Raw genomic sequence first — 72,089 nt, 5'->3', positions numbered from 1 at the left:
ATAATCTTTTAAGAAGAATAAGAATCTTAATGGGCCTTGATTTATGATGATGACAATGATGATAATCCACATGGTCGATAGTTCCACTAGGATGCGACAGATGGTGGGTTGCGAACAACACAAAAGAAATGTGATTTAACCATAGTTACCTAAAACTTCTTGTTATATGGGTAAATTCTGAAAGCTTGGAAGGCGAAAACTCCTTGCTTCCTTGAAAGGAGGGAAAACCTTACAAAATATTATAAATTGGTTTCTTTTTAGTGGAAAGTCTACTTCCTCTTTGTTTCTCAAAACAATTTCATTTCACTTAAAGTTTTCCTTTGGCTTCTTGTCACTTCTCCCTTCATACGTTTTTCAATTTAGAAAATTATAATTTTTTGTATAACAAACTTACCTATTAACTTTATATTTATGTTCACGTTATTTCTTATTTACTTCTGCCAGCTCTAAATATTGTTTTGTGTTTCTTTTTCATTTTTGATGATAATCAGTTTATGACCATATCCTTCTTCCCGTTTCATAATATTTTTTAACACTAGCTTCTCCACTTCCACTTCTTGTATCGCAAGTCGATATTTGTTATTCCAACCTTATGATAAAATGGATTTAAGAAAAGAGATCGCAAGCCTAGAGGCACGTTCTTAAGATCGCTATCTTTAGAACTTCAATCACCCCACTCCGGGAATTCCGAAGATGCGAAAAAGGGGTTGGTTTTGACTGAGTTTCCAGGATACAACTAGGCTTGAACCTCACGATAGTCACCGCTTCGCAAGAACAGATGACCTCTCCCACACCAGAACTCTACAAGCCAAAAATCGGGAAGAGATAAAGGAGAAAACTGGAGAGTAAGAAATTCGTATCTCCAAAAGATGGAAGAAGAGATTTATAGATTTCTTAAAAAGATCAAAACGTTTTACGATAAATGAGATTAATGGCCATAAATCCAACGGTTTGAAATAAGAACGAAAAAGGTCCTAAACGGTCACCCACCTTTGACTGTGCTCAAAGGCCTTCAAAACCGTCCAACAGTCACAATGCACCATAAAAGCATATTAAAATCTTTTAAAAGGCCAGACAATCCGAAAACCAAAAGGTCAAAACGGGCCTTTGCACCTCATACGCACCTCGCACCGCTGCGAGCGTGCAAAGTGAAAAGTGCGCCATCAAAATGCCACATTGCGTCTCAAGCGCCCTTGCGCACACACGCGCGCACGCGTGTGCACGAACGGCACGTCCGTTCCTGCACGATGCGCAACAACGTCCGCAAGCCACCCCAAGACACATGGATTACCAAAGTAAAGAATAAAGAACAAACTCTCTATTTAAACCACTCGAAAATCTTAATTATTTCTCTTAGATATGGGACTAAACTTATTAAAGTACTTTTGGTAGGAACAAAATCACCAATTTTAAAACTTTTCTAACAATATTATTGTGAGATTTTCATATATCTAACAATGTATTCATAGGAGCCTCTGAGAGCAGGTCAAGTCACCCCAACTAGGTGAATACCACACTTTTATGATTGAACACATCTATCGAAAACTTGAATAGATTTAACTTGTCTTCATATATACTTTGTGAACATTTAAGAATCAAGATCAATAAGCCTTACAAATACTCAACGTACTCTGTGCACACTTCTATAGTTGCACTAAAAATTTGAGAATTGACAAGATTTGACCCCTTTTCTTTATTTTTTGGTTTGGAAGAAAACTCAATTCAATCAATCCAAGAAATGAGAGAGAGACAGAGAGAGTAGGGATGGAAGTGGACCGAGGGATGATGGCCCCCCGCCCCGCCTCGCCCCGTTTGGACCGGGGATGAAGGGCATGAAACGGGGATGGAGGCTGGGATGAAGGTTAAAATCTATCCCCATGCGGGGATGGACTTACGCTTTCCCCCACCCCGCCCCGTCCTCGTCTCAATCTCTGCTCAGCCCCGTCCCCAATCTTTTAAGGAATGACTTTAGATCAAGGGAAAATGGGGCCCTGCCTCACCCCCATTTGGACCGAGGATGGAGGACATGAAACATGGATGGAGGCGGGGGTGGAGGTTAAAATGCATCCTCGTGCGGGGATGGAGGCGGGGATGAAGGTTTAGATTTTAAAACGGGGTGGGGGTGGAGACCTTGTCTCCCGCCCCCGCCCCGGTCCACTGCCATCCCTAAGAGGGAGAGAGAGAGAGAGAGGGAGAGAGAGAGAGAGAGATTTTAGAACTTATTGGGAAAATAAATCTTACTGAGATTAATGAGTTACCAACCTGCTTCAATTAGCTAATAATTTTTTCTTTCTTCCCTTTTTTGGGGTGGGCGGTGGGAGTGATCACATTTTGGTTTCACTCATCATATCCCCTTATGTTATTTCCATTCATCCCCTTATGACATCTCTATCATCATTTTGATCAAATCTGACTTACATATATTTTGAAAAATAATAGTTCTGTCCTTGCAAAATGATGTGGCTCAAAATACCGAATAATTTGATAAAATCTCTCGTACATACATCTAAAATTTCAGTTCTTGATTTTTTAGGATGTTTTTGCCCTTCTGCAAATACAGTACGACCTTTACAAGTCTTACTTGGGAATGTCCCAAAAATGTGCGAACCTTCACAAAAAAAACAAGTCACAAGCAGGAGGTCATTCAAAAATATAGTATGACCTTTGCAACTCTCCTTGCCTCTTCTGTTCTTTTTTACGATGACTTTCACAAATGTATAAGGCCACTCACAAATATGAAAGTATTTAGTTAAAGGAGGTTTGCACATCTTAAGGACTTTCGCAACTCCTTAATCCATAGATACCTAAATGGAGCGCGCACACACTGTGATCAAACATACAAAAAACGTGCAAATTGCTTTCAAACACAAAAAAGATTCTTTAGTGATGCTTTTGAAGCATCGCTAAATGTCCCAATTTTTCTGCTTCAAAATGCCACTAAAAGTTCCCTATAAGGATGTGCCCATCATTTTTTTTGAATTGGTTGTAGTAGCATTTTGAATCACCAAATTTGGAACCCTTAGTAGTGCTTTAAAAGCACTCCCAGATGTCCATGCAAATGTCCTCACACATTTGTTAACGTCCTTAAAAATGAGGCACATACAAGAGGTCATTCACAAATACGATACAACATTCAACTACAAGGATGCAGGTCAATAGCGGCGATATATCTCTCCACTATAGGCTTATAACAATGAGAGTTCTCACCGCCAAGTCATAAAAAAAAATTGAAATTTGTTAAGTAATAACAATGACATTTATAGCTCGCGGTTAAATGTTGAACCAACACTAACGACTAATCTTGTTGGAACTAGAAAAACCAATAGCGACATGACAATCTTTAACTATGAGATAGGATATAATGGCGAGATTCGTGGCTCGCCGCTATAACAATGAGATCCTTGTCTCACCGTTATATGTTATAACGAGGAGAATTAACTCATTGTTATAGACTATAATGGCGTGATAGGGATCTCATTGTTATAGGCTATAAACCTGAAAAAAAATAAAAATTTAATGGATGTCATCCTGTTTGTTTTAAGCCCTGTCTCGAGAGAAATAAAAATGCCACTCGAGATCAGATAATGTAACAGAGATTCTTTTTCCATGAGAAAAAGTACCAAAGACAAAACAAGCAAAAATGATTAGATAACAATTAAATAGTAAATGAAAATTTTTTCCTCATGAGAAAAAGTAATGAACGGTTGAGGTAAATATTTATCAGATAATACAAAAAATACTATAAGAGAACAAGATTAAAATTCCTTTTGTTGGAACAAGATAACATGTAAATGATTCTGCCATATAAACATTGTCATAACATATAAAGAAAATGAACAAGACAAACTTACCATGTTAGTAGATGATAAGGCTTTTGAAATACCTCATGAAAAGATCTACAAGCAAACCAGATGTGGTCCCATCCAAGGTTGTTAAATGTGATGAGGCCAAGCGAGGCGTTGAGCCTGTTATGAAGCGAGGCGTAAGCCTCAAGGCGTTGAAGCGTACACTTCATGATCAAAATAATAAAATATATAATATTAATAAAATAATGAAATTTTAAATAAAAACTAATAATAAATAATAAATGATAGTATAAAATAAATTGTGTCTTCACAAGATCAATTAAGTTTCAAATCCTCATAGTGAACGAACTGGTGTTGGTGTGGTTGCGGGGGTGTTGGGCCATCAATGGGGCGTGGGAACGGAGGAGGCTACGAGCAACGCGCCCTGGTGCGCGTGGACCTGGCTTCAGCATCAGCGTTGGTGGCGGAGAGTGCGACTTTCCCCATTGACATCACCAAGACGAGGATGCAGCTCCTTCTCTCGGGCGGGCGGGCGCGCTCCATGTGTTGTAGGAGATCGTGAGGCTGGAGGATTAGATTTTGCTCGATCTGAGGCTCAATCTCTCACTCGGAGAGTCGATCTGAGGCTCAATCTTCCCTTCTCAATCTCTCAATACCTTGAGTGTGCGCTTCGCCTCTGAGGCGTACGCTTCAGGTATTGAGGCGTATGCCTCTCACAACAATGGTCCCATCACCAACTTCACGGTCTTGAAGCTCATCCAACTCTACCAACACCTGAACAACTTAAAGTAAAAGGATGATGTAAATGAAGTTAGACAAAAGCAAGGAGGTGCATATGCTGCAGTGAAAGGCATAGAATGCTGAAGAAAACTAAAGCTTAAATCATCTTCAAAGTTTGAATTTAATTGAAAAATGTAAACATGATTTATAGAAATCTTTTTCAGATTTTCAGAACCATCACACAATCAATTTCTAGTATAATATAAAAGAGAAAAAACAATCAAGTTGAACCAGTGAAGACACAAGAGCTGGAAAGTTGTAGCAGAGATCAAGCAAACTCACTGTAGAAAGATTATGAACACTCAATTATACTGAAAGTGCAGCATAATAAACAAAAGGTGCAGAAAGGCTAAAATAAACAAACTCACTGTAGAAAGATCATGCTCAGCATTTCCTTTTGCAGATGCCACTTTTGAAAAGTATCTTTCTACCAAGAAAAGAGAAAATTGAGCACCTTTGCTCAATCCAAGAAGTGCATCTTTGGTCCACTCTGTAACTTCAAACAAGATTATGATAACATAGATAATTAAGTCAACTTGTAATACTCCATTCTTATTATCTTTAAGCATCTATAGGTTCATCTGGACAAAATGGTAATAGGAATGGAGAAGGGAAGAAAAACAAACTATATTTTATTCCAAATGCAACTAAAAGAATGCAATATAAAAGATCAAGAAAACAACAAATATGACGGATTCACCAGGTCAATCAAATGTTTCAAATTTCATTAGTTGCCGGATAATTTGATAGGGGTTCTAACGAAAACTGCTATCTGCAGGGTTACCATGCCTTGGTAGGACCGTACCACTGAAACATAATGAACATGAGGATACTTTGAAAGCTACAGCATAAAATTATTTCTGTGAAAAGAAGTAATAAACCAAAAAGAAAAAAAACCTCCAAAGATAAGAGGGCAACCAAATTTCTAGGCAATCAAATTAGTAATAAAAAGAATCAGCGTACTACAAATAATGTCAAACATTGAAACTAATTAATAAATTAGAAACCAGTAAAAACTGATAAATTACACAAATGCTTGAGAAAATAAATGAACTCCATTCAATTCCATGTTTAGACATCGGATTCACTGAGATATTATAAACTCTCATGAAGAGATTTACGTATCCTAATCAAACATGACCAATGATGCAAAGGGCATTGTGAATTGACTTCAAATATCAATCTGAAACAAAAAATAATTATCATTGGACTGATCTTTCAATAAAATAGACCACTGGAGAAACTTGTTGCACACAAATCCATAGAGTTTCATAATTACAATGAATTACAAGAAAAAAACATAATCATAACTTGTGATTTTTCTACCTATCAATATTTAGACTAAGAATGAATCCCAATGCTTCCGTTAAAATCAACAAACAACAGCAAGGAAAAACCAAAACAGAATTTCAACCATATAAAACATTGAAAGAAAGACAAAAGAAAGAAAGCACCTTAACCAATTACAATACATATATCATTAACTAAAACCAGCCAAACAAAGATAAGACTCATCTAGCACATCTCTGAAACCCTAAAACAACAAAAACATCTTCATTCACAAATAAACAGCTTCAACGAAATACAATAAACCCTAACCATATTCACCATGGAGCGACCACCACCATTGCCAAGCACATACTCATTCATCATCCACTCGGTGTCCTTGCAACATGGTGGCCTCTCCTGGTGAAAGACCAGTGTCTGCTTCATTCCCACGACCCCTTCTCTCTTCGAAACAACAAGTCTATCCATGCTGACGATCCTCCACACTCTATTCTTTGCTGCCCGGCTCTTCCAGCCTGTATTCATGCCCCTCTGTCCATATTATGTTCGATGTTGAAACTCAGAGACACAACCTTAAATTGCAATGGGGGCATCAAAGCCCTTTTTATATACATCTCTACAACGACATAATTATCACCGTTATAGAGTAAAACCCTATAAGGACAAGATCTGAATCTCGTCGTTATTGATCTATAGAAGCGAGATTCTTTGACCATTAGATATTACAGTTAAAGATCAATAACAATGACATAATTGTTATTGTTATAGAATCAAATCCTATAACGGTGAGAGCCAAATATCACCATTATTGATCTATAACAATGAGATCTTCTGGCTGTTAAATACAATGATTAAAGTATTTTATCGACAATATCTAATAACCCGAGAATCTCATCATTATGCATGTCTTTAATGACAAGATGTGTGCAAGGGCAAGGTATTCCAGGGGATATCAAGCTCGCCGTTATGATAAAACTAATAACGGTGAGACTCATGGCCATAGTAAAGTAATAGCGATGAGATTCAAGACTCGCCATTATCGATGAAGCTAATAGCAAGGACAAAAATCTCATCGTTATTATTTGATCAATACCAGTAAAATTTGTTCTCTCTGAAAAATGGTCGCTGCTATTGACCCTCATCCTTGCAGTGTTTGCAACCATGGAGTTGTAAAGGTCATACTATACTTATGAATGTCCTCTTGCTTGTATTTTTTTTATGAAGGTTCGCACATTTGGGGGACATTCCCTAGTAACAGTTGCGAAGGTCATGTTTTATTTGCATAGGGTTAAAAATATCCTTAAAAATCAAAAAACACAATTTTGGATATGAGGAAAATTTTGTCAATGCTAGGTATTTTGGGAAACACACATCATTTTGCAAGAGCAATATGGTCATTATATATATATATATATATATATATATATATATATATATATATATATATATATATATATATATATATATATATGATCTACATGGTTCATCTAGTGAATATCAGCATTTAAATCAACTGCCATAAAAATGCCAAAATCTTTTGATTTAAAATATCATATTTTTAACAAAGAAGCGCAATCCAAGGGTTCATTCCTATCATTTTTTTATCATGTTGAATCCATCTATGAAGTCACATTTGATCAAAGCAACTTGCATCAATGGGCTTCATAATAAGATGACATAGGCAATGAGTGAAACCGAATTGGATCAAGCTAAAGGTTACCATCATGCAGCTTATAAGATTTGCATCTAAAGGATGCTCTCATCCGCAGATCCTTTCTTTGTAGAACTATCTCTGAATGTTATGAAAGGCATCTGTAAGTAATTTTAAAGCCCACCTTTAATACCACGCTCAGATTTCCAATTTTAACGAAGTTTGGCTCAGGCTCACTATAAAGCCCCAATTTATATTGGAGCACTTTTTATGCAGCAGTGCTGCATGCTTAGCATGTAGCTCTGCTGCTGATGACTATTCATCTCAACATTTCTGGACATCACATCCATCTCGAGAAATGCCAAGATGGACGGCTGTCAAGGCTGGTCTTGCATGCCCACCATGCGCAGCGCTGCTGCATATAAAATGAACACTTTAGATTAAGCTTGAGGTTTTAAATCCAGCTTTTATGACTATTTCGAGTTAAATAATTTTATTCAAATACGGAAGCATGCAGGAAAACTATAGAGCTTGATGTTCAGAATATGAAGTCCCCAGTTCCCATCATCTGCAGTATTTACATGCCTATCTATGTCCAATTATTTAGAAAGCGACCATGTTCCAGATGCTGTCCTGCTGTGGAACGCCTTTTTTATCACATTAATTAAGAAAAGGACGAGTTTGTCTATCATCTAGGGATCTAAACGGGTTGGATTTAGCCGTTACCAAATCTGGACTAATCTGATCTAACAAAATTGGGTTCAGATGGGATCAGAACAGGATAAGATCCCATTTTATGCATAATCGGATTCGGATGCAAAACTCAATAGAGAATCTGACTATTTGGATTCAGATTTGGGTCAGATGTCAGATTAAGTCAGACCCGTTGGCATCCCTACTGTCATCAAACCCACTATGGCTGTGCTCCTAACTTTCTAACTCCTAACACATCAACCAATCAAACCCATCTCTTATCAATGATTCCAATCTTAACGCATCATTTTAAACATTAAATTAAATTTCTGTTATATGCACTTGTGTGTGTGAGAGAGAGAGAGAGTCACAGTTTCCATAATGATATCAAATTTAAAATAAGTACACACGCAGACGAAGTTGGTAGCAAACGATCGACTTGTTTCTGCTCGAACCAAAAATAGTAGAACTAGAAACCTTTATATATATATATATATATATATATATATATATATATACACATGCAAGAATTGATCAGTCCTTGCACTCATCATGCATGGTCGAGATGACGCAACATATAGGCACATGCCCCAACATTCTAAACATTCTCCGTGTTGGAGGAAGGTGGTAAAAGTGGTTGGGTGAGAGAGCTCCGGATGGAAGCTTGCTTCGAGCCTTCAACTTCAACATCCACACCTCTGTTTCCTTGTCCTTCATTCCTCTCGGTGCTTACAATCAAACACTCTTTCGCCCTTCTTCTTTCCTCGTTTTTGCCCCACAGAACAAGGTACAATCCAGCTATTATAAACACTGCTCCAATGATTCTGCATCATATATATGAAACCATTAAGAAAAAAACATGACCAATAATTGGAGAGAGAGAGAGAGAGCATACCCTCCCAAGTAAAACTGTTCACCTAAAGCTACAGAAGCCATGATTGCGACAACTAAGGTCTGTACTGGCTGATAGACTGCAACAAAAACGGGGCCACCCCTATCAATGCACCAAATCTGAACAGCAAACGCTATCCCAGAAGCGATCAATCCCTACATTAACATCAAGATAGACAAAGAAGTTAATGAGCAATATATGCCGCATGCTACATACTGGCATATATACATCAATATGTGAGACGTAGTCTACCCTTAATTTATGTACAACACAGCTAGCAAGCTACTTGTGTTGGGCCTACTTTGATTTAACTACTTGAGGTCATTTAATTCTTGGTAACAGAACTCTCATCATGTCTTCCTGTTTTGGAGGATTCAGTCACCTTGACAATGACCCAAAAACCACCCTTTGATTAGGAACACCAAGTAGAGTAGTTGTCATGAAAATATGGCTAGCATTCACTTTTCTTTCTATTATGGTCTTGATCTCAAGGAGTTGCCCACATGGCTTGGAGCTTGTGGATAGGGAGCTCTCCCCCTATCCCAAATTCGAATCCCCATGTTGGGGCACCTATTTAGGCTGCTGTGAATGGCAGGCTAAAAACAGTGCAACCAGGTCTCCGCTTTCAATCTCGGTTTCTTCTTGTAACAAAAAACCCTTTTAGAAATTAAAATTAGCAATGTGAAGGTATGTGTTGTATGCTCTCACCGCATATAAGATGGTAAATAATTCTGCCCCTGAACGTATAATCCAAGCTTGGGAATCCTTCTCTATGAATGCTGCAATCATGAGAAACTGTATAACCCCAAAGAAACAAGTGTAAGAGGTGACAGAGAGGCGTGCCGGGTATTTCTTTAGGACAGGTACTTGCAGCACCAACCAACCGGACCAAGAAAGGCAGTGCCCAATCAGAAAAATGCAACCCAGTGTCCAATTTTTGCCTTTACTGCTTCCCAGCAGTAAAAGTAAGTCATTACTTGTATTGGTTAAAGTTAAATAGGGTTTTATTATGGTTGGTCCCTTGTATAGGGTGATGATTGTTGCACCACCAACACATAAGAGAGTTCCAACCACCTTGGATATTCCATCTTTCCGGTTCAAGTGAACCTGTTCCAACCTGTTTACAAACATATTAAAAAGAAAGAATGAGGTGAAAAAGGCAAGGGGAAAAAACAGAAGAAAGAGAAAGATTGATACCTTAGTGCTGCTGCCATGAGAAATGTTATGGCTGGAACTGAGTTTTGAATAGCGGATGCGAACGTTGGAGATGTGTGCTCCAACCCCAACAGGTAGAATCCTTGGTTAGCAGTTATCCTAAACCAATAATGAAAAGATTCTTCCCAATAAGTTCATTTGTATATATATATATATATATATATATATATATATATATATATATATATATATATGCAATTGTTCCTACTGTAATGAAAAAGGGGTGGAAAGGATAACTTAAGCCAGGCCTAAAAAGCGAATTAGAACTCTGATTTTTTCATTACCCGCAGAGAGCTAGAAGGAAGAACTGGGTCAAAAATGAGAGTGTGATCTTCGGCCTCTCCTTCCTGGGTATGAAAAATATTATAGCATCAGATATCATAGGAAGAAGACAGTGTAGAGGAGCGAGAGAACGGGTAGTGAAACGAAAGAAAGGTTAGCCTTACTTCTCTAGAAAGTATGCAAAGGGGACAAGCAATATTAGGGCTATGATGTTCCTATAAACTGGGAAGACAAGTTTGCTTATTCCCATGTTGAGGGCTGCCCTAGAAACCACATGGAAACCAGCATAGCCAAACTGCAAGGCCAACATGGCCAAGTGCAGCTTGGCACGCTCTGGTATTAGACATGTTTTCTTCTCCATGGGGGCAGTATCATCCATTGCAGAGAGAGAGAGAGAGAGAGAGAGAGAGAGAGAGAGAGAGAGAGAGGTGGGGGGGTGATGTTATGCAATGGAGCAAGGGGTGTTAATATACTGCATAGGGGGGAGAATCACTAGATCTTGGTATCCCCCATTGTGTTGGTGTTAGTGGGTACCACAGGTCCTCATGAAAAATGAATTGCGTCAAACTGTCATTTTGGTTGTCTCCCACAATCTCAGCTTTATTACTTCCCTTTCCTCTCTTCTGCTCCATTTTTTTTCCTCTCCCCCCCCCCCCCCCTGACAAGACAACTCCCTTAGCACTAACACCTACTTTATTCTCACCCCCTCCTGCTTGGTCCTACTCTTCTTTGCTTCTTCTTACTATGTCTTTTCTTTTCTTTTTTTTAATGAAAAGTCAATATGTATTCTTGCTTTTATTATAATAAAACAAAGCTATCAACAAGTTTTATCATTATGATAAGCAACTAACATGTCACTCTACATACCTAGAAACTACCAGAAATCATTATTCTCTCCCTCTATTAGTTTGTGTTATTTTATTGTGTTCCACTATTTATATATAAAAGGGGGGTTTAATCTCTGTTTGAGCTAAAGATGAACAATTAAGTTTTGTCATTGGAAAGTCTGAACATTTCATAACTCAACTGATCTTGCTCAACTAAAGGGTCTCTTTTTCAACCCGTGAAATCTGACCAAGTTGATGAACTCGAACAGTAGAAACAACAAAGTTTATGAAATATGTCTTTATAGACAAGATGACCATACATGCCTTAAATCATGAGGACCGAAGTATCGACTCCAAACAAGATGACTTGTGTTTTAGCACCTTTGATCTTTAACTTTACTTTTTTCAATTTTCCTTTATGTATGGTTTGAATGTGCCTTGTTACTTGTTTTTAATGTGAGAAATACAGAAAAAATTGCACTTACCAATGGTTGGAACGGCGACTTCATCCTAAGACCGCAGCCTAGACAATGGAAAATGCCTTATCTCGACACTAATGAATGTATGAACGAGTTAGGGCCCAAGGGAGATAATGGCCACTCAATTGTGTCAAGTAGCAGAGCAAGTGTCATCTGCACATGCTGCCCCACTGCACACGAGGGGGTGTGCGGGCACCACCCCCCACATGGGCGTGCATTGCCTTGTTGGCGACACACCGACTCCTCTGGATGGCAACCTGTATACAATTGTTCCTCTGGTGCTGGCTGGTGCTCTCTCTCTCTCTCTCTCTCTCTCTCTCTCTCTCTCTCTCTCTCTCTCTCTCTCTCTCTCTCTCTCTCTCTCACACACACACACACACACACACACTCGTGTGAGAGGAAAATTTTCATTTAGGGAACCAAACTTTTGCTCCTAATTTCAAATATAATGACACTTTTTCTGAAATTTCAAATATATGCCAAACGTTTTCTGAAAACTGTCAAACAAGAGCCTGCGTTTATTACTGTCCTTTAACTCAGGTTAAATAATAAGTCAAATACAACAGTGACCTTCATCGTTAAAACTTTACAAGTTTTAAAGAGACAATACAAGAAACCAAAAAAAAAAAAATCACGTTTCTGAGGCCCCTATTTGATAGTTTTCAGGAAGGTTTGGCTATATTTAAAATTTCAGAAACTGGTGACTTATATTTGGAATTAGGGGCAAAAGTTGGCCCTTAAATAAAAAAAATTCTATTGTATATTACCAACCATCCTATATACAACCCTACCTCACGTCTCACGTGTAGGGGTGTCAACGGGTTTGGACCCAGGTAGAACCTGACTTGGACTCAATTTTTGGGTATGGTATTAGATCCACTATAAGAAAAATCATACCAGGACCCGATAAGAACTACATGAATCAGACCTGGTAAAACCATATTTTTTTATCATTTTTACGTTAAAAAATTGCAGGTCATAATCGGAACTCGAGTCAGGTATAAAATTTCACAAACTATACCCAGGTCCATGTATTAATGAGACCTTCAGGTCTGGACCCGGGTTTTAATCGTGTCTTATTATTTATCACCATACCCAGACCCTATAGGGTTTGGTTCGAGTCGGGTTCAGGTAAACCCATCCCGTTGACACCTCTACCTAAGTGAAAACTGCGAGAGTGGGGCCTGCGCACATCTCCATCAAGTGAGATGTGGTGGCAATGGAATATAACCGATGAATTGTTATATACATTATAACCTGATCTGTCCACACACACAGACTAATGCCAAACATGTGCGTGCACACACACAGGCTTGGATCCCATATACGCGCAGGCATACATAAGCAGAGGCTTGGATGCCTCTACACGTGCATGCCCATACATACACACATTATTTGTTTGGAAGGCAAGCTGGGGTTAGGCAGACACCTATTCAACGAACCACTGGGTTTTGAACCTGCAATGTCCCACCACAAGGAGTCGAGCACTGACAGCTCCTACCAACCACGCTGAGACCCCTCTAACGGGTCGAATTTAATTACTCGGACCTGACCCTGGACCAAACCCAATAGAGTCTGGGTATGGTGATAAATAATAAGACCCCATTAAGACCCGGGTCTGAACCCAAATGTCCGATTAATACATGGACCCGAGTATAGTTTGTGAAATTTTATACCTGACCCGAGTTTCGATTAAGACCCATAAATTTTCAATGTAAAAATGATAAAAAAATATTATTTTACTGGGTATATATGGTCGGGGTCTGCAGGTTCATGTAGTTCTTATCGAGTCCGGGTATAGTTTTATGGACCCAATTAAACTCAGGTCTGAACCAGATACCATACCCAAAAATCAGGTCCAAGTCTGGTTCCATCTGGGTTCGAACCAAACCCGACTCGTTGACACCACTATACATCATGCATGTAGAAAGAGGTCAGAAATATTCTATTTTACTGCAACCTTTTTATTATTCCAACACCAAAGCTGCACTGTTGTGGCCTTTCTTAGAGATTGATTGTTTATGGCAGACCATTTTGTTGCTTTTTGCGACATTGTGCCTGCTCAATCGAGACCACATCATTTTTCAAAAAAAGGGCCTCCACAAGATAGCTAGGTAAAGTAAATAAAGCATAAGCATGTTCCTTGCATTCCTCCTTGTATTTCATTAAGGAAACGACCCTATGCTGCACATACCTATTGGTCTTAGATGGCATTAAGTGCACCTCTGGTACGTGGGTCCCAAAAAGTGTAAATAGTAAACATTAACTGACTTGGTCTAGGGCATGTCAATTCCACCAAGCTTGAAGAAGGGCTAGGGCTCAGTCAAGTCTGCGCAGGTGAGTCCATGAATCTCTGTCAAGTGAATTTTTTTCTCTAGATTCTCATGATGAGCTGCAGTTACTTCCTTCTCAGGAAATGATGAACGTTGAATACTTTGTAGGCTAGCTCTCTAAAGATACGCAAAACATATATCAGACTAGCAAAGAGACACGGGTCAAATTACAATGTCGTAAGCCAAGACCTGTTTTATATCTCTTTTTTTTTCATTCGAGACCTTATTGGTGTAAAAACCCAGATCTTCATCCTTGCAAAAAAGATGTGTGTCCATGAGTTTTGAACTTGTGACATCCCTTCAGCTTGGTGACATTTAGAAGTTGTTCCTATGGGATAAGCTGAGGCCCTAAGCCAAGTCCCAATGTAGATTTATCGTTATGCTTACCACTAAATTGGTTTAGTGCTGCTTTGTGAATGTGTTTACACACAATATCGTAGATCTCGTTTTGCTCGAGAAGATATTGAAAATGTCAGTATATATAAAAATAAAGTTAGAAAATATAAAAAATATTGCAGGATTTTTTTATCACATTATTATCATACAACATATGATATTTTCAGAATATATAGGTGATATTTTGCAAATACCACGCTTTTTTGGTGATCATATCAGTTTCTGAAAATGTCGTAAAGTCAAGATATTTTCAGAATATTGATGATATTTATGACACAGTTCAATGCTATCAGTATTGGTGCGTATAGGCCCGCATCTATCCTGCAGAAAATCGATACACTTCACCATGAATCGGCTATTTTTTAAATAAATAAAAAAATACAAACAATTATAATTTTTTTATTATTTTAATATTATTTTGATGATTTTAACATGTGTCAAGTTATGATTGACACATAATATTTTTATATTATTTTCTTGCTGATACAGAACGTTTCACTTGAGTATCGGTATCAGCAGATACACCTGAATCGGTGGCCCAACGATTCAGGGTCGATAGCGATACTGACAACATTGACACAGTGTTCATATAAGCACACACACACATACACACAGAGAGAGTGAGAGGTGATCACCCATTTGATCTCAAACCTGCAAATTGATATTAACGACTGGATTATTCTATTTGTTTGATCCAGACTTTTCATAATCAGGCTGTTTTGTTTAAACTATATCGAAAACAGATACTTGTTGGCATTGCTGTTGACGTTAACAATTGACATAGGTACCTTAGACATATCACATTAATGGGGCTATGTTTGGGAAGATCTCCACAACATTTTCTGGGTAGTCTTGTTTCATGGGCATCATAAATAAAAGCTCCAAGAATTCCAATAGGCATGTGTTTGGCTTCTTTCTACATAAAGGGATTCCATGCACACTTGAAGATTCATGAAATTATGCACTTCTCTTTGTAAAAGAATCCGCACATGCATTGATTTTTACAACTCTTTGCTTGCTTTTAATCTTTTTAATGAAGAAGATGAGCCATCATTTTCTATCAAAACGCTTTGTTCAAATAGAATCGTAACAACATATTGGTGAGGGAGAATATTTGCTCCTTAAACTATAACACTTTGACGACATATATTTCAATATTATGCTTGATAGTTTTCCAAAGTGAACAAAACACCAAAATATCAAGATGGTTTTTGTTTCCATCGGCTCATTCATTATACATTGGGTACTTTGAGTTCTTTTAAAAAAAAAAGAAGAAAAAACTTTGGGTCCTTTGAGAAAGATGGTTTTTGATTTAACACCCACCATGGTTTGGACATCTGACCATGACCGTGGACCTCAGTTGGTGTTTGCGGTGTAAAATTCCAAGAGTACTATCCCCTTGCATGTTAGAGAATGACCCTTCGACCCACCCATGGATCGAAGAAACGATCACAGAAAAAGCAAAAGAAAAAACAACCGCACACGAAAACAAGGATTTTACGCGATTCAGCATAAACTGCCTACGTTCCCAATCACACTGAGTCTTCTTCTTTTATTGATTGAGATTCACAAAACAGAGGAAGATGCCTCCTTAAATGAGAGGAGTCTACAAATTTTACATGAAGTCTACTAGTGTTGCTGGATATAACAAGGAGTCTATTGTTACTAGTGTTGGATCCTTGAAAATTTAGGATTTATGTCCAGGTAGAAAACAGGATTCACACTCCTCCTACATTGCATACCGGGGATAGTAGAAAAGGATCGAACTCTCAACCTCCTTTAACTTGAAAGCCTTAAGACTACCCACCTAACTGGGTTTGGGAGCCCTTGTGGGTACCTTTGAGAGCATGGTGTAAGAAAATATCTACAAATGTTAAAGGTGGTGTATATTTCAAAATACAAAGGTACTGCACTTTCCATGAACTAAATCAGATTCATTGGAACCCTATTCACTAGAGAGGATTCACAAAAAGTAAAGGTATCTTTAGTCCATGACTTTGTAGATCAAGTTCTTGGAATAAACAGCTAGTAAACTAGGAACTTGGGATGTTTCTCTAAGCTGAGACCAAGTTTTGATCAGGCAGAAGGATTTTCAACTTTTCTCATTGTGTTATGCTTCTTTGTGATTGGTGGTCACAAAATATTCTCTCTCATCCCTTTATGATCCTCTCATGTACGGTTTTGCACAACCATATCTTCTGAATAAATGGTACACGAATCCAATAAAGGAAAAGATGCCCAAAAAAAGGTGTTCAAGAACTCTTTTTGACTAAATGGTAGTTTGATGGATTTCCTTGTTGAAAATTTTGATAAGCACGCATGCGTTCTGATCCTGGTGCATGAATGGATAATACATGGGGGTCAGTTTTGGCTGTCTTATAGATTCATTGAATCACACATCATCATAATCAACTAGCATATGTGAAAATTATCGTTTTAAAAATCCTTAAGAGATGGACACCAACCACAAAGATTTAGTTCTCATTGAGTGCTTCCACTTGGAGATGTCATGATCAAGCTCACCATTAAACATGCAGTGGCTTTTATCACTCAAATATCTTTCGAAGGTAATAGTTTCTAATTTCTCTTAAAGTTGGCTCAGTAAGGGGAACAGATATTTGGCTCGGCTCGGCTCGGCTCGGCTCGGCTTGTACAGGCTCGTTAAGTAGTAACATATTTTATATCATATAATATAGACTAGAATAAATAGTCGAAGTATTTGGCTTGTAGGCAATAGGTTTAGAGTTTAAGCGCTATTGCTTTCAGCTTTGAAACAATGCATTTTTTCTGTTAGCCGAGTCAGCTTGGGCTTAGCTCAACTGGTCTAGAGTTCACCCTACTACTTATAGCTTTGAAACAATGCACCTTTTTGTTTTGGTAAATGAGCCAGCTTGAAATCAGCTCATTTCAGCTTGTCATTGTCTCAATCTCAGCTTGACTTGGCATAAAAATGAGTTGAGCTTAACACCTCATGTTCGGTTGGTCCGGCTCATTTGCCAGCCTTAGCCATGAGAACTCTCTCTCTCTCTCTCTCTCTCTCTCTCTCTCTCTCTCTCTCTCTCTCTCTCTCTCTCTCAAAGCATTCTTTTAGTTAGGTTCGTGAAGCTGTGCCATAGGCCTAGCTAGATAAAAGCTGGCCCAACTTGTTCACAAGACCGGGAACTACTACGTCCACATTCATGCTTTTCTTTCAATAACTTTTCACACTGCATATTGTAGGGTTTCCTTATATATGATATGAAGAAGCACAACTTACGGAGAATTAGTTTTTTTGGACAGAGAAAGCTGGGGTTAGGCAGACCCCTACCAATTATACAACGATACCATTTGGGGTTCGAACTTGCAACGTCCCAACACAAGGTCACGTGCACTAACTGCTCCTGCCAGACAAGCGGAGCCCCAGTTTGTAACTTAAGGAAAATTAGTTGGCAAAGAAAAATTGTGTTCAACTTAAATTATCTACCTTTCAGATGGTGCTTAAGCATAGCCTAGGTCTTGTTGTAGTGACATAATTCATGGGAAATTTCTTATTGTTGGATTATTAAATAAACACCATACATTATCTGGTTATCACTAATGACAACATTAAGCAAATGTCTGAGAAATTAACATATTCTAGTTTAACAATTATTTTTCTTGCAGCCCAGTGGTTAGGGAGGTGTTTGTTAAGGTGGTGGAACCCGATCTTACCCAGGATTGATTCCCCCTGAGATCATACTGGGTGTCCTTTGTGGTCTAGGGTACTCACCTGAGGTTTACTATCCATGGGGTAGGGGGGCATTAAGAGACTCCCCATTCCTATAGGCAGGTTCCTTGTCAAGAAAAAGAAAGAAAGAAAAGGTTTCTTACCAACGGGGGGCTCGCGCTTGTATGGTAGGAGCAGCTAGTACATGTCACCCCTTGTGTTGGGACGCCACAAGTTCAAATCCCAATGGTATCGTTGTATAACTGGTAGGGGATCTGCCTAACCCCAGCTTGCCTTTAAAAAAAAAAAAGGTTTCTTGCAGAGCGTCTGTTCAAACCTCACATATGCAATCCTAAAATGACCTTAGTATGAAATTTCAACATATTAAGAAATTCAAGTGCAAAGAAAAATAAATATGATAGCCAAATTCGCTTCATGTCAAGTCAAACAACTAGATTCTATTGTTTATGAAAATACATTGTTGATTTAAAACTGCAACAAGTAATCAAAGCTTCTTGAATGAGATTACTGGATGCTTAGGTCTTACAATCATAACCAAGGGTTCTCGGGTGCAAATCCCACGAGGGCTATTCCTCACCTTGACTATCAACAAAAAAAAAATAATTAAAAGCTTCTTGAAATTTAAATAATTTAAAGACAACCTAGCTTTTCTTGAATAATAGGTGAAATTGTGTATATTAGTGTTGAGATGCTCATTTCTATGAATAGTTTCAAACAGTTAAAACCTTAATAAAATTTTAATTATTTTTTAGACTTTAAGCTATCATTTAATCCAAAATAAGTACAAAGCCACTTAACTTTTAAATATTATTATTGATCCCAAAATTGGAGAGGGAGAACATCTTTAAGAGAGCAAATGATGCATTCAATATCCTAACAAATTAAAAATAAACAGTCTACATGAGGTTGCTTGTTAATCTTAAAACTAAGGAAAAAAAACTAATTTTATCAGACAAAAAATCCCTTGTTATAGTTTAATTAGATCAGACTCTGGTAATCAGGCTATGATTAGCATTCTGTTCTTGCATTGCTTACTGAGTCCAACTGAATGAACTCAATTCGGTCGGATATGCTACCTGAACATGAACCATTGACATCCCTACCTACAACATGGGTAACAGGCCAAGCCACTCATGGCTCGGCTCATGTTCTGCATGTAAAGAGCTTGTTCAAACTTGTAAAATAGACTCGCAAGCTGAATATGAATAACAGGTACTCGCCTCTCAACTCGTATAAGCTTGTTAGGTAGTAAGAAATATATTTTACATGTATTTTTTTTATCCTATTTTTACCAGCTCTAAAACAATGTATTTTTTTTTTATAAACAAGCCAGCTCGAGCTTGGCTCGTTTAACTCGGACTGATTATGAGCTCAAGCTCGGATTGGCTTGCCACAAGAATGAGTCAAGCTTGAACGCTTAAAGCTCATCTTGTTCAGCTCATTTACCGGCCAGCCCTATCTGCAAAGTTTTCAGAGAGAGAGAGAGAGCATTTTGAAACTGTACAAGTTCCCACTTAGTTTTACTACTAAGAAAGGTTCAGGGCCAGACCTAAAAGTTTAAAGGATAAGGACTAGCCCTGCTGTCAATGGGGACACCTTGATGTTGAAACCTGCTAAAATTTCAAGTGTAATTGACTATTTGATCAGTGGGGGACCTAGTAGGCTTTATGATCTTGCACAATATTGTAAAAAATGATTTTCTCATTATTCATCTCATGCAATGAATTCATTGCCCTCGCTTAGCAATCATGTTGCACCATTACTCATTGTTTGTTTACCCCAAATATGGCAGTTAGTTATTATTGAATCACCCTTCAAATGGCACTAAGCAATGCTAATTATGAAGGGTTTCATTCTCATACCACAAAAAGATATCGCAAGTAATTGAGATTTTTCCCCTTTTTCAGTGGGGAAAGCTATAGGGCATATGCCTTTTCCGAAGTTTGGGATTATGCTTGTTTAGGAAAAACTCAAAGGCCAATAAACTTTGTTCTAACATCTCACTTTTCCTTAAAATATTATTTATTTCTTCCTTTGCTCTCTTACATTGGTTTTCACTTTTTCCCTAACTTCCCTCAAATGCATCCCACGTTTCTGCAAGTCATGTTTGCCTCTATAGCATGCACTTGGGAAGCCCTCTGATTATCTCCAAAGAGCATTGATAAAATGAGAATCTTTCCTGCTTATCTTGGATAACCTTGTGACAAGGGCCTTCGACCATGGAAATCCTACGGTCCATATTTCACACCTTCCATCTTCTTATGGTGAAGAAAAAGCAAAAACAGAATGGTGATACATAAAGTGTGCAATGAGGGTGTTGGTTATACCAATGGATCATTTGTGCTAAATTCTTCAGCATTCACTAGTGATTGCATTGGGTGGAGGGTCGGGCCCTCCACATCACACACCCGCCATGTTTGAGATTCCTCCTTAAGATGAGTGCGGATCATAATATCTATATCTAGGGATGGCAGTAGATCGGGGAAAATGGGGCCCCACTCGGCCTCGCCCCGTTTGGACTGGGGATGGAGGACATGAAATGAAGATGGCGGTTAAAATCAAAACCCGTGTGGGGATGGAGGCGTGGATGAACTTACGCTTTCCCCCGCCCTGCCCCGTCCCCGTCTCGATCCCCGCCTTGCCCTGCCCCGCTCCATCTCCAATCCTTCTTTAGGGATGACAATGGACCGAGGGGAAATGGGGCCCCACCCCACCTCACCCTGTTTAGACCGGGGATGGAGGACATGAAACGGGGATGGAAGTTTAAATCCAAACCCGTGCAGGGATGGAGGTCCAGATTTTGAGACGGAGTGGGGGTGGAGACCTTGTCCCCCACCCTGGTCCACTGCCATCCCTATCTATATCTTACAGTTTAGCCCAAAGTTATCCTGTTATGTTATGGAGCCAGAGCTAGCTCAGAATTTTATTTGAACTAACATATGCACCAACTGGTTTTTCTTTTCCTTTGTTCTAACTACCGGATGGTCGTGACAAATCTTAAATCAAAAGAATAAAATGAGAAAATTCCTAAAAGTTGGCAAAATTGCAAAAAGAAATTAGTTGCAGCATGCATTGAAAATTGATTACATGAAATCAAGATTGGTGTTTTCAAAGTCGCTAGATAATAATCAAATGCCCTTGTCATGTTGTTTTATTCAATGAATGCTGAAAAAAAAATTATGCATTTCATGAAATTGGCTTTCAATTTCATTAATCAAGACTATATTAGAAGGAATAAAGATTTTAGGGAAATAATTTCTAGAAAGCTTTCATTTAACATTTTTCTCCACTGGCCCGGTAAATTTGGGAAAAACTTCTTAAGGTGAAAAAAGTGACATTGCAAAAAATGATTTTTTTACTAAAAGTTGGTACTTTTTCGGCAGAATTTTACTGGGTAAAGTTTCTCTATTCTGTATTACCCAAGGGAAAAGATACAGCATGAGCACAAGAAGTCTGAACATCTTTTAGCATCATAAGATACTTTTTTTTTAAATCCTTTTAATCATAAGATACATTCAAATGCCACCAAACATCAATGCATTCTTATCCATAGAGCCAATCGAAAAAAATATCCAACTTACATCATCTGCGCGACATTAAAATGCACAGTTTCCATTTGGCTCCTAAGTGTTGAGGAATGGGGGTGTTCGGCAACATGACGGGAATCACCATGGAAATGAGATTCTCATGGTTTGCCAAGTCAACTTGTTAGCACAAGATATATCGCATTATCACTAAATTTAGAATATACCTAAGTCCTTGTCTCCCAAAAAATGTTGAAGTATATTTTGCAGAATTCGGCCACTAGAAAATAAGTTTCAAGACAAAGGCTTTCAAATACCTCCACACATGATGCATTTCATGGAAACTTTGTTCTTTTGAAGAGAATAGCATTCATTGTCTAAACATCATCCAAGAGAAGTTATCAAACCATACGTCCGCAAGACATGCACAGAGACAGAAAACTATGTACAAAGCAAGAGTATTTACATGAAGAAAAATACCCATCACCATATACAATAGAAAGAGAGCTTTATTTACATCAAAAGGAAGATTAGTCTGTCTGATTTCTTCCAGATATGGACTGACAAAGGAGAGAACTGCAGAATATACAAAGTTTAGTAAACTTTCATTCAGTAAACTTTCTGTCATGCGAAATTGCTGGTTTAGGATGATCCAAATGTGTTCTCCCCACTGTATGTCATGTAAAGAAACCCATCTTCATCTTTGTGCTCCTCATAGATGGTGGACATCATGGCGCCTGAAAAAACAAGAAATTTATTAACATCAACCAGCATGACAAACTATACCAAAATGTCATTAACTCTTTGCTGCCTCTTACCAGTGGGTGGCAGCACATTCTTGACAAAGATGAATATGGCTTTCTCAGCACTCAGCTTTATCCTCTTCCGGATAACATAAACTAGCTGGCCCACAGTTAAATCTGCAGGAACTAGATATCTGCATGTATGGTATGCACATATTACTACCAGTTGGTGTTTTATTGGTGAGTTATGAGAAAACTACAAAAATTGATATTAGCAAGCCAAAGGCAAACCATTTAGACCAGAAGTAGAGAACATTTTAATTTCTGTTCTTTCTGCTAATGAAATTACATGAAAACTGCATTAGATAATGTACACCAAATATGTAACAGAGAAGAGAAAAAGTGTAGCATAAGTAGGAGAAATAGCAGGACAAAAATATCAGGAAGGAACGAAGACTGCAGAAACCAGCAGCCAGGAAGCTCTCTCTTCTGCACTTGAAAAATATAAATTTGAACATGGTAAGCTATGGCAATCTTGTAAGCTCCAAACACACTTATCAAATTTACAGGACATGTTCTCGAGCAATTATGATAGCATGGAACATTTCAGATTTCAGACACCAAATTTAAATGCTAAGATTATAACATAATTGATGATGGGAACAAAGAGGCTTATTAGTAGGGTGAGCTTCCAGAATGTGCACATGTTGATGTAATTTCTTCCATTTTTTTGTTGATAGTCAAGATGCGGTGGCCCCCATGGGATTTGAGATGGTTAACCGAGGGGTTTTGGGTTAAAACTCACTGGGTCCAAGAGAGGTGGTGACAAGGATGAACCTTCACCACTTTCAAGTGACATGCTAAATAGCTTGAGGAATTCGGTAAAACAGGTTGACTCAGAGATGAAGGGATTATACAGATCATTGTACTCTGAAATTGCTTCTAAGATGGAAGCAACTTCATAATTTGGTCTCTGATGGATCTACTTCTCCCTCCTTGACAATGTGTTAACAATGATTAATGGAGTTCAATCATAGATAATAATTTGCATATATAGGTTATGATAATAAAAATCATTGAGCAGCACATTTGTATATATTGGTTACGATAACAAAATCATTGAGCAGCACTGAAACACAAATCCATCTAGTTGAGGCACAGTCAAAGCAAAACTCAGTCACACACAACCACTCATGAATCATGAGAATGATTTGAGGATCAAGATTACCCCATCTAAATCAAACAACCACAATAATATGGTCAAGTGGAGTACTAATTTTGATTAGGCTAGGAATGTCACTCAAAGGAAATTGATTATTATAGTGTAAAACTCCTCTGGAGGCAGCATACCAAGGAAAAAGGAAAAAGCAGATGGCACTTGCAAGCTTCAATATCAAGACCAAATCTTGAATGATAGTATAACCAACATAAGAATTGTAGCATGTGCTTTCCCAGCTACTTCACTATGTTTTTATCATCATTTATTTGCTAAAAAGCATGCTTTTGGATCAAAATGTTTTGATGAAAAAACTGGATCATCTTCATTGCAAAGTTTGGTGCAATACAGACTGCTAATTTTTAGATTCTTCTAGAGACCTGTCTTAACATAAGAAATTATTCATTTCATAGATGTTCATTTAGTAAACTATTGAGATCACATTTGTTGGGTTTGGTTTACAAAACATGCAATGTAACATCACAAAATAATGTGGTCGATACTGGATTCATACTCAAATTGGGTAGAGAACATGCACACACACACATAGGCTTATTTTGGAGTATTTGGAGAAAACTTTTCAGTAGAAACAAATGCAAAAATCAGGCAAAAACTAAAACCAAGTATCACACCTTAGTAACTGTAGCTTTCTATGCCAAAAAAACAATGGGCAATGTAGCCAATAAGATTTCATCCAATGTCTTCAAGTACAATAGTAACTTGGGGTATGTTTGTTTCATGCAATTTTCAAGGGAAAATGCTGATAGGGCAACTCTTTCCCTTCCTTTCCTATCATGAGTGAAACAAACATCAAATCATCATGGTAGGAAAGTGCCATGCTGGCATAAGCCGGCCCCAATTTTTCCCACCACCTACCACTTTTCATGTGCAAATCCTTTCATACCTCCCCCCGATGAAAGCATTCTCATGGAAAGGCTGAGCTGGCAGGATTTTTTAGAAATATGTGCCCATACCTATGAAAGGCCTTTCTCTTCCATGAGAATGAAACAAACGAGCCCTTAATATGCATCTCTGGCTCATTAAAGTCTCCATCTATGTCACACAGAGACTTCATTTAGCATGTGAATTCCATGTTGACATGACATGACACTCAGACAGTTCATGGACACAGCACAGCACCTCACACATCCATACATCTATGTGTGTATGGTCGTGTCGCTGTGTCCTAATTTTTTAAAATTATGTATCATACCAAGCATATCTGCTCTGTCTCACTCTTGCATCCATATCCAAGTAACATAGGTCTCCACTACATCAGCATCAATTATGAACCAACATCTCTTTAACCTTCGGAACTCTAAAGTTAGGCCATCAAGAAACAAATGAAAAATAATCTAAAGCAGTTTCCACATGATCAGCACATGCTAACTAAACCATATAAGCCAACAGAGGAAAAGATGAGCAAATATGAAGAATTCTACCATATCCATTTTTGCATATGTATGTTTACTAAGTGGCATTCTATCCTAATTAACAAAATTTTGCTAGTCACTGTACAACAAGCACTCTGGCTCGATAGCAAAAGAATAAACTCCTGTGTGATAATCTTCATGAAGCATGGATTAAATTTGCACCAGGACCAAATACTTTAGATTTTTCTAATAACAAATGTTAAAGTTCTCTCATTTCAATGTTGCCAACAGGAATGAAGAATTTCAAGCAAGTACATTATCACAAAGAATAAAGTAATAAAGATGAATATTGCATTTACAATGACTAAATAAACAAAATGATTTAGGAAAGAAACTAACTTTTTCTTATCAATGTCTGGAATGTCAGTTTTCTCAGCCTTCTCCACGATGACCTAAAATATACAACAAGCTAACCATAACTGGAAAATCTTGTCAAACAGTTAATTGGTTAACATAGAAAAGGTAAAAGTTATTACTCACTGGTATTCTATCTGGGTATTTCTCCCTTATGCGTGCTGCTTCCATCCGTCTCCTTTCTACATGACAGAAAAACAATCACAATAAACATTATTCAGAACCAATAGAAGCCAACATTCATTGTAGGTGATCAAACATGAAAAGTGACTACTTAGAGACATGAAAATCCTAGTTAGCGCCTAGGCAGCAGATGTCTAAAAGGCCTAGTCGGGACCTAGGCAGGACTAGTCGGCCTAGTCAGAAGACTCCGAACCCAAAAAAATTAAGAAAATACAGAATTTACAATAATATATATTCGTATAAGACTTAATAGAATCTCCACACACACACACACACACACATATATATATATATATATATGACAAGTTTGGGCCTAGGCGAGGACTAGTAAGACTAATTGGGGGCTCTTTTAAGTCCAAGGCACCTAAGGGCCCAGGACTAGGTGCTGACCCGATGATTAGGGTGACTAGGCACCTAGTGACTAATTTTGACCAGTGATGTAAGTATCGTACGATACATACGTTATTTTTGGGTTTTGCGATACGATACACACTCATATCATGATACGAGTGTGTATCGTACCCATATCGGGTGTATCATATGATATACCCCTGTATTGTGCCGAACCTTCAACACACTTTAAAAAGACTGAAAGTTTTTTTTCATTTTGAGTTTTAAATACCTTTTTTTTAGGGCTGACTTCTCCATTTGTCTAGAGACCATTACACCCAAAGAAGTGGGTTAAGGTAAAAAAAAGTGCATTTCCACTATTTTTTCACCCAAAGAAGTTGGATCCGTGAAAATTAAAGATTCATATCAAGGTATAAATCAGGCTCCACACTCCTCCAACAAAGATGACATAAGATGATTTGGCATGACAATGAGGCACTCAAGTAATGAGTGAAAACCGATTGAAAATCGATTGCAACTATTGCCATAATATTTTTATTTATGTAATATGAAAGTATGAGTCTTGTGGCATGTTCTTAATTGCAAGATATTTAATATTTTGCATTGTTCTTGTGAGGTAGTTGATGTTTGATGATGTCTTACGCAGCTCATAGAGACATAAATGCTTCATATGTGATTTTATGGTTGTAGTTTGTGCAATTCATCATTGTTTCATGTGATGATTTTTTTAAAAAAATTGCTAATTTTTTTTTGTTTTTTAGAATTTTTTTATCAAAAATTTACGATATTTTACTATATGATACTATATGGTGTTACTTTGGGCCTGACCGATGTGGGTAACAATACGATACTTACAACCTTGATTTTGACTACATAGGCATGGGTTAATTCTAACTGGAAGCTTGATAAAATGGAATTCACCCTGTGGATAAACCAACTAAACCTCAGAGCAATAGCAGATAATATATATGATGTTCTTTTCTTTGTTTTTTTTGGGTTTCCTAATGGTAAAGTTAATTATTTAAAACACACACATGTAAGCATGCTGGATGCACATGTGCACGTGCTTATACACACACAAAAAAAAATTAACATGAAAGAACACAGTAAAGAGGCATCAAGACCTTTTATCACATCTAACATACGAATTCAGCCAGTGACCACTGACCAGCAAGAAAACTCAAATTCTCATAGTCAAAGATTGGAATTATTGTTTTTGATGGAAAGTTATAGAAATAAATAAAGGAAAAGATCATGCAACCAAATACACAAATAAAAAAAGTACATACATGCTAGCTGATATATGACATATATTAAACGATCATTTAATCTAACATTTAACCAACCACCAAAAAGCAACCAAACTCCAACAACCCCAATTGTTCCATAGACCAATGACTGAACGACTTAATCCAAGTAAATCGCCAGAGGAAATGATGGTCATTCATTTAATCGCATTTACATGATTTCTAGTGGTATTACAAATCGTAGTGTTACAACAATTAACTGTGAAGAAAATAAAATTCCCTTGTAGGATTTCACATCCCAATTGGCTGAAATTGCTCACTATTACACAACATATCGATCAAGAGATGCATATTTCGGAGACTTTCTGCTTTGAAACGACGAAAGAAGCACGAGTTACCCTAAGTAATTCAAAACGAAGAAGAAGAACAGGAAGAAGAAAAAGAAAAACTACTACTGTTTGAAAATAGAAAGAAAACCACCTGAACCCTAATCCAGTGCCTAACGCAATCGAAACTCCAAACTCCGATAATCCTTTGAAACAAAGATCAATCCAGTAACCAAATCGAAAGCAGAAGATATCAAAAGAAGAAGGCGATGGATCACACAATTATGCAGCAACCGGAACCCTAAATTTCTCCAACCAAAGAAAGAGGAAACAACAACACAACAAGAGAACCAACCCAATGGATGCTCCGTCTTGAACGAGCTATTCGTCATCTCGATAACCCCCGCAAGATTCAACCCTCTCCCTCTCTCTCTCTCAGTGGATTGGCCGAATTAGAACGAACGAGTACGAGAAAGTGGGTTTCATAGCTGGACAAGTCGATCTCACTCGGACTTCTTCTTTACTGTTCATCTCCAGATGAACGGTAGAACGGCAGCCGCCAGCTCTTTAGGCACCGTTGTAGACTTGACATGCTTTCCTTTTTTCTCGCGCTTTAAATTAACCAAAAAGTTCGAGAACCTCATAAAACTCAAGGGTCACGCTTCTATCATTGCATGCTGCCAAGTGTACAGAATGGTGCAAACGGATCGAATGTGTGGCGATCCAATCCAGTCCAGTCCAACATGATATTTTTGGATCCGAATCGTGTGCATTTGGATTTCAGATCCATTAAATAGGATTACTTCCGGATTCTGATCAGTACTTTTAGTTTGATCTGGTTCAGATCCAGATTAGAATTCGATCAGATTGCATTTTTTATAAATGTAAGTAGCTTGTTTTATCTGATTTTTTCATTTACAGTTAGGAGCATCAATGGGTCAGGTTTGACGTGCAACAGATGCATATTGAACCCTATAGGGTTGGGTTTGGACCCTTTGGTGATACATAAGTGGTTTCGATTAGAATCCAGGTTAGACTCAAAGGGTCAGATTAATATAAGGAGCGGGGTATGGTTTGTGAAATTTCATAACAGACTTGGGCCCACGCCGAGTTTTAACTAAGATTCACAAATTTTCATGTAAAAAAAAATTTTATTTTAATGACCATGGTCTGGGTCTGGTTCATGTAATTCTTATAGGATCTGGGTATGATGTAAGACCCATAATTTTTAAGTACAAATTCTGAATAAATTCATGAGACATTTTTATGTGAAAATAATATATAAACCCGAAATGTGAAATGAATAGATTTCAATGAATCAATTATGCTTATGATGTACGTATCCTCGCAAATATATGCTTAAATAGTCAGGGAGCCATAACTTCCTTCCTAAATAAAATTAAGAAATTTATACAAGCTAACTTTCTTAGTTTCGTCAATACGAAGAGAATGTCGTACTCAAAATTTTTTGAGAAAAAATTGATGAAATCAAAAAAAAAATTATAGGACCCCAAAAAATATTTGCGGGCCTCACGTAAATATTTCTCAGAAAATATCTTGTGGGGCCCAGAAAATATCTCATAAAATTTTTAAGTAGGCCCCACACCAAAAAGAACATCCTAACCTTATGTGAAAAGGAAGGGGCAAAAAGGTAAATGGGCAAGCCTTATCTTTTTAAAAAGAATAAGGCTTATCCATTAGAAGTTGCTTCCTTAGCCCATAAATAGGACCCCCCTCCTCCTTTTGAAAATTCGACCCCCCCCCTCTTTCTCTACTTGCTTCTCTCTCTAAAACCTCTCCTACCTAGCCTAGCTTGCTTGACTTAATCCTGACCTAGCTTGAGCCCAACTAGGTTTAGTCAAGCTTGATTAAGTCAACCTCTTTTGGTCATAGCCTAGGTCTGACCCACCTAACCTAGACCTAGCCTAGTTGAGTTAAGTTTGAATCCACCTAACCCAGTTGATTTGGATTGAACCCAGTTTGGTCCAAACCACTGAGTTTTAGTAGCTGGACCTGCTCTTCCTTTTTCTTAACTAGGCCAAACTCATTTGACTTAGTGTAGCCTCTCTAAAGAAGGTTTAAACCCAGTTTAGCCGAAACTATGTTCGAAACAGGCTAAGCACAATCAAAGACATTTTCACTGGTTGGATTATAAGTTTGTTTGACGATCTCTCTCTATCAAGTGTTTGCTAACTGTTGTGGTGTGGTATATGTTGTATACGTTCCTAAAAAGGGTATCTGACCCTAGTCATTGGTTTACGCCTAAGACACTTCGGTGTTCATGCATGTGCCTTGCGACTATTGTTGGATATTTATGTTGAATATGCAATATATGTGTTCTTAAAAATGGTATCTAGCCCTAGTCCTTAGTTCACGCCCTCTAGGATACTTCGGTGTTCATGCGTATACCCTTCCAACTATCTTTGGATATTGGTTCCCGCATATATATGTATTTGCTTATACATTTAAGATTGTCATCGCGTTGAACGATATCAAAGCTCCTTCTTTCTGTATATTATATATATGTGTGTGTGTGTGTATTTGTTGATGCTTTTAAGATTGTTGTCTTGTCTAACGATGTCAAGATTCTTGTTTTCTACAATTTACTTTATGCATTTAAAATTTGCGTCACATCGAACGATGCCAAGACTCCTGCTTTTTATAATTTACTTTATGAATTTAAATTTGTCGTCAAGTCGAACGATGTCAAGGCTCCTGCTTTCTGCAAATATATATGTATTTGCTTTCTGTAAGTTATTTAGTTCGGTTTTTCTCGCCGAACATTAAATATGCTTTCATTTAGGCCACCGCACTATATACCACAGGCTCCTGCTTATATTACATATAGTTGCGTATAAATGAGCGTTCAAATGAAGATCAACTATTATCACCAAATATGATTCTATATGTCGCTCCTCGATCAAGATTTTGATTGATAAAAAAAACCCTTATTGAAAAGGCTTCGCTCTTGCATAAAATTGTTTTTTCTTAAAAACTTAAGTCACTTGCGAATGGTTCAGCTAAGGCCTAAGGTTCTAACGAACCTCGATGGATGTGGAGTACGCACAATGGTGTGCATCTATTTTACGAGTTACGCATAGTGTTTCCTTCATCAAAGAGAGGAGGTGCTGCCAAATTTTCTAAAAAGATGCTCATAGAGCTTTAAAGAATGTACGATTTCTCCATCAAAGAGAGAGTACTGCCAAAATTTTTAAAAGAAGCTCAACCAAGCTTAGAAAGAACGTATCACATACTCCATCAAAGAAAGGAGGTCATGCTCAAATTCTAACAAATAGTTTCTTTGGGTAGAAAGGGTTGTCACGCTTCCTCCATCAAGCAGAGAAAGTGCTGCCGAAATGTTTGGCAGAAGACTTGCCTAAATGGTACAATGATGCCCTGTTTTCGGAATCCTGCCAGAATGACTTGTTCCACCTTCGTCGGTAAGGGCACTCTACTCGTAAGGGCCGGTGCGCCAGAGTAGTTGTTGTGCCTTGAGTAGGCCAAGTGCTCATTGTGGCTATATGCATTGAGCAGTCGATCCGAAGTGATCGTGTCATATGCATGCTCATGTGAAATATTGTTGTATAACTAGACTCGTAAGGGTCGGAGTGTCGGAGTTCATTGTTCACCCGAAAGAGATGAAGTGCTCGTGATGGTTATAGATGCCAAGAGCAGAGTCAGGCATGCATATGAATAAAACTTAATGATAGTTTATGCACCACACGGTTAAATCGTGCTACAGAATACTGAATGGGGTTGGCGTACATATTTCTTTAGTGCGAAATGCACTGGTTTGCCCAAGTGGCATTCAAATATCCCATAAGTAATGGTTAGACCGCCGAACCCCTTCAGGACTATTGCTCACCGTGGAAGACGATGATTGTACAACCACGAGTGACATGCATTTTTCATGAACCAAAGAGTTCAAGGGACCTCCCGTCACCCAGGAAGTTTGAAGGTTGGGTTATCCTTAAGATCTGAGGATTAAACCCAACTACTGCATTAGAGGATGCATCCGAAATGGCCTGATAGGGTTATCTCGGTATGAGTTCTACCGCCCTACCATGGACAAGGTCAACTGGCCTCTAGGGTATCTAAAATACATAGAATAATAAACCCCTAGAACGTTGCGTTGATGTCGAAGTTTAAGCTTCTCCCGTGTACCAGGGGGTGAATAGTTAATATCGAAACAATGCATTAGTTCAAGGTTCAACAATGTATGAATGAATGTGCATTATTTTGACAAGTCCTGCATAACCTTGTGAAAGGTGTCAAGATCGGTATACTATTAAACCGATAGGGCAAAGACCTCTGTTGTGTCCGCACGACTAAACTAAGCTCGAGGAGCTCGTGTAATAACCCAAAGTTTTGAGTAATTTTATGCATTTTGGGTCTGAGATCCGTTACCCGGATCCAAAAGAATATAATTAAAAAGTATTAGGTAACTGCAGGTAGACCCAAATAAAGCATACTATGGGTCCATCAATCCATTTTTTTCGACCCAGATCAATTTATGGATCTGTCAAATGGCTGCCAACTCAGATCCACATTAGAGTGGATCCATAACTTATTACTGACCCAGATCCACGTTAGAGTGGATCCGATACAGTGGCACCGTGGGTCGCGGGACCCGGACCCGGCTCGATATTAATAAAGCATTGCATGTAAGGATCGTGCTTAGGGCACGATTCTTGTGAAAATGTAAACCAAGAACTCGAGAAGGGGGAGGGTTGCAACAAGATCTTGCTGTCGCAGTTCTTGGAGGGAAGGGGAATGGGTTTCAAAGTCGTTAAAAGGGGGATTCGTGGGGAGAGTCTCACCTCTCATATCTCACTTCTCTTGTCTCCCCCTCGGCTCTTTCCTCTCACATTGTCAGAGCACCCCTTTCATCGTTGTTGGTCATCCATCGACGCCGACCACCTGCAGTCACCTTCTCCAGTCGCCAACAACCGTTCTTTCGCCAAGAGAGGTAGGATTTTGACTTTTCTTGATGGCTATGGATTGAATTAGTCTGTGGTTGGGTCGGTCAAGGGGGAACCTGATTCCTTTCACCTGCCGAGCCTTTTAATACGTTCTTAATTACATTCTTTCTTGACAGAAACCCAATGTTGTGGGTTGGGATTTCTTGTAGGGGAGACGATAGAGTTTGGGGGTTTCCTATTTTGGGGTTACAGTATGGATAACAATCGATTTGGGGGTTTATATCAACCCTAGTCCGAAAAGCCCAAATCTACGATTTGGGGGTTTTGGATTTTTGTTTTATAGAGGGGATTTGCATACGGTCATGAAGGGGTTTCGAGTGTTACTTTGATCTTGCTGTCATGTGTTTCAGTTTGAACTGTGCCAACAATGAATGATAAAATCTGTGTATGTGTCTTAGTTGATTTTAGTATTTGAAATTTCTGTTTAGAGGGTGTTAGTATGATTTCGGCAGACACTGAGTACGAATGTGGATTATGTGCATCTTTTTATGAGTTTTCCCTTGCTTTGTAAACCTAATGTTCTATTGTTGGGCAGTTGAGTTATTGGGTGTGCTTTTCTCTTGATGGGATCTTGGTAGTTTGGTGAAAATTATCACTCTATGTAGTTTGAAGCTTGAATAATGAGAGTTCACTGTAGTGGTCCTCAGAGTTAGGGACCAGGACTACCTATGTGTGTTTTAGGTGGTAGTTCCATGTCTTCTGCAAAAGTTAGGGATGCATCTTGTTTTGAGTTGAGCCCTGGGAGATTCTCTCGACTATTGGTCGCTTCCTTGGAGATTCAGTTTCCGTTAGAATGTTCGCGTTAATAAAATACCTGAAATAATATACCCCCGAATGTTCTCTTCTGAGATGGTCACCTGTGCATGTGTGTACCCATGGGGTAAGATAATTTAAACACAATTTTAGAACAATTAGGTATCACAGTGAGTGAAAATACTGGAGATATGTGTTTATGTTCCTTAACATGCTTTATATTCTAAGCTTGAGATGATATAAAATTATGAAATATATAGATACGAGGTAGTTGAACCATTATCTGAGAGTTGTACATGTTAATGTTATGATTGTTGCAATACACATCTCACTTATTAATGTTACACTCTGTTATTATTATAAATGTTGCATACCATACCTCTCTTGCTTATTAATGCTATACACTATGCTTTACCTGCTTAGTTATGGTTGTTGTATAACTGCTCACATACTCATGTATATGAATGTTGACTTCTGTTGCATAAACTGCTTACTTGTTTAGACATATATTGAGAATTACCTCTGGCACCCACATCACATGCTAGATTCATGACATACCTGCATTAAAAGTTACAGTTTTCCTACTAAGACATAGTAGTCTAATTCATATAATTTTTATCATTTTCAGGTAAACGAGTAGACTTATAAGCGGTTGTGAGATGAGACATTGAATCGAGATTGTTGATTTACTATTCTAGTGATTCCTTGGGTTTATGGCAATTTAAATGTTCATATCATAATGAAATGAAATACCTGTGTTGAGTTTTCTCTCAAATGTAATGTTCTGAAATGCTTAACTCTATATTGGATCTTCTTTCCGCTGAAAAAAAAATCACCTAAATTTGGGTTAAAATTTTCGGGGCGTTACAGCTCGCGCCTAGATTCATGGGATATAGATGTGCGAAGTCTTGGAGACTTAAGCTCGATGTTCAAATTGAAGCCCAAAAGAGGCTTGCGTGATATATGCCAAGTCTTGGAGACCGGAGCGAAATGTTCAACTTGTGACCCTGAGTAGGCTTTCTTGATATACGCTAAATCATGGAGACTTGAGCGTCGTTGTTGTGAACTATGACCCTTAGTGGTTTGTGCATTTCCATAAGTTTATACTTGATGTGATTGAATGCTTTTTTACCAATCAGCAATGGTTTTGATCCCGTTTAATGGGGAATACAAGTGTTGAACCTGCGATGCGATATGTGGAGTAAGGTAGCATCGAGTTCGAGGGTTTCTACAAACAGTGTTGCACTGCTTCTATTATCAAACCAGTTTTATAGAATATTGCTTTTCCAAGTAGTGATACAACAACAACAACAACAACAGCGCCATCACTGGGGTTGGCGTACATATTTTTTTAGTGCAGAATGCACTGGTTTGCCCGAGTGGCATTCGAATATCCCATAAGTAATGGTTAGACCACTGAACTCCTTTAGGACTATTGCTCACCGTAAAAGACGGTAATGGTACAGCCGCAAGTGACATGTATTTATCATGAACCAAATAGTTCAAGGGATCTTCCGTCATTGAAGAGGTTTGGAGGTCAGGTTATCCTTAAGATCTGATGATTAAACCTAGCTACTGCATTAGAGGATGCATCCAAAATGTTTTGGTAGGGTTATCCCAGTATGAGTTCTACCGTCCTACCATGGATAGGGTCAACAGGCTTCTAGGATATCTAAAATACATAGAATAATAAACCCTTAGAATGTCGTATTGATGCTGAAATTCAAGCTTCTCCCGTGTACTTGGGGGTGAATGATTAATATTGAAACAATACATTAGTTCTAGGTTCATCGATGTATGAATGAATATGCATTGTTTTGACAAGTCCTGCATAACCTTGTAAAATGTATCAAGATCAGTATACTATTGGACCAATAACTTGGATTCGTGGGATACAGATGTGCAAAGTCTTGGAGACTTGAGCAAAATGTGCCTTGAGGAGGCTTTCGCGATATACGCTAAGTCGTGAAAACTTGAGTGTCGTTGTTACGAACTATGACCCTGAGTGGTCTATGCATTTCTATAAGTTTATACTTGATGTGATTGAATGCTTTTTTACCAAATCAACAATGATTCTAACCCCGTTTAATGAAAAATACAGGTGTTGAACCTGTGATGTACGGAGTAAGGCGACATCGAGTTTCAGAATTTCTCTCGATAGTATTGCACCGCTTCCTTTATAAAACCAGTTTCATAGAATACTGCTTTTATAATCAGTGATGTTTGTAATAAAAAACTTATTTTGATAAATTGAATACATTGGTGGTTAATGAGTGCATGACCACCTACCTGTGACTCTCCTTGTGTTTTCTAAAACCGTCAACTCATTATTATTCATTTGCGTTGCTAAAAGCTTTTCTAAGTTTCGTTGTAAAGACAAAAAAAATTCATAAATTTTCATCTTAGTTTTGTTTTGAAAATTTGAGATGTTACATACGGTTTCCGTTGTGTTGAGTTCGATTGGACCCAAGTCTGAATCCGGTACCAGCATCTCAAATTAGATGTCATTTGGTCTCCCCTGGGTTCGAACCAAACCCAGCCTCGTGACTCCCCTATGTACAGTGTTACCATGTAGTTTGGATTCAGAGTCAACCTTGTCTCAACGAATTTGATTCAGAACCGGATCCAGACTCACAGTTCTAATGTTTGCATTTCATATTCGGATTCCGATCTAGCAAGAATTGGTCATGGGATTCATTCATCCGAGACCAACCCGTTTAAGGACATGGCATCATGCTGCGGACTGCAGCCATTGCTCTCAGATGCGCGGCCTCTATGCATCACAACTTCATGAAAAGTTAAAACGAACCCTCCCCCTCTCTCTGGATTGCCCGGGAATTTGAATACATCGATTGCTGGTTACGTGATCGACTCGAGCACCGCAATTTCGGGTTTCTGGTTCCCCGTCTTCTCGCCCCCCCCCCCCCCCCTTTCTCCCTCCCCTCTCGACTCGCGATGGACGTCGACGCCCCTCTGGATTTTGAGTCCGAAGATTTGCTTCTGAACCAACTCGGCTCCGCAAAGAAACGGTGATGAAATTGCCCCCCTGGATCTTGGAATTGTTTAGGGCTTCTAATTTCCTCCATTTCCCGTGATGTATGAAGTTCTCAATCTATCGAATTCTCTTTTTCTCTGTTCCAGGAGCAAAATAACCATCGGATTAGACGATCTGCTCAGCGATTTCTATGCGGAAAAGAGCAGAAACGCGAAAGAGGAGGTTAAGCGGGCGAACGTCCGTAAACGCGTGTCCTCGGAGGAGGACGACTACCCTGAGAAAAACAAGGAGGCCTTGCTGTCTAAGTTCGTCGACGAGTGCGAAAAGCAGGTAAAAAGACTACGCGCATCGTCTTTTCCTCTTTTCCGAAACCGAAAAACTTGTTTTTGTAGTGACGGGTTGTTTCTTTTTTAAATTCATCAGGTGAACGAAATAGTTACAGAAGATGAGATTCCCTCATGGGGACTCCGGGTTTTCGGCCATCAGGTTCTTCGCGATCCTTTCTGGTTTTCCAGATACTGATTTAGACGAAGGTTTCAGCTTGTTATCATATTCTGATCCCGAATTGTGCATTATTCTAGTGAATAGAGTGTATGAATGAACTAATCGTCATGATGGGTTTGGTTTGCTCTCTTATTATAAGCTTTGTTCTAAACTTTAGTCAATGTGGTCTTCAGAAGGCTTTCCCTCCATCTCTCCCGCCTGCGATTGGGAGTTGCGATCTTTTGCGACGGTTCATTGACAATGAGGTCGATCCCATGCTCAGCTTGTGTGTGGAAGAAGGTAAGGATTTTTTCATTGACAATGGGTTCGGTTCATATTGTTGTACCTCATTATTGACTCTTCAGTCAAGCGTGCTGCTAGCTCTACAATCTACTCTACAATCTGTCATAAACCCAATGTATTGTATATACTATACCGTTGTTGGTTGGCTTCTGTTGTTTTCTCATTTTATAGTGGGACATACTAAAAAGCTTAAGCTGCATGTGATGATTTCTGCATATATGGTAATAGTTAGCTGGATCCAATTTTGTGCAAAAGGATTTATGTGGTTAATGAGGGCATCAGATATTGTTAAATCTCATTTGGTCATTCCTAGACTCAAGGAGCCCATTTGTCATTCCAGTTGCGTCTCTATCAAAAATATTTGCATGATGACGAATAGCTACTCCTGTCATGCTGATGCAGTTTGTCCTTTTGGCTGTTAAATGTACCATGAAAAGGCCCCACGATCATATTCGAACTTTCAGCCTTGTCGTGCAATAATTCCTGTGATGAATTTAAATAAATTTGCTTACAATGGTCTTGATCTTCACTTATCCTCATGTATCACTGTTTTCTAGAGATGCATGAGTTAGTATGTCACCAATATTTTTCTTGATTTGCTATTTTTGATGTATAGATCAATTTTTTTTGGAAGGCCTGCTGCTAAATGACTGGCTGACAAATTTGGTGCTAACTACTGGGTCAGTCGAAGACTCTGTAGCATCATGGACCTTTCAATTGTGTAAGTTATCTCTTTGTTTTTTGGTACCGTTGAAGATAAATTATTCTACTAAATATATGCCTATTCTTGTTTGTTCTGGATGTCAGTGTTGTACTCTTCAAACGAAAAATTGCAGGCAGCTTCTTGCGACTTTTGGTGCTCAATTCTTTCATATGGTAATGAGGTAACCTTCTCCTTTTTTGGATGCGAGTGTTTGCTTGCAAATCTATTTCCTACATATGCATGCAATATTTTCCTACATATGTATGTCATGCAGTGGAATCTTTAGCATTTTTATGACTTTTGCAGGTTAATCATCCATGGCTTAATTGGACCCCCAGCTATTCAAAGCTAAAAGATGCCCTTGCAATATATGGATATCTTTGGATTTTTTCTATCCATGCTCAGAAAAATGATGCCATTGGTTTGCCCTTTTTTCTGCCAATTTGCTTTCATGTCATTTCTACAATTTGTCAAAAATGTGTTGGATCTTCAAGCCTTTACTTATTTAAGGCATTGTTTGAACCTTTTTTTGATAACTTTTGTATGATAACTATTGAATTTTTATTTGCCTCTTTCAGCAATATCTTGATGGCTATGTCACACGGACACACCATTTTGCCCTCCGTACCCATGTTGACACGTGTGTCCCTGTGTCGACACACGTTGACACCTGGACACGCCATTTTACCCTCCGTACATACAAGTTTGTATTCAATTTATAATTTATATTTTCAGTATATAATATCTATTTTAGATATAGCATATATATGTGAAGAATCCTTGCAAACAATCAAGTTTTCAAATAACTTGATACTTCAAATATTCAATACACAAAATAAATGCAGAGTCTTTATAAGCTTTACACCACAAAAGAAGTGCAATAAATGCACAGTGTTTATAAGCTTTACCTTAAGGAGACAACTCCTTACTCTAATACATACATACAATGGGCTCACATAGCCCTTATTTATAAGCAAACTTAAGAGACGTTGGGCTATTCCCAACAGCTCTTATTAGAGACGTTGGGAATCAGCCCAACGTCTATATTTTTAAAACTGTGTACACAGTCAATGGCTGACTGTACTGTGTACAAAAACACTATATAAAAAAAAACAAAAATAAGAAATGAAAAAAATTACAAAAATAAAAAAAATAAAAAGGAGGAATTACAATCATATTCAAAAACACGAATATGCGTAAAATGTTGAAATAACTAAAATACCCCTACAACTAATACAATAAAGAAATATATATTTTATATATACAAGTAGATGAATACATATACATATATGAAATATATATATATATATATGTATATGTATCTTCTTTTATATATATAAAATATATATAGAAAATACATTGTCTTATAAATTACAATTTAACCCCCCCCCCTCAAACTTAGGGCAAGATGACCGAAAGTTTACCAAGGAGGAAATTGAACCGCGGAGCACACAAAGCTTTGGTGAAGAAATCTGCCAACTGATAGTCTGAAGTTACATATGGAAGATCTATAACTCCTTTCAGATACGCTTCTCGAATATAGTGACAGTCCATCTCAATGTGTTTAGTTCGCTCATGAAAAATATGATTTTTGGCAATGTATATTGCACTCTTGTTATCACAACATAGCTTGGTGGACCCTTCTATTGAGATCCCCATGTCTTCTAATAGCTGATGAATCCATACAATTTCCATGGTAGTAGTCGCCATGACACGATATTCAGCTTCTGTTGAGGATAGAGACACTTTTTGCTGCTTCGTACATCTCCATGAAATCAGCGAGTCTCCTAAAAACATACAAAAACCAATGGTGGAGTGACGGTTATTTGAGTCACCTCCCCAGTCAGAGTTAGTATAAGCAATTAATTTTAATTCAGAAGAAGAGGATAAGAATACTCCCTTGTTTAGTGTGCCTTTTATGTATCTCACAATCCACAAGATGACACTCATGTGAACTGATGTTGGTGCATGTTGGAACTGACTTGCAGTATGAACTGCATGAGAGATATCTGGTCTAGTAATACTCAGATACATCAAAGATCCCACAAGCTGTCCGTAGGGGGTGGGATCGAAGAGAGGAATACCATCATCAATCTTCATTTTGGCTCTTACTATAGTAGGAGTTTCACAAACCTTATCATCTATAATACCTGACCGGTCAATAATCTCAGAGGCAAGCTTAGTTTGAGATAAAAAATACCCTCTATAAGAGTAAGCTACTTCAATACCCAAAAAATAAGTTAGAAATCCCAAATCAGACATTTCAAACCTATTATTCAAAATTGATTTTATGCTTTTAACCCCTTTAGAATCACTTCCGGTTATAAGCATATCTTCCACATATAAGAGCAGAATGACAATCCCTGCATTGGTTTTTCTAACAAATAAGGCAGTGTCAGTGAAACGGGAAGAAAAACCATTTTCTAACATTACGGAGTTAAATCTATCATACCAAGCCTTAGAGGCTTGTTTTAAACCATAAAGTGCTTTTCGAAGACGAAGCACTTTTCCTTTGGGAGTCTCCATTCTTGGTGGAGCATCCATATATACCTCTTCATTCAGATCACCATTTAAGAAGACGTTTTTAACATCCATTTGATAGATGTTCCATTTGTTAATTGAGGCAACGGTAATGAGACATCGGGCAGTGGCCATTCGGGCCACAGGGGCAAAAGTTTCTTCATAGTCAATCCCGTATTCTTGACTATATCCCTTTGCAACTAATCGAGCCTTATATCTCTCAAGAGATCCATCGCTTTTAGTTTTTACCTTAAATACCCATCTACACCCTATTGTTTTCTTATCCTTAGGAAGATCTTGGAACTCCCAAGTCTTTGCCCTGTTGAGAGCTGAAAGCTCACATTCCATTGCTTTCAGCCATTCATCATTCTTTTTGGCTTCTTCGAAGTTTTTGAGTTCTATATAGGAATGAATGGCGCTAAGGCAGGCTCTATGTTTAGGAGTAAACGAATCATATGAAATAAACCTAGAAGGCATCTTTCTACTTCTCTCAGTTCTTCGTAGGTTTTCATCACTAAGTTCACTGAAATTTTCAATTGCACTCCTAAAACTGTTTTTATCTCTATGGGTATATGTTATAGGATCTCTCAATACTCCTTCACTTCTATGTTGGGAGATAGGTGGATGGGAAGAGCCATCTTCTTTATCATTGACGTCATTATGAATGAAATCGTCATCACTATCATCATCATGTGCTAACATTTCAAATAAAAAGGAGTAATCCATGTTTTCTTCAAAGGGTTCACTCCTTTCAAAACCATTAACATTTTCCAGAAAACTCGCATTTCTGGAAACATATAGCTTGTCATTCTCAATATCATAACAACGAAACCCTTTTTGGGTTTTAGAATATCCAAGAAAAGCACGGGCAATGGCTTTTGGCGAAAACTTGTTATTCTTGTCAGTAAGAACGAAACATTTGCAACCAAAAATTCTCAATCGACTATAGTCGAGTTCTTTGGTATACAATTTTTCAAAAGGCGAGATATTGTTCAAGTTTTTAGAAGGTAGCCGATTTATCAGATAGATAGATGCTAAAGCCGCTTCAGCCCAAAAACCTTTTAGGATGTTTTGAGAAGCAAGTAATGTTCGAGTTGTCTCTATTATATGTCTATGCTTCCTTTCGGCTAATCCATTTTGTTGAGGGGTTTTGGGATAAGATCTTTGGTGAAGAATACCATGACTTTCAAGATAATTTTTGAATTCACTTGAAAGGTATTCTCCACCAGAGTCAGTTCTAAAAATTTTTAGATTCTCATTAAATTGATTTTTAATCATCATATGATAGGTTTTAAAAATTAAGAAAACTTCATATTTGTGTTTAAGAAAATAAATCCAACAATATCTCGTGTAGTCGTCAACAAAAATAACATAATATGCAAAGCCTCCTTTTGATAGGATGGGTGCCGGTCCCCGTACATCCGAATGGATAATTTCAAAAGGTCTTGTTGTAAACATAGATCTTTCACAAAAAGGCAATTTTTTCATTTTCCCAAGAATACAGTCATTACAAGTTAAATCACTTTTACATAGACTTTTAACAAAAGGTAAATGAGAATTTTTTGCAATATTTGGATGTCAAAGTCTCTTGTGCCACACATTAATATCCTTTTGTTGGACAACATTACAAAACGGGTTCTTTGGAATTTGAAGTTAATCGCCCTTCCTAGAGCCTTCCCCAATCAATCTCCCAGTCCGGCGATCCTGTATCCAACATTTGTTAGATGAGAACTTTATATCACACCCATGATCTGAGAGTTGAGAAACAGAAAGCAAATTTAAGTTTAATTTGGGTATAAATCTAATTTTTGGAATAAAGAACCCTTGTTTTTCGAAATTTCTTATTCCTTTTACTTCAAGAGATGTTCCATCCGCAGTTGAAACTAGGGGTGGCAAAACCTGACACGACCCGCCAACCCGCCTCTTAGGCGGGTTCGGGTTGGGCTTAAGCCAACCCGTTTAATAAACGGGTCGACCCGCGTAACCCGTTTATTAAACAGGCCGGGTTCGGGTTGGGGGTATGCCAACCCGCCAACCCGGCTGACCCATTTAATAAACGGGTTAGGCGGGTGGGTCAACCCGCCAACCCATCTGCCAACCCGCCAACCCGACCCGCCAACCTGACCCGTGAACCTGAGAACCCGTTTACCCGACCCAACCCATTTATTAAATGGGTTGGCGGGTCGTGTCGAGTTACCCGTTTATTAAACAGGTCGGGTTCGTGTTTGCCACAGCCGACCCGTTTAATAAACGGGTCGGGTTCGGGTTGAGGTATGCTGACCCGCCAACCTGTCGGGTCGACCCGCCAACCCGACACGATTGCCACCCCTAGTTGAAACAAAAGATGGAGAGGGATTTTTTGAGTATTCAGAAAAAGAACTAAAACTTGGGGTGATGTGAAAAGAAGCACCTGAATCTAAAAGCCAAGAGGTCTTACCGAGAGGAGAAGAGGTTGACATGGCGGCTTCGGAAATAGCCATTTTTAAAAAAGGTTGAAATGCATCCATGATTTGTTGCAACGAAAGAGCTCCATTTGAAGATGATGAGCACTCTTCCTTTTGAGGTCGGAATGTAGCCATGGCAAGTAACTTTTTCCACTTTGGGCAAATAGGCTTGATATGCCTCGGTTTCTTACAAAAATGACATAAAAGCTTGCTATAATCCTTCTTCCCTCCTTGACCACTTGAGTTTTGATTCTTGAAGTGAGGAGGCTTGTAGGTCCTTAAGTTGCTCCCCGGTCTTGAGATGACATTAACTCCTTCATTTTCTTCATTATAGGAAGGTGTAGCTAGAACACTTGGTTTGTTCTTGCTTATACCCATACAAGTCTCTTCCTCACTTAGTTTAGTAATTACATCTTCAAGAGAGGGGGAAGTGAAGGTGGATAAAAGAGAAGATCGGATTTGTTCGAATTCAGGCCTAAGCCTATTCAAAAAATTAAAAAATCTATCTTCTTCCAATTGTTTATAACGAAGCTCTATGGCTTCTCCACTCCACTTGGGTTCGAGCATAGCAAGCTTATCCCAAATAGAAGATAGTTCGGCAAAATACTCCGTTATAGTCGTCTCTCCTTGACGAAGAGTTAGAGCTCTCTTTTAGAGGTAATATTTATGAGACAGGTCTCTAGAGGTGTACATCTTCTCAAGGTACTCCCACGCTTGAGAAGCCTTCTTAAACTTGATAATATTGACGTTAATTCTTGTTTCTACGGATGAGAAAATCCATGAGAGGATTTTAAAATTCCTCATCTCCCATTCTTCATGCTTTTTGGTGTAGTCTTCAAGAGCCTTGACTCTTTCTTCGCCTTCAAGGATTTTTATTTCTCATTTTTCCATCAAGGTTATCTTTGGCTCCGGTTCGGGAATCGAGCCTTGAACATAACCCCAAAGCCCTTTTCCTTTAATATGAGCCTCCATGTTTCCGGCCCAGACGTGATAGTTGGATCCATTGAGTTTGAAGCCGAGAGAAAAATGAGAGTATTTTTCACCCATTAGAGAGGAGAGATGATGAAAAAGAATACGTATCACAAAAGGATTTTTAGATCTTTCTTGATAGAAGAGTCTTCTAAAATATTGGATGAACAAGTGAATCCACTTCAATCACCAAAAAAATCGAGGGCACACTTTTTGAGGCACCCGAAAAAGTGAGAATCCACACGATCCTTTTTTTTTCTCCAACCTTGCTCTGATACCATGTAAAAAATCCTTGCAAACAATCAAGTTTTCAAATAACTTGATACTTCAAATACTCAATACATAAAATAAATGCACAGTGTTTATAAGCTACACCACAAAAGAAGTGCAATAAATGCACAGTGTTTATAAGCTCTACCTTAAGGAGACAACTCCTTACTCTAATACATACATACAATGGGCTCACATAGCCCTTATTTATAAGCAAACTTAAGAGACGTTGGGCTATTCCCAACAGCTCTTATTAGAGACGTTGGGAATCAGCTCAACGTCTATATTTTTAAAACTGTGTACACAGTCAATGGCTGACTGTTGTACACTGTACACAGTCAGCCACTGAATGTGTACAAAAACATTATATAAAAAAACAAAAATAAGAAATGAAAAAAATAAAAAAATAAAAAAATAAAAAGGAGGAATTACAATCATATTAAAAAACATGAATATGCGTAAAATGTAGAAATGACTAAAATACCCCTATAGCTAATACAATAAAGAAATATATATTTTATATATACAAGTAGATGAATACATATACATATATGAAATATATATATGTATATGTATCTTCTTTTATATATATAAAATATATATAGAAAATACATTGTCTTATAAATTACAATTTAACAATATATTTATATTATATTCAATTTATTTTGTATTCATGTGATATATATATAGCCGTGTCCCTGTATCCACATTTTTTGGAATTGCCGTGTCGTACTCTCCGTACCTGCACCCACGCCCATACCCATATGACATAGCTTGATGGACTGCTTGACATAGAATTTTTCATTTACTAAAAAATCATTTTCAACTTTTATTGTAGCCTTTTCATGGGCACGTGTGCACTTTGTTACAGTTTTCTGATGGCAATTTCCAGTATTTATTTATGTTAGCTTGAAAAATGGTTGAGTACTTGTTCTTCTGAATGCATTTTCTATACACTTTTCTGTTTTCATTACTTTCCATTTTTTTCTGAACACTTTTATGAACTGTTTCTTCTGATTTACAAATTTTTTTGATGGCAATTTCCAGTATTTATTTATGTTAGCTTGAAAAATGGTTAAGAGTACTCATTGTTCTGAATGCATTTTCTATGCACTTTTTTGTTTTCATTACTTTCCATTTTTTTCCGAACACTTTTTTGAACTGTTTTTTTCTGATTTACAGTAATACTTGCTATGGAAGCTATACATCTTCTTAGACAACTTATTGAGAGATATAGAGAGAGGAACAAAGATTTGCATATGGTTTTTATTGATTTGGAGAAGGCATACGATAGAGTACCTAGGGATGTTCTCTGGTGGACAATGATGAAGAAAGGTGTTTCTCTTAAGTACGATATGTACGATGTCCACACTTGTGGAGGGGGGTGACAACCAATTTTCCTATAATGGTTGGGTTACATCAAGGATCTGCATTAAGCCCTTTCCTATTTGCTATAGTGATGGATGAGCTTACGAGATCAATTCAAGAAAATGTGCCATGGTGTATGTTGTTTGCTGATGATATTGTTTTGATTGATGAGTCTAGAGCTGGGGTTAATGCTAAGTTAGAATTATGGAGACATACATTGGAAGCAAGAGGTTTTAAGTTGAGTAAGAGTAAGACAAAATATATGGAATGTCGGTTTAGTAAGCAACGAAGTAGTGATGGGAGTGTAGTGAAGCTTGGTGAACAATAAATATCGGTGGATGACTGTTTCAAATATTTGGGATCTATCATTCAAAAGTATGGAGAAATTGATGGAGATGTAAATCATAGGATAAAGGTTGGGTGGATGAAATGGAAAAGTGCAACTGGAGTGTTGTGCGATCGTAGAATGCCATTGCGGTTGAAGGAAAAGTTTTATAGGATGACAATTAGGTCTGCTTTACTATATGGTACAGAATGTTGGGCTGCCAAGAGACATCATATTCAAAAAATGAGTGTAGCTGAGATGCATATGCTTAGATGGATGTGTGAAAATACAATAAAAGATAAGATTCGAAACGAGGAGATACGTAAGAAGGTAGGCGTTGCATCCATTGAAAATAAGATGACAGAGAATCGTTTACGGTGGTTTGGACATATTCGGCGAAGGCCTAATGATGCTCCAGTTAGAAGGATGGAGAAATGGAAAAATATGTTAGTTAAAAGAGGTCGGGGTAGGCCTAAGAAGACTTGGATGGAGATGATAGGAAAGGATATGAATGCTTTGAACCTCACCGAGGACATGGCAATGGATAAAAATGATTGAAGGAGAAGGATTCATGTGGAAGACCCAGAATGATTTTCTTTTTTGGTTCATATCGCCGACCCCAATTGTTTTGGGATGAAGGCGTAGTTGTTGTTGTTGTTGTTGTTGTAGTAGTAATACCTGCTAAAACTGACTTAAATTTACAGTAACAGTGTAACGCTATGCTATGCATATTAAACATTTTCGTATTATTTTGCATCTTAAAACAATAAATCTTATGGATCTCAACTGAACTCACATTGCCCACTGTTATTTAGATTGCATACTGCTAGAAGTGAAAAAGCGGTCTGGGAGTTATATGTCTGATCTCTAAATTTTTAAAGTCTTCCTGCTCATCTTGATTATGTTGGAACCAGTAGCATATTTATATGTAGAAGGTTTGGTTGTTAACATATCAATAATATTTCAGATACAGCTTTTGTTGGGCCACCCCGTAATGTCAGATTCTTGGTCAAGTTTATTGCTGCTTGTTGTCAATCAAGGTTTGCTAAGAATTGGAATTCAAAATTCTTAATAGCTTCTTAACCACAATACTTTTATATAGCAGTTTCAAAGGAGTCATTTATTTCATTATGGAGCTCAGAAACCCTTGTGCTGGTGTTAAGGGCGACATTCATTTGTTGAAATTTGCAGTATTGCACGTTCAATCTTTTCAGTTACAGAGGTGGAGAGCTTACTTGGTGTAGTTATTAGTTTCTTCTTGGATCGTCAACTTCAAGGGATTTTGTTGCTTCTGCAAGAATGCTTGCTATCAGCCATGAGTTTCTTTACTGATGATGAATGGAAAGTCAGCTCCAAGGGCGTAGCAAAATCTATTGCTGCCAGGTAGTGTATCAGTTTTTGAACTATTAATTGATACTTTGATTTCTCAATCTGTGTCTGTGCAGGCATGCATGAGAAACTTTGGCTATCTGTGCAACCAGTCCCTCCTTCTCTCTCATTAAATGAATAAATAAATTATATATACACACACTTTTGTGATGTTAACATCTTTTTAATATTTTGAATTACTCTTTACATTTTTAGACATTTAAATTTGTTATTTTCCCGAGAAAGAAAATTTTGTTTAATTTATTGCAAGATCTCGATACCAAGATTATGACATTGTTTTAAAGTTCGTGGCACACTTTTCATGGATTTACTGTTTATTGTTAGATTTCTGTTTCAGTTTTTGGTTATGGGGTGATCCCATTATTGTGGGAAGCTAGATTTGGCCTTAACTCTGGACTGGGTAATAATGATAAATGGTGCTTTCAGTTTCTCATGGAGTGTTTTTTGTAAAATAACTCTTTGTTCACTGCAGCATTCGAAAGGATTTAAATTGCTTGCGAATTGTGGATTGTATAACTGGGGTTGACATGCGTAGCAAGCACTTTCGAAGTGAGGTGGCATATCAGATCCTCATAAATTGTTTGGACCACAAGGTAATATCTTCCATTCATATTCATCATTGTGGTTTCTACCCTCATTTTTCCAGCTAGAAGAAAACTGTATACATATGTTTGTGGGATGGGAAATATAGTATGGGAAAGAGCTTTTTTTGTCATTGCCTTATGTGTGTATGGAACAAACTTTTGTATTCCTCTAAAAGTGCTTTTGTAGATTTAGATATCAGTCTACTTCAAAGGTCACAACTAATGGTAACTCTCACCAAGCTAAACATTGAGAGAATATGTGTAAGTTGCTGTTTAGTTTCTAATATTGGTCATGAGTCTCTAGGTCACTATTTCTCCATGTCCAATTACCTGCATGACCTGATCGTCAGCTGCACAAGAATATAAATTTTTATGTCAATGTAATAAATGACATGGTATTTTCTTGTATATTGGAAAATGAAACTTATAAATTTTTTGTATATTTGGATAATTATATTATGAAAATTTTATGGAAATTAAAATCTCAAGAGAATATCATGACAATTCTTTTGGACTTGAACAAACTTTTTGTATTGATTTATTTTGCTTTCTCTATGTGATTGATACTTTCCACTTCTTTTTAATGTTCTTGTAATAAGAATATTGAAAAAAGCAAAGTTTTAGCATTGTATACTTTACATTTTATAACTATCTAGTTTTCCTTAAAATCTGTTTGAATCAGAGTTACCGGAAGCTTCTTACATAAGTGGGAAGCCCGCTTCCCGGAAGCGCGATACTCCTCACTTCCGAAACTTGATGAGAATCTCAATTCTCCCATGCTTCTCACTCACTTCCATGTGCTTTCTTTAAATTGGCAGTCATCATTTTTAGATTTTGTTAAAAATTTAATATTTACACTAATAAATCATGAAATTTAAGAATAATCACTTTTATTTTAGTTTTTATTTGCATTCTATTTTGATTCCCATTAATTTCTTATATTGATGTTTTTTTATTCCTCGCTTCCCGCTTCCTATGCATTTTAAAATGCATCGCTTCTCTATTTTGCTTCCCCTATCGTCGCTTCCTAGTCTGGCAACCTTGGTTTGAAATCTTTTTAGAACTTTCATCACCAAATAAATGGTGACTCCGGTCTCTATTGGTATGCCTTTCTTTGTGAGTTAAAATTTCTTCAGAACAGTGTCAAACTAAATTCTTATGTGTGCATAAACACACACACATGATTCTGCAACACTAAAATGGGACTTTTACATAACTAGTGACACATGACCCAACAACTTGTTAAGATTGTGTACCTACTATATATATATATAATTGCTAGAATATGAGAACTAATGTGTGAACCATGATTTTCATGAATTTTTTGTTCTTTTCTCTTGAATCTAACCACACGGATGTGATCTACATGCTTGGTTTTATAAGAACCCGCTCTTGAATCATCCAATTTTGATGCATAAACGAGATTTTTTTAAGGCTTTAAAATCAATGGCTCACAATCTTTATAAATATTCAAGCATTCAAATTCACATTTTCATCGAAAATGCATGATCCAATGGTTGATTCCTAGCAAATTCACCATGCCAAGCACATCCACATGGTTGGATTTGCAAAAAAAGTGTTGGAAATGCCCATATTTTCAGTTCTCATATTCTAGTGACTATATATATTATATATATATATATATATATATATATTTAGTTGTATGTAAACCAAAATACCCCTGGGTATTTCAGTCATTTTCTATTTTAATAGAGTCAGCCCACTAGGGTTTGACTTTGTATTTTTCCTTTTTATTTTTGTTTTTGTTTTTTTATGCTTTTTATATCATGTGACTGATTGGGACAGCCCCAACTAGTTGTTGGGCTGCTCCAAACAGTCATAAATATGACCATTGGGGGCTAGCCCAACAACTAGTTGGGCTGCCCCCACTCTCTCTCTCATTTGGTTATAAATAGGGGTTTTTATGCTTTCCCCTTGTATTCTCTAATGCTTTCCAAGCATTTGTTAACAAAGGATATATTATTTTTTACCTTGTGAGTTGTTGATGTGTATTTTCATTGTATGAATTCCCTTGGTCCATAGGTAACCACTATTGTATTAATATCTCATTGTAGCATTTGTGACATTTCTTTGATTTATTATTGGTTTCATTACATGGTATCAAAGCCATCAATTGAAGATCTTGTTCGTGTGGACGTGTGATCGTGAGCTCGTGGTGTCCAAAGAGTACTTTGCTTTTATTCTCTCTCTCTCTCTCTCTTCCTCTCTTTCTATCTTTTCTTTGTAAAATGTAGGATGAACGAGAAGTTATCATCTCCATTCCCGTGAGACTCAATGATACAAATTATGATGTGGTCATCCATAGTGAAAAACAAAATATTGGAAAAGGGTCTATGGGGTTTAGTTGATAGCATCGAAAGAGAACCTAAGCTTGTGCTTACCAAGATCGAAAATGACAAGGAATTAGTGTTTCAAGGAGAATAAATGTCTAAAGCCTTTGCGAATATGAAAAAAGGTGGAAAGAGTGGAGGATAGGTCATTCCAAGATCATTGGATGACTCATCAATAGTGTCGACATCAAGAAGTGCTCAAGTTTGGCAAAATAACCATGAGTTAGCCATTAGTTTTTAGGTATTGAAGTCGCATATTTACCTCGTGGTTATTTTTTGTTTCAGACTAAGTATGCTATCAAGATAATAAAGTGATCCATGCTCTCTGATGAGAAATACTCCAGAGGTCATCAATGCAAGATAAAAAAAGATGATAGAGAACCTCTGAAGGACCCAACTTCATATAGACAAATGGTTGAAGTTTCAACTTATTTTTCTATTACTAAGCCTGATATTTCTCATGCCATTCATTTTGTTAACCAATTTCAGCATGCTCCAACAACAATATATGAGTGTTGTAATGAAGATTATTAAATATATTAGAAACTCTATAAATTATGGTTTATTTCTTTAATCTTCCTCCTCCTTAGAAGTTATTGCATATTCTGATTCTGATTGGGGGGAGATGTGAATGATAGACGTTCAACCACCGATTCATGTGTTTTTATAGGTAATTCTCTAATTTCGTGGAGATGAAAAAAGCAACAAAATGTGTCTTTTTCTTTCACAGAAGCAAAGTATTATGTCATGACAACAACTACTTCTGAATTAATATGGTTGAGATAATTGTTAGAAGATTTGAGAATTCACATTGCAGAACCCTCAAGACTGTGTTGTGACAACAAGACCACAATATAGATAGCAATCAATCATACATTCTATGAAAGGTCCAAGCACATTGAAATGGATTGCCGTTACGTTCGTGAAAAATTTCTAAAGAAGACCATCACGTTGCTATATGTACCATCTGAGTATCAACTGACAGACTTCTTCACTAAAGCGCTCCTCTCACCTAGATTTCACTTCTTCCTTAGCAAACTCTCAGTTGTTGCACCGTGAGTTTGAAGGGGGTGTTAAAGATTATGTATATATATATATATAGATATATATATATATGTGTGTGTGTGTGTTAATATATATATATATATATATATATATATATATATATATATATATATATATATATATATATATATATATAGTTGTATATAAATCGAAATACCCATGAAGAGTATTTTGATCATTTTCTATTGTAATAGGGGTCAGCCCACTAGGGGCTTTGTATTTTTTCTTTTTCTTTTTCTTTTTTATGCTTTTTATATCATGTGACTGATTTGGGACAGCCCCAACTAGCTGTTGGGCTGCTCCCAACAGTCATAAATATGGCAGTTGGGGGCTAGCTCAACAGCTAGTTGGGCTGCCCCCACTCTCTCTCTCTCTCTTATTTGGTTATAAATAGGGGTTTTCTCCATGTATTTTCTAATGCTTTCCAAGCATTTGTTAATGAAGGATATATTATTTTTTACCTTGTGAGTTGTTGATGTGTATTTTCATTGTGTGAATTCCCTTGGTCTATAAGTGACTGCTATTGTATTGATATCTCATTGAATCCTTTGTTGCATTTCTTTGAGATATTGTTGATTTCATTACACAACTTTGTGTCTCATCCTGCAGCTCATGGCCTTGTGATCAGGGTCCATATCAATTATGGCAAAAAGGTGCTCCTGCCCCCTCTCCTTTAGGACCCATACACTAAAGTAGTAAAATGTTAAGAACGGGGCAATTCCAATGCACAGTGAAAGACAGAAAATTTCACTGTGCATCTGGGTTGTGTGTGTGGGAGGAAGATAATTGGGTCTGTCCCGATCATTTGCTTCCTGCTACATTTGAACCAAGATGAGCATTGATAAGGCCAAGCCCATTCTTAACACTGTCTATTAGGTGATGAAAGGAATGACCTGAATTTGGAATTGGTGATTAATGCAATTTGGAATGTATCTGGTTATGAAGGAAAACGTGCTACTTTAAAGACTTGTGTCATGTACTCAAGTGTATCAGTGGTTTAATGCATCTTGAATGTTGATTTGGTTATTTATTTTCAGATTGAATTTGCAGAAAGAGCCTTCTACATTTATTGCAGTTAATTTTGTTTTAATTTTTTTTAAAGTTTTCTCTCTCATGCTAAAAGCAAATTTGGCATACTAGTTTTTTCCGCTTTTGCTGAATATCTTTTACCAAATTACCACCATCTTGGTTTAATCTTTTATAGAACTTTGTGTACTCACAGGATGATGATGCAGAAGAGGTTCTTAGATTGGTTGCATCGATTAATATGAAGGATAAGCTTTGCAACTTTTTCCAAATTTATTTGTACTTGGTGCTGGCTGATAATTGGCTCTTGTCTAATTCTCTTTTGGAAGAAAGGCCAGTACTTCTTACCGTCTGGGGTTCATTTCTTCGCAATTGTTCCTGTCACATTACCAGCACAGACTGGAGGCCCTATGCATCAAAGGTGCAGAGGCAAAAAACTGCCTATGCTTTCTGTGCATACATGTGGTTTATAGTTTATGTTTAAAAACAAGTAATTATTTTCATGCAGGTGCGGAACAAAGCTTCATATCTTCTGCAATTTTACCAATGTGAACAGAAGCAGCAGCTCTGAAAGATGTCCAGAGTAATTCACTTTTATTCTTTAGCTTTATGCTACATTTTTGGCCAAACAGTTTCAGCCTTTTTCAGATGGCTCTGCACCGCATTGGAAATATGATTCCATAGTTCAAGGGAGATATTGACTTGCACTGGAGCCAGTACTTGTAGCATAAGAAAACTCCTGGTGGCTATGTGCAGTTGGGGGTATGCCTTTGATTGGTGCAGTTGAATATGTGAGGTCCATGGATGGTTGATTCATGTGGTTGGTTCTTGTAAAGCTTGCCACCAGACAAGCCCTTAATGTGAAGTCTAGTTTACTTTTGGGAACTGCATGCTTCTGGTAAAATTTGACATTCAGATTAGAGTGGTGCAAAATGTGGCAATGATGGTCGTGTCCTCAATCTGGAGTTTTACCTGGTAGGGAGGTGAGCCCATTAAGTGACCTGGTTCTCAGTAAGGGTTTTCCTTCGTCATCATAAAAAAAGTGATACTGAATTTGACAAATATCCAAATTTGATGGATATCTGAATCTATTTACATGTTAAAAACTGGTTTGGTATAGCTTTTCATCATCTGAATCGGAATCCAAATTCAAATATGTTACGGTTAAATATTGGTTATAAGGTAAGGAACTAATGATTTATTTATTTTTAGATCAAACATGGTTTGTTTATTAGAAAATTTGTTTTGAATCATGTGATTATGACAAGTAATTACGTTTTCAAAGGGTTTCAAAAATCAACGGCCCATAATGTAGCAAAATTTCATAACCCAAAAATCAACGGGCTAGACCTGTAACAGTTTGGGAGCCTTGTGTTGGGATGGAAACAAGCAGGTCTGGCAACTAGTTGGATCAGGGTTGATCCGGACCCACCCAAATAAGTATTAATCTGGTTTGGGTTCAGGTTCTATTGGGTCACGAAAATAGAATCCCATACCCGGCCCTGCATATTCAAAAGAATTATTTTCATTGAAAATACATATAAAATACTCAGGTCAGGTACTCGACAAAAAACTGGCTCAGGTCGAGTATCTGGCAAAAATCATGATCCAAACCTGGCCTGCATATTTATCAGGTTGCGTTCTGGACCACAAGGTAATATCTTCCATTCATATTCACCATTGTGGTTTCTACCCTCATTTTTCCAGCTAGAAGAAAACTGTATACATATGTTTGTGGGATGGGAAATATAGTATGGGAAAGAGCTTTTTTTGTCATTGCCTTATGTGTGTATGGAACAAACTTTTGTATTCCTCTAAAATTGATTTTGTAGATTTAGATATCAGTCTACTTCATAGGTCACAACTAATGGTAACTCTCTCCAAGCTAAACATTGAGAGAATATGTGTAAGTTGCTGTTTAGTTTCTAATATTGGTCATGAGTCTCTAGGTCACTATTTCTCCATGTCCAATTACCTGCATGACCTGATCGTCAGCTGCACAAGAAAATAAATTTTTATGTCAATGTAATAAATGACATGGTATTTTCTTGTATATTGGAAAATGAAACTTATAAATTTTTTGTATATTTGGATAATTATATTATGAAAATTTTATGGAAATTAAAATCTCAAGAGAATATCATGACAATTCTTTTGGACTTGAACAAACTTTTTGTATTGATTTATTTTGCTTTCTCTATGTGATTGATACTTCCCACTTCTTTTTAATGTTCTTGTAATAAGAATATTGAAAAAAGCAAAGTTTTAGCATTGTATACTTTACATTTTATAACTATCTAGTTTTCCTTAAAATCTGCTTGAATCAGAGTTACCAGAAGCTTCTTACATAAGTGGGAAGCCCCCTTCTCAGAAGTGCGATACTCCTCACTTCTGAAACTTGACGAGAATCTCAATTCTCCCATGCTTCTCACTCACTTCCATGTGGTTTCTTTAAATTGGCAGTCATCATTTTTAGATTTTGTTAAAAATTTAATACTTACACTAAAAAATCATGAAATTTAAGAATAATCACTTCTATTTTAGTTTTTATTTGCATTCTATTTTGATTCCCATTAAATTCTTATATTGATGTTTTTTTATTCCTCGCTTCCCGCTTCCTATACATTTTAAAATGCATCGCTTCTCTATTTCGCTTCCCGTATTGTCGCTTCCTAGTATGGCAACCTTGGTTTGAAATCTTTTTAGAACTTTCATCACCAAATAAATGGTGACTCCGGTCTCTATTGGTATGCCTTTCTTTGTGAGTTAAAATTTCTTCGTGTCAAACTAAATTCTTATGTGTGCATAAACACACACACATGAGTCAGCAACACTAAAATGGGACTTTTACACAACTAGTGACACATGACCCAACAACTTGTTAAGATTGTGTACCTAATATATATATATATATATATATATATAATCGCTAGAATATGAGAACTAATGTGTGAACCATGATTTTCATGATTTTTTTTGTTCTTTTCTCTTGAATCTAACTACACGGATGTAATCTACATGCTTGGTTTTATAAGAACCCGCTCATGAATCATCCGATTTTGATGCATAAACGAGTTTTTTTTAAGGCTTTAAAATCAATGGCTCACAATCTTCATAAATATTCAAGCATTCAAAATTCACAATTTTCATCGAAAATGCATGATCCAATGGTTGATTCCTAGCACATTCACCATGCCAAGCACATCCACATGGTTGGATTTGCAAAAAATGTGTTGGAAATGCCCATATTTTCAGTTCTCATATTCTAGTGACTATATATATTATATATATTTAGTTGTATGTAAACCGTAATACCCCTGGGTATTTCAATCATTTTCTATTTTAATAGGTGTCAGCCCACTAGGGTCTGACTTTGTAATTTTGCTTTTTATTTTTTTTTATGCCTTTTATATCATGTGACTGATTGGGATAACCCCAACTAGTTGTTGGGCTGCTCCAAACAGTCATAAATATGACCATTGGGGGCTAGCCCAATAACTAGTTGGGCTGCCCCCACTCTCTCTCTCATTTGGTTATAAGTAGGGGTTTTTATGCTTTCCCCTTTATTCTCTAATGCTTTCCAAGCATTTGTTAACAAAGGATATATTATTTTTTACCTTGTGAGTTGTTGATGTGTATTTTCATTATATGAATTCTCTTGGTCCATAGGTAACCACTATTGTATTAATATCTCATTGTAGCATTTGTGACATTTCTTTGATTTATTATTGGTTTGATTACATGGTATCAAAGCCATCAATTGAAGATCTTGTTCGTGTGAACATGTGATCGTGAGCTTGTGGTGTCCAAAGAGTACTTTGCTTTTATTCTATCTTCATTCTCTCTCTTCTTTGTAAAATGTAGGATGAACGAGAAGTTATCATCTCTATTCCCGTGAGTCTCAATGATACAAATTATGATGTGGTCATCCATAGTGAAACACAAAATATTGGAAAAGGGTCTATGAGATTTGGTTGATAGCACCAAAGAGAACCTAAGGTTGTGCTTACCAAGATCGAAAATGACAAAGAAGTAGTGTTTCAAGGAGAATAAATGTCTAAAGCCTTTGCGAATATGAAAAAAGGTGAAAAGAGTGGAGGATGGGTCATTCCAAGATCATTGAATGACTCATCAATAGTGTCGACATCAAGAAGTGCTCAAGTTTGACAAAATTTGATTTTGCTAGTGATGCATGAAAGTATCTCAAGGATATGTAGTCTAAAAGACATAACTCCTGTATGTAATGTGCAAAATAAAGTTAAAACTATGACCCAAGGAGAAATGAGCATTAGGGAATACTATAATGCTTTTTCTCTACTTTAGGATAAATTGACTCTTTCAGAGCCTAAGTGGCATTATCCTTAAGACGTAAAATTTCATAAAAATCAAATCAAAACGAAACATTTCTACCAATTTGTCAATGGGCTTAGATCCGAATTCGAAGGGACCAAACCGGCTTTTCGTCATAGAGGAGGTGTTTCCACCATAGTCGAAACTTTAGAAGAATTAACTCTGGAAGAGAACAAGTTGAAGAAACTCTCCTCTACCAAAAATGAGGAATCAGTGTTGCCATGGCTAGGCCCAGAAATAACACAAGAGCTTACAAACCTCTTCATTTTGGAAAAGTTTAAATGATTATGGAAGGAGCTCAAATGACTATGAATACAAGAACGGTGGTAAATTAATATGCCACTTTTGCTATGAGTCGGGTCGCATTAAGCCATTTTGCCTAAAGAGAAGAAGAAAAGATCAAATAGACGAAAGTTCGTCTAGCGAAAAGGGTGGTGTAGACGAAGGTTCCAAAAATGTCTTTTTCTCAGCTCATGGAAGTCCTTCAACTACTATTCAAGGTTTGTGCCTCTTCTCTCTCTGGTGCGGCCGTCGCTACATGCATGGACCTCGATAAGACTTCTTGGATTCTTGATTTCTGTGCCTCTTTTCATATGACTTCTAATGAGTCTGTATTATCCAAATGTCAAATTAACCCCAATGATTCTTATATTTCAACCGCCGATAGAACCTCTTCAAAAATTCAAAGTTTTGATACATTAAAAGATTCTTCTAAAAATAACAAATTTTTTTATGTGCCAAACATTAGAGTAGTACCTAAACTAAATCTAAATCTCCTATACGTTTCTTAAATCACCGATCATGGATGTAGAGTCACTTTCTCATCAAGTGGTTGCTTAGTGCAGGATCACCGGTCCAAAAAGCCGATTGGGCGAGGCCATAGAAAATGAGATCTCTATTACATGAACTTAGAACTTTCAAATCAAGCTTTTTGTAATTTTGTTGAAAAGAAAGACATTGAAAATGACATAAGAGATTAGGACATCCTAGTATGTCAAAATTGTATTTATTTCTCTTTCTTGAAAATTGTAATAAAAAAGAATTAGTTGGTGAAGATTGTATTCTTGACAAAATTAAATCTTATCATTTGGACCTAGTCATTTTGTATCTAAAGAACAATTTGAGTTAATCCATTCAGATGCATGGGGACTCACTCCAATTATGTCTAAAGGAGGTGTATCTTATTATGTTATATTTGTTGATGACTATAGTAGGCACACATGAATTTATTTCCTTAGACTCAAATCCGATGTATTTGAGTATTTTAAAAAATTTCATAGTGATGTCAAAAATCAATTTAAAGCCTCTATCAACATTTTTAGATCTGATTCTGGAGGTGGGTTTTTATCAAATGATTTCAAAAAAGGTGCCGGAGCCAGGTTGATGGACTTGAGCTACCTAATTAATTTTTTTAGTAGCTGGTTGCATAGTAACATGATAAATATTGTTATTTACCTTATTAGTTACATTGACTATATAAAAAATAAAAAGATAATTAGATGGGTGTATTAATCTTTTATTTAATTCATTGCTTTTGGTATTGTAAAAATAAATTTATGAACTTTTTCTATAAATAACCTACAAATGGGTTTGGGTTGGGCTGAACTGACCTGCTGAACATTGGCTCATTTGGCTGAGTCATGGGTTGCTCTTCAAATCCGAGCCCAATAAAAACCCGGCTTATTAATAAATTGCCGGGCCATCGCAATGCTAATCAGCACTTAAAACCCGATGGACCGAGCTCTAAATAGGCCTATGTTGATGCCTATCCCTAACTATGAAGGTAGGGTGGTCATAGACATATAACACTCAGGTCAGCCAAATGTTCGGATACCAGACAAAAATCATAGCTCAAACCCGATCTGCTAATTATACATTTAAGGTCAGCACTTTTATGACATACCCTAGTATTGTCTGGTAGGAGCAGCTAGTGCATGTGTTGGGACGTTTGCAAGTTTGAATCCCAATGGTATACTTGTATAACTGGTAGGGGTCTGCCTAACCCCCAGCTTGCCTTTCAAAAAAGTTAAATACTGTTGAATAAACAGATTTCAAGTGACCTTTTTTGTTTGTTTGTTTTTTCTTACAACTGCCTGAGTCCAAACCCAGTTTAGCACTGGTAAAAACCTTCTAGGATACTCTCACCTCCTAAAGTATATCCCACTTGTTAGGATAAAGGTATGAGGACACCCCTCGACCAGTAAGTTTCGATCCTTGGTTTCTGAATGACAGGTGATGACTTCGGGAGTTCGCTATCCAGGGAGGTGGCACCCTTAGAGACGGCTTTGTGTGATCTTTTCACTTAACCCCTAAACCCTAAAACACACACCAGTTTTCATTTCTTTTTTCCTTTTTCCTTTTGACGAGCTGCTATACAATTGGTACATTAGTCGAGCACACACATACGCATAACACAAGGGGCGACTTGAAAATATCACCATTTTGACGGGACGTTACAAGTTCGAAACCCACAGGTAGCGGCCCTTGCTGCAAGGTCAAAGGTGGGCAGGGAGGACCTCGAGAACCCAAGGCCAGCCAATGTGCAGTCAATGATGAAGTTTTTCCCGTTGGATTATCCAAAATAAAGATACACACGCACAAAGGTCTGACCGTTAGGCCGAGGGAATTGGCTCGCCATCTCCATGGAGTTGTATAAAAAAGGTTTGTAAACAAAGTTGACCTAAGCTAAGTTAGACGTAGGCTCAAACAAAGGTTAGTTGTGACAAAAGTAATGTGCATGTTTATCATCTTATATATGTTCATGATATAGACAAACGTTATTCTTTTCAAAAAGAAAAAAAAATGAAAAAAAGAAAATAAACGAAGGATTGACACTTTGAATCATTTTTTGTGTTATTTATACAAATTACAAATAGTATATTGATTAATACAAACAATGATTTTATGGTCTTCTTTATCTTTGCGTGTTTTTTAGCATATGAAACCTTGGTGCTTAATGTCGTCCTTTCACAAATTTTTTTTTTTATGAAATCATAGTGGTGTGAAAGTTGCTTTACCTAATTTAGAGAAACTTCTTATAGCCTTTATATAATATAAAATAAATTTTATGTCAATGATAAGCACTCGGACTTTAGGGTTCTTTGGGTTTAACAATTATTTTTCTTTTGAAAAGCAAGCTCGGGTTAGGACCCCTAGAACAACAGCCCCCCCATGTGGCAGAGAGATTCAATCCTGGTCCTTCAGTTTGACACAAGACCCAGCTTACCACATGGGATACCACCTATCCAGAAATAAAGTGGGACAATGTAGAAATTTGCATTGTGAATTGCTCTCTCTCTCTCTCTCTGCCATACATATAAGTGGGATAATGTATTATGTAGGGTTGGTAAATGAGCTTTACAAGCCGAGCTCGAAGTGTTTGAGCATGGTGAGCCAAGCTGAGTTCAAGCTCATGATCAATCTAAGTTCGAATCGGCTTGTTATAGATAAAATACATTATTTCTATCACGAAGAAATAAGATAACAAAAACATGCATGTAAAATATATTTCGACCTTATACAAGTTGAGCTAGCTGAGCACCTATGGTTCATATTCAGCTTGACGAGCCTATTTTACGGGTTTGAATGAGTTTTTTTTATGAGCCAAACATGAGTCGGACCACGAGCAACTCAGCTTGTTTCGCAGCCCTAATATAATGCAGTCAGAGTAATATGAGATAATATCAATGTTAACAAAATCGATCTGAATTGGTCATATCAAATTGGCCTTTTAATTAGGGATGGCAATGGATTGGGGAAAACGGAGCCCCACCCCGCCTCGCCTCGTTTAGATCGGGGATGGAAAACATGAAACCAGGATGGAGGCGAGAATGAAGGTTAAAATCAAAACCCATACAGGGATGGACTTACGCTTTCCCCTGCCCCATCCCCGATCCCCACTAGTAAAACAACTAAAATACCTTTAGGAATGACAATGGATCGGGGAGAAATGGAGCCCTGCCCCGCCTTACTCTGTTTGAATCGAGGATGGAGGCAGGGCATAGAGGTTAAAATCAAAACTCGTGTGGGGATGAAGGGCAAAATTTTGAGACAGGGTGGAGGTGGAGATCTCTGCCATCCCTACCCTTAATTACAAAATGAAACAGGGCTGATTCAACCATTTCCAAAAAAATCGCTCGATTTTCATGTAGTCATACCCTGAATCGATTCACTTACATGTGTTTTAAAATTTTGAATTACTATAAAATAAAATTAATTAAAACAAATCTTTGCAAAGACCCGATTAAAAAATGATTCGATTCGATTGATTTTATCTTTTTTTTCTTAAAAAACCGTTTCGGTTACCAATTTTAACAACATTGGATAATATAACTCAAACAGTTTACTAATTTCCTCATCAAAATTAAATTAGGAAAAAAATACATATTAAACAAAAGAAAAATTAGAAAAATGGACAACCGCCACCCTTCTCGTCTCACTCATGCCGTCTCGTCTCGGATAAGTCTGTATCGTTCTCCTCTCACGTTTTACAGAAAAGAGAACGGCATGTAGAGGACCAATATCGTCATTTCACGAGTCAGCAGGTCAACGACACGGTTTCTTTCTCCCACTCCCAGTCAAAGCAGGGTCTTTCCAGATCTTTGACCAAACATCCCTGTCCATTTTGGTAATTTTTCGCCCCTCTAGTGGGTTAGGAAAGCCTAAGAGGTCTAGAGTCGGAGAGTGGGCCACCACTGCAAATACCACCACCACCTAGTGGAGCCTCTGGTGCTTGCCGGAGGTGTTCCGGTCGCCGGAGTCGCAGGATTCCGGCGATCTCTTCCTGGAGAATCCCTCTGACGATCCGTCCGTCACCACCGACCCCCCAGAGCTCGAGACGGCCACTGGAGGGATCGGGAAGGAGTCGAGCGGGGGAGGTGGGTGGCGCCACTGCGGCAGCGGCCCCGCCAGGAGGAGCGTCTGCAGCAGCGGCCCCGCGTTCATTACCGCCTGAAGCAGCTTCCCCTTTTCCGGCAGATTCGCGTCGGTTTCCGGCCATACCTCGTACCGTTCAGTCGTCGCTATCGCCGGCGGAGCCTGCGGCGCCGGCGGAGAAATCCGATGGTGGTCGTCGGATAGGTCGAAATCGAAGATGGAATGGACGGGGGAGGAGGAGACCCGGGAGATGCTGTCGTAGTCGGACGTGGTGGAGTCGACCCGTTTCAGAACGTTGGTCGTCGGCGTCTCCTCCGGCGTCGTCGTTCCGGTGGTGGTGCTCTGGAGGAGCAGCTTCTCTAGAAGCTTCTGGAATTTCTCGTTGGCCTCGTCTCTCTCCATGTAGGCCTGTTCGACAAGTTGTAGCAATTCCTTCGCGTGCTGCTCGTGCCTCTCTCTCTCCTCCTTCGCAGCAATGCGCGTGTACTCAAGCTCTAGCGTCGTGTAAAACAGAGATTGCCTCGATTCCTCCATACTCTGCAAAGCATAGAACCCAAGTTAGTGTGAAGAAGCTAAAAACATCATGTTGGTGCAAGTTCTTTCTGTGAAATGGTGACTGAGTGTGAGAAGGCATAGGGATTGGTGGTACCTTGCCTAGGAGGTAAGGCCAGCAATCGGTTGCTGATGGGATAATCCGGTGATCCATTGCCGGAAGGAGAATAGAGTCGGGTGAGAGTGGAGTACTGATCACTGGAGAGAGAGAGAGAGAGAGAGAGAGAGAGAGAGAGAGAGAGAGAGAGAGAGATCTGTGAACTATACTTTTTTCTTGTTGGGGAGACCAAAATTATGACTTAAATAAGGCCGTGGGATTACGGACGGTTGAAAACCCGAAGTAAAAAATCGAGTAAAAGAACCGTGGTGAAATTGTTACTTGAGGTGGTAGTAACAAAAAAGAAAAAGATTTTAAAGAGAGTGAGTGAGCTAGTCACCTTTTGGATACAAACAAGGACACCTATACCTTAGGGGGAACTTGTGTACACCCATTTTTTCTATGCAAATTTTGGTTGCATCTTCTATTTTTCAAATGAACTAATGGTACCCCATTTTCCTTCTACTAAAAGGGTCATCGTCTATGGGGTCAGTCTTTTACTCTTCTATTATTCCAACCTTGTGATAAAATGAATTTAGATCTCAAGCCTAGATGCACGTTCTTAAGATAACTATTTTTAGAACTTCAATCGCCTCACTCCAGTAATTTCGAAGATGCGAAAAAAGGTTTTGTTACGATTGAGTTTTCATAATACAACTAAACTTGAACCTCAAGAGAGTCACTGTTTCGCAAGAATAAATAACCTCTCTCACACATAAACTCTGTAAGTCAAACCGCGAAGAAAAAAAAGCGAAAAACTGGAGAGTCAAACATTTTGATGATCCAAAAGACGGAAAATGAAGAGATTTATAGACTAGCCAGGCCAAAACGTTTTGAGATAAATGAGATTAATGGTCATAATCTTGACGATTTGAAAATAGGATGAAAAAGTTTTTGAATGGTCACTCACCTTTGACTGTCAATCAAAGGCCTTCAAAACCGTCCAACAGTCACAAAGCGCCATAAACTCAATATAAATGCTATTAAAACCTTTCAAACGATCAAATATCTCAAAATTAAAAAATCAAAACAGACATTTGCGTCTCATATGCACCTCAAAACGCCATATTACACTTCAAGCGCCCTTGCGCACACACGCGTGTGTGTGCACAAACAACAACATTCACAAACCACCTAAAGACTCAAAGCTTACCAAATTAAAGAATAAATAACAAACTCTCTATTTAAACCTCTTGAAAAACTTTTCTCTCTTAAATATGAGACTAAACTTTTTCAAGGCATTTTTGATAGTAAACAAAATCATCAAGATTTTAATTTTAAAACTTTTCTAACATCTTTTGCGTATATGTTCGACATGTATGTGTGAATAAAAAGGGACAATTTAACAGATAACAGTGTATCAATGGAGAGAGAGAGAGATATTAAAGAAAAGCTTGCAGAACCCTAGTTAAAAAGCTGCCAATCTGCACATTCTCTTAACGTGAGTCGTGGAGTGGTCCATTCCAAAGGACTAAAAAGAATGAAGTGTTCTTCAAGTACAAGTTACCACGCTTGTGTCTTTAGTCTTTACTCTTTACTGCTGTGCCTGTGTACTGCTTTATAACAGTTTTACTGGCTAGGAGACAGTGGCGGGTCGGATTTAGTCCATTAGCATCCGGTTTTATTTTATTGGAATTCATCTTAATTGAAAAGGGACTCCTCGTTGGAAGTCTTATGTTCTAAGTAATCATGTTTGTTCCCTTCCTTTCAGCATTTCATATATTTAGTGACCTCTTGAGGGGGACATGGATCCATGTGCAAAAAATCAATGCAAGTCCAGCCCGAATAGGAGTGTGGCCCTTCCTATTATAGTTCCGAGCTATTGATGTAATTACTCCAATACTTATAATACCGTTTACAACTTAATTTAACCTTAAATTAACCTTCTGCAAAGAAAAGACATGTCCATTGATGTTGCACAATTAGGCGGCAAATCTCAGATTCAGGATCTAAGGTGTTTTGGACTATGCTGATATGGTGCGGGCTCCACACCAAGATCCTACACGGGATATCAGATCACTCATATAAAGGGGAATGAGGCCCAAATCCTGAATTTGTGAACAGATTTGTGAGGGTCCATTCTCATATTGTAGAATCTCATTGGGGTTTGAGATTATAGGGATTCAAACGTACCCTTAAGGTGTTTGATTGCATATCCCGCATGTCACACAGATCACCCCAAAAATCAAACGGTGGATGCGGCGGAATGCATGTGGAACGGTGATTCACCACCAACTTAGATTTAAAAAAAAAAAGGCTAGGGGGAGGGTAGGTCTACCCCCCAACACTCTCTGTCTATCTCTCTCACCCTTGTGCAGCAGTCGGGTGGCAAGGCCACTGGTGAAAGGCCGGCGACGGTAGCATGGTCTTTCTCTCTTTTCTTCTTTTCTCTTTGATTAGGGCTTTAAACAAGAAATTTCTTTTATTCGAGCTTTGAATCAATTTTTTATTTAATCTGTTTAAGGCTTTTCTTTGATTTAATTAAGATTTTTTCTTTGATTTTCTTTGATTAGGACTTTCAATCAATTTTTTTTAATTAAGATTTTTTATAGTTAATTTGATTAGCGCTTTTCTTGTATTTAATTAGGTATTTTTTTTATTTTTATTAAGGTTTGAATTAGAACTTTTTATATTTAATTTTATGATTTATTTTTGTTATAGTTTAAGATTTTTTGGTTTATTTATGATTTTTTTTTTGTATTTTAGGGTTTATGATTTATTTATGGTTTTTGCATTTGTATATAAAAAATATAAATTCTTATTTTTTTTCTCAAGTTACCCAAATTTTAAACATATTTTAGTACTTGGACTCAATTTGATATCCATATTCAGGGCTAAAATTCATAATATTTTGATAAACACTCATAATTAGATCCAATATGATACCGATTAAAGCACTTATATATATATAAAAAAATATCGATATTCTTTTCTCAAATTACCCAAATTCTAAATATTTTTTCGGTATTTAGATCTATGAGATTCATATCCAAAGCTAAAATCCATAATAAACATGTCAAAACACTCATATGATGAGGCGGATTGGGTTGTACGATCTACAACGAAATATCCAACCCATTATTCATGGGTATCCAAGTTGTTTGCACAACGTAAGCACATCTTCTTGTCCAATCGAAATAAATGCTGGCCTACAGAATTGATAAAACATGTGTTTTGTTTGTTCTGTTCTACTATTTTGTTGAAACGCGGACAGACAATCAAACACAACCTTAGGGTTCATCATGTGAGGACAAACTAGTCCTTGCTCAGGCACTGTCCCGCATTTGATACCCACGGTTAGGGGTGTCAACGGGTGGTTTGGTTCTGACCCAGGTGAAACCAGACCTGACCCCAATTTTTGTGTACGGTATAGGGTCCGGACAGGGGTCTAATCTGACTCACTATAAGAGAAACCACTCCTGGACCTGATAAGAACTACATGAACCAGACCGAGGCCATACTGGGTAAATTACTATTTTTATCATTTTTACATTAAAATTTTGCAGGTGTTAATCAGAACTCGGGTCGGGCCCAGGTCTCGTATAAAATTTCATAAACTATACCCGGGCTCCATGTATTAATCAGACTTTTGGGTCTGGACCCAAGTCTTAATCAGGTCTTCTTATTTATCACCATATATACCCTGACCCTATAGGGTCTGGTACGGGTGGGGTTGGAGTAAACCCGACCCATTGACACCCCTACCCTCTGTCGACAAATATTGGATATGGTCTCTGCATGGACAACACAAATGCTGCGCATCCTGTCCACCCAGAGTTTGTCCTGCAATGCAAACACTTTAACGAAAAAGATGCACTAAATGATGTTTGCACTCGCAGATCTGACTACTATTAACCCACACTGTGACCGAATCATGATACTTGAACCAAGGATTGACACACTCCATACGTTGAGCATTGAGTGACTTGGTAATCCAAGTGGGTCTGGATCAATGTCTTGACTTAGTAAGGTCTAGGTCTTCCTAGCTGGAAATATATAAAAAAAAAAGCCATCTCTTTTGACCTATTCACCTGGCTGATGATTTTAATTAAATGAGTGCCAATTCAAAGTTAAATTGCTGCTGTATCATCTTCCTCAAAAGTGTACATGGTACATATTAACATGTCTTCCATGGTCTGGGTGCATGTTGGTGCTGTTAGTATCCTCTGAGAATGCTTCACTTCCAAGTTCTTGAAGTGATGCTATTATGCTGGCTAGGCTGCCCCTGCATACACTTAATTCACTTATCACCCTCACACTTCGTGTGCAATAGGGGCGGGTCGGGTTTACTCGGACTTGACCCATACCAAACCCTATAAGGTCTGAGTATGGTGATAAATAAGAAAACCTGATTAAGATTCGGACCCAAAGGTCCAATTAATACATGGATCCGTGCATAGTTTGTGAAATTTTATAACAGATCTGGGCCCGACCCGAGTTTCAATTAAGACCCACAAATTTTCAATGTTAAAATGATAAAAGATATTATTTTACCAGGTATGGCCCGGGTCTATTTCATGTTGTTCTTATTGGGTTCGGGTATGATTTCTCTTATGGTAGGTCCAATTAAGCCAGGGCCCAAACCCGATACCATACTCAAAATTAAATCGATGCCAGGTCTGGTTCCACCTGGATCCGAACCAAACCCAACCCTTGTCACCCCTAATGTGCACATGGCCAATGGGTCAAATTTGATGTAGCTGCATATATGACTCATTTGGGCTCATTTCCTACAATGCTTATCCCTGTCAAAGTGGCAAGGGGAAGAAGAGAAACAAAAAGACAGAAAGAAGACACTCCCAACCATTTTTGAGAGCTAAAATCAACAGCTATCTCTGTCAAGTGTACAGCTTCTAATGAATGGGCAAGCAATTGGAGTGAAGTGTGTGATAGCGCTTTGTCACATATCAGTGTTTTTGTCAAATGCAACATTTTCAGTCAAAATAGACTGCACCGATGAACTGTAACAGGTGTGGTTGATGGAGGCAGGTCTAGGGCAAGCACGAGACTAATCACAACAACAATGATGTGATATGATCTTTATTTTTAATAACATAGCTGTTATTTAACCTATTATCAAGCCTTTGAAATTAAGTGCCAATGCATGTTGATCACAAAAACGGATTACAGAGAAAAAAATCTTCTAAATATGTTTGGATTTGTGATAATATGCAAGATAGAAAATGTTCAAATTTTCCTTACATTGTGTGGAACTTGTTAGGGAAGCCTGTTATTCTCAGCAATCAACAAAAGTGGATGACATAGTTAAGCATGAAAAGGGTTTACCATGGGGAAACATGGCTTAGGGTGAATCAATTGTTGCCGTTTCCTGCATCAACATAACATACACATAAAGCGTACCTGAAAATGTATTTGCTGACGCCACAGAGTGTGCATGCGAGTGTTCGGCGTTCTCCTCATCTGGTCGACGCCCATGATGAGCCCAAGCCTTAGGTCAACGATGAGCAAGACCCTATACCACGTCGTCTGTATGTGGAATTTGGATAGACTTGTAACGAAACTCTCATCATCTTCGTAGCAACCAACCCCTTATATAGTGGGGAAAGAGGCAGTACGTACGTAACTCCTACCCACTATCTCCCCATTATGTGGTCCACTAATGGTGTCAAACTGGGTCACCCAAATGGGTTGGACCCAGATCCGTTATATCCAACATTCTCTCACTTGACCCATTGACATCAAAAGTGCACTAAATCGAGGTTTATACCGTTATCTCAATTTAATTCTTTATGTGGGTTCACATGCTACCCTTTATCACAAGGATGAATCATATGAGTCATACAGATGAACGCTCATTTATGAAATGTCATATTCTCATGTACTATACTATAATTCACCTTCAGTGTTTAAGCATGTTGAAATTATCTTTATAAATAGGTTGGTCTCTTACCTATTTTTCTATTGGTCTTTTAATATTGTTATTCTGCTATTTTCTTTAACCCATATGAGAGATCCTTTATGTAAAATCAATAATTTACAAAGTCATAGAGAATTAAATGTGATTACATAATGTATTGTCATACATAAGAAGGAATAAAAAAAAACATATCCCCTTTACATGTTGGGAATACAATCCCGGTGGTAGCCCTTTAGTAAGAAGATCCAAAGTCATTTCCTTTGTCTCAATTGTATCAATATATACCAGATGATTCTCACTTTTTTCTTTAACAAAGTATTTTAACTCTATGTGTCGACACAAGAGTCAGTTCTTGTTGTTATTTAAAAAAGACACGGTTGCTTCATTATCACAAAAAATCTTTAGTGGTTTCTCAATAGAATCCACAATCCCAAGATCTATAATGAAGCTTCTTATCCAAATGGCCTGAGATAAAATCTCATATAAAATCAATAATTTCTGTCTCAATGGATTTCAAAAATTTCTTCAATGTCCTGTAGTGAGAGATGACACTTCAATATTCTGAGCCACTCACGATTTCAAAAAGCAACATGCTAAGAATATTCGAATACTTTCACTTCTCATGGACATCATTTTAAAAACTCTCACTTCTCATAAACAACCTTCAAAATGGTTGTTCCGTTCTCCGTATGAGTGAGAGATAAATCGCTCTATACGAGATTCATATTGAAAAGGTAAATGTGAGACCTCTTATTATTCACCTTTTCTGAGACAAGCATAGTTGAGTCATTATCGTTTCACTTTGATGAAAATAATAATACTGATAGTTGTTTCGTATCTTCAATTCTCAAGGAATTAACTTCAGTTGGTGAAAATAGTAGATCATGTAATCAGATGCAATTCAGCACTATACCTTTGGGTACGAACATGCTTCATGGGCTGAAAAACACATCTACTATAACACCCTGTGTGAATTTGGAACACAACGACCTACCTTTAGGTAGAATCGATGTTTCATAAATTCACACACAATCATAATAACAAATCTTAATATGGTACAAAGAATCCTCAATCAACATGACTCAGATCACTTTGGTGATAACATGAATCGGTCAATCAAGATCTTTTACCGAAAATATATTCGTATTATGGAGCATGCCCATGCACACATATTTTAATACTTGTATATTCATGACAAGATATACTTTATATCATAAAAAAATATAAGTTCATGCTTTCACTTATATGCATAAACTAATTTTGATGATAAAATATCATGAATTTAGTCATAATTTATGCTTAATGCTTAAAACCATCATGCATGACTTAACCAACATGGAACACATAAATTAATATGCATAAGTTATGCTTTCTATACAATAAACACTTTATAAAGCATGAAAAATAACAAAAATAAGCTCATATGGGTAAAACCCAGAGTCCTCAAGCTGGAACCCGTCTTATATGACCCCGAACCGGTTTGAAACAGCCATGAACTAGTCATCCAATGGTTTGAACCGATTTTGAACCTTATGAACTAGTACCAAATATGAACAAAAGTTCATAAAACCTAAACCCAGGTTACCCGTAAGAAACCGTAAAAGACGTGCATTCAGTTTCCTAAAAAAATGAATGCATTCGGTTTATCATGAAACTGAACGTCTCGATCGACAGTGACCCACGTCGCCTGCCAGCGTCCTGTGTTACCTGCGAACGACCCACGGCGGTGACCTGCTCACAGCGAAACATCCATCGACCAAAAAAACCCAGCCTGATGGTTTAAGAAGCAGAGCAGAGAAAGGGGGTTTTCAAACCCCGGATGTCATGAGTCGCCAGACGAACGCCGACAATCTGCTCCCCCCCCCGGTGACGTCTACAATGTCGCTCCTGGTGACAACCCCGACAACAACCCCAAAACAGCTAAGGTTACTGAATTTACCCTCTGTCATTGAAGCTGCCTGCCATTGGCAGTGACCTGGATCGCCCCATTAGCTTCCCTCGTCGCCCCACGGTGACAAACACCAACGATGATCTCATCTCGGTCAACAGTCATCGGTGATGGCGACCACACCCAGCCCGATGGTTGTGGAAAACTGAAAAGGGGGGGTTTTAAACACCTCCTTTTTCTGGCGACATTCTGCCGTGACCTCGGCGCATGCCAACCACCCTGCAATCTGATAGTGCAGGGGATCTCAGGCGATGACCCATGCAGTCGAGGGACTTCGCCGGCGTGGCGACCCAATGCCCGCCTTCTTCCCAGCGAAACACCGCAGCGACACCTTCAACGATAACCCTAGCACCGACTGATCCCCCGTGCCGATCCTGATGGCGACGACATTCTGAGGCAACCCGGTGCTGGCAAAACCCCCTGCAGCCTGATGGCAAAAGGTAAAACCTTCGATCTGTTTTTTTTTAATGAGGGTTGTTGGGGTTGCAACCGCCACTGGCGTACGATTGTCGGGAATGGTAGTCACCCTACGGTGTCTGTCATCATCGATCGGCGACCAACGTCGCCCCACGACGACCGGTGGTCACCTCAGGGTGGCTCTGTCGTCGGTGAAGGTTGTTGCCCCATGACAACAGTCTATCGGGAAATGTTGTCGCCCCATGACAACAGTCTACCAGGAAACGTTGTCGCCCCATGATGACAGTCTACTGAGAATGTTGTCGCCTCACAATGATAGTTTTCCATGAATAACAGTCATCTCACGACGACAATAGCCATTTACTGGCGACCAATGTTGACGGACTATTGGGAAACACTGTTGCCCCATGGCGACAATTTCAGTCTATTGGACTGCCGAAAAAACAGTCACCTCATGGTGGCCGTCACCGTCAACCTGCGACTTACGTCACCCCACGGCGATAGTCGCAACAAACGCCAACAGACCCGCACGCACCCATGCGTAGCGGTATGCGTGGAAGTGGGCTATAACCCAATGTTGGCATTTTTTGCATCAACATACACAAAAAGCATACCTGAAAGTATATCTGTTGATGCAAAAGAGTGTGTGTGCGGGTGTTTGGCGTTCTCCTCATCCGATCGATGCCCACGATGAGCCCAGGCCTTAGGTCGACGGTGAGCAGGACCCTATACCACGTCGTCTGTATGTGAAATTTGGATAGACTTGCATCGAAACTCACATCATTTTTATAGCAACCAACCCCCTTATATAATGAGAAAAGAGGCACTTAGTAAGTAACTCCCACCCACTATCTTCCCAATATGTAGTCCACTAATGTTGCCCACTAATGGTGTCAAACCGAGTCACCCAAATGGGTTAGACCTAGATCCGTTATGTCCCACATCAATTTTACTCAAAAAATGGCGGTTTTGCGGAGGAAGTTAAACAATCATCTCTTCTCTCTCAATCAAAGATGGGGATGAGACGGTACCATATAGCATTCGGACTCATCTGCCTTTCATAACGATGAGTTGAGATCAAAGGGGCACATGACAGCATTGCATGGGGCCTACAGTTACAGACTGCAGTCCCCAAATGAAATGCTGTCATGTCATTGGCTATGGCACTTAACCGCTCCTTGGATCCCTGCTCCAGAACAAGGGGAGTTCCCCTTGGTTCTGCTGGGTACGATTAGCCAGCCTTTCTGTGGCAAAAGGAGTCGACGTCCTCCCATACTACGGTTCACTGCAGTCCCAACCCGGTGCCTCGTTAGGTTAGGGAGCTTGGTGATAATATCTTCTATAGCATTGGGGGATGTTGAATTCTAGATCATCTTTTGGAATAGTATAACTGAAAATCTTGCTTCAAACTCTTCACACCACCATACAAGATGATCCTTTGCATTTATTGAGATGCTTTCTACACCAACATCATAATTGTAATAGCCTTATTGCACCAAACAAATCCATTTCCATTTTTTCAAAGAAAAATGAAAGATTATTCAAACACTAGCTGTCAACGGGTTAGGTACCCAACCCATTAGGGTATATCTGAACCTATCCAAATAATAAATCAACGGGCTCGGGCTCGGGCTCGGGCTCGGGCTCGGGCTCGGGTTAGGGTTAGGGTTTTGTCTGGTTACAAAAATGGAATCTCAGACTGGAACCTGCATAATTTC

General features: G+C 38.0%; 4 protein-coding genes across 7 annotated transcripts; 1 reads left to right on the top strand and 3 right to left on the bottom strand.

Moving 5' to 3' along the window:
• Nucleotides 1–8,580: 8,580 nt before the first annotated feature.
• LOC149821803 (protein WALLS ARE THIN 1-like) lies at nucleotides 8,581–11,026 on the bottom strand. Of its 2 annotated transcripts, none has more exons than XM_089980919.1 (6): nucleotides 10,771–11,026; nucleotides 10,609–10,671; nucleotides 10,307–10,423; nucleotides 9,818–10,226; nucleotides 9,113–9,264; nucleotides 8,581–9,041 (listed from the first exon to the last, which is right to left on the bottom strand). In XM_089980919.1, the coding sequence occupies exons 1-6, from the start codon at nucleotides 10,983–10,985 to the stop codon at nucleotides 8,816–8,818; spliced, it is 1,182 nt and encodes a 393-aa protein (XP_089837045.1). In that variant the 5' UTR covers nucleotides 10,986–11,026; the 3' UTR covers nucleotides 8,581–8,815. The 2 variants fall into 2 exon arrangements, with proteins under 2 accessions (XP_089837045.1, XP_089837046.1); XM_089980920.1 differs by having other exon boundaries at nucleotides 8,874–9,041; nucleotides 9,135–9,264.
• An 11,343-nt stretch (nucleotides 11,027–22,369) lies between these two features.
• On the bottom strand, nucleotides 22,370–28,191 carry LOC149821802 (autophagy-related protein 8C-like). 2 transcript variants are annotated; one of them, XM_089981047.1, is made up of 5 exons: nucleotides 28,080–28,191; nucleotides 25,744–25,799; nucleotides 25,603–25,655; nucleotides 22,690–22,808; nucleotides 22,370–22,608 (listed from the first exon to the last, which is right to left on the bottom strand). In XM_089981047.1, exons 1-5 carry the CDS (start codon nucleotides 28,114–28,116, stop codon nucleotides 22,514–22,516), a joined length of 360 nt encoding a protein of 119 aa, XP_089837173.1. In that variant the 5' UTR covers nucleotides 28,117–28,191; the 3' UTR covers nucleotides 22,370–22,513. The 2 variants fall into 2 exon arrangements, with proteins under 2 accessions (XP_089837173.1, XP_089837174.1); XM_089981048.1 differs by lacking the exon at nucleotides 28,080–28,191 and adding an exon at nucleotides 27,879–27,936.
• Nucleotides 28,192–36,212: 8,021 nt separating this feature from the next.
• LOC149821801 (actin protein 2/3 complex subunit-like protein) lies at nucleotides 36,213–53,360 on the top strand. Of its 2 annotated transcripts, none has more exons than XM_089980924.1 (12): nucleotides 36,213–36,488; nucleotides 36,601–36,784; nucleotides 36,878–36,940; nucleotides 37,132–37,237; nucleotides 37,875–37,961; nucleotides 38,048–38,124; nucleotides 38,250–38,364; nucleotides 46,807–46,879; nucleotides 47,031–47,222; nucleotides 47,701–47,821; nucleotides 52,451–52,675; nucleotides 52,763–53,360. In XM_089980924.1, the coding sequence occupies exons 1-12, from the start codon at nucleotides 36,415–36,417 to the stop codon at nucleotides 52,823–52,825; spliced, it is 1,380 nt and encodes a 459-aa protein (XP_089837050.1). In that variant the 5' UTR covers nucleotides 36,213–36,414; the 3' UTR covers nucleotides 52,826–53,360. The 2 variants fall into 2 exon arrangements, with proteins under 2 accessions (XP_089837050.1, XP_089837049.1); XM_089980923.1 differs by having other exon boundaries at nucleotides 37,857–37,961.
• A 7,957-nt stretch (nucleotides 53,361–61,317) lies between these two features.
• Nucleotides 61,318–62,185, bottom strand: LOC149821800 (uncharacterized). Its single transcript, XM_089981440.1, has 2 exons — nucleotides 62,129–62,185; nucleotides 61,318–62,016 (listed from the first exon to the last, which is right to left on the bottom strand). Exons 1-2 carry the CDS (start codon nucleotides 62,183–62,185, stop codon nucleotides 61,318–61,320), a joined length of 756 nt encoding a protein of 251 aa, XP_089837566.1.
• Nucleotides 62,186–72,089: the final 9,904 nt, after the last annotated feature.

This window comes from Nuphar pumila, chromosome 11 (genome assembly GCF_984573655.1).
Source record: "Nuphar pumila chromosome 11, dmNupPumi1.hap1.1, whole genome shotgun sequence".
In the NCBI taxonomy this organism is placed as follows: Eukaryota; Viridiplantae; Streptophyta; class Magnoliopsida; order Nymphaeales; family Nymphaeaceae; genus Nuphar; species Nuphar pumila.
Note: the sequence above shows the minus strand (reverse complement) of the source record. Positions and strands in the feature narration are given on the sequence as shown.

Bases quoted from the DNA above. Each gene is read 5' to 3' on its own strand.
- LOC149821801 (XM_089980923.1), top strand. From the start codon at position 36,415: ATGGACGTCGACGCCCCTCTGGATTTTGAGTCCGAAGATTTGCTTCTG. The intron at 36,785-36,877 runs GTAAAAAGACTA...TAAATTCATCAG, and splicing joins TCGACGAGTGCGAAAAGCAG to GTGAACGAAATAGTTACAGA. The intron at 36,941-37,131 runs GTTCTTCGCGAT...TGTGGTCTTCAG, and splicing joins TCCGGGTTTTCGGCCATCAG to AAGGCTTTCCCTCCATCTCT.
- LOC149821802 (XM_089981047.1), bottom strand. From the start codon at position 28,116: ATGACGAATAGCTCGTTCAAGACGGAGCATCCATTGG. The intron at 22,809-25,602 runs GTTAGTTTCTTT...CCATACATGCAG, and splicing joins CCAGACATTGATAAGAAAAA to ATATCTAGTTCCTGCAGATT. The intron at 22,609-22,689 runs GTAAGAGGCAGC...TTGTTTTTTCAG, and splicing joins GAATGTGCTGCCACCCACTG to GCGCCATGATGTCCACCATC.
- LOC149821800 (XM_089981440.1), bottom strand. From the start codon at position 62,185: ATGGATCACCGGATTATCCCATCAGCAACCGATTGCTGGCCTTACCTC. The intron at 62,017-62,128 runs GTACCACCAATC...TATGCTTTGCAG, and splicing joins GGCCTTACCTCCTAGGCAAG to AGTATGGAGGAATCGAGGCA.
- LOC149821803 (XM_089980919.1), bottom strand. From the start codon at position 10,985: ATGGATGATACTGCCCCCATGGAGAAGAAAACATGTCTAATACCAGAG. The intron at 10,424-10,608 runs GTAATGAAAAAA...TTATTGGTTTAG, and splicing joins TTCCTTCTAGCTCTCTGCGG to GATAACTGCTAACCAAGGAT. The intron at 10,227-10,306 runs GTATCAATCTTT...GTTTGTAAACAG, and splicing joins CTCATGGCAGCAGCACTAAG to GTTGGAACAGGTTCACTTGA.